Source organism: Miscanthus floridulus, chromosome 12 (genome assembly GCF_019320115.1).
Source record: "Miscanthus floridulus cultivar M001 chromosome 12, ASM1932011v1, whole genome shotgun sequence".
NCBI classification, from domain to species: domain Eukaryota; kingdom Viridiplantae; phylum Streptophyta; class Magnoliopsida; order Poales; family Poaceae; genus Miscanthus; species Miscanthus floridulus.
The window spans coordinates 51080627-51152715 of NC_089591.1; the positions used below are offsets into that span (position 1 = coordinate 51080627).

Below are 72089 nucleotides of genomic sequence, written 5' to 3' on the forward strand. Positions count from 1 at the left end.
CCACGACAAGAGAGCAACAAGTCTTTTAAGCGCCCATACATAAGTATGTGCTCGGGATAATAAGTCTGTGACCTGCCTAGAGTCATATGCAACGATCGGTCCTTAACCGACTAGACAGGGAAAAAATAGTGTAACCAAGCTATGCCCCGTGTCCACGGCGACACAACTCCTTACACTCACCAATACCCAAACCATATCCCTGCCCGGTCACCATTTTCCTTTCCACCATTTTGATATTTTCCAAGTGATAGTAATCCAATAATATATTTCCTATCTCTCGTGAGTGATAGACAATCACTCAACTTCTACCGGAGTCCTGTAGCATAGCATTCTACACGATCCTGTCATACTAGTAAGACTCATAGGAATAAAGATATATGTGCATGTGGGTTTCATTCAACTCCTTAAACTTAATGCATAAATATAATTTAAACTGCAGAAAAGTAGAGGTTATGCACCGGGGCTTGCCTGGGTAAAATATAACCAAAAGTTAGCATTCCATCTTCGTGATATGATCACCATAGCATCATCTTTCAGCTACTCTAGTTGATATCATCGATCCACCATCGTTCCTATTATGATATGTATTGATGCAAATGCATAGTTGTAAATAATCAACGGCAGCCAAAATTCTTAGAAATCCAACCACACTTCCAAAAGTACCATTTCTCCAGCAACTCCCGATGACTCCACGATCCATCGACATCCCTCCGTCGGCGTCGAACTCGTGGTATTCGGCAAACAGACACAAATAAATATTCACATAAATTCAACCGCGTTCCAAAAATTATGAAACTTTATGGATAGGTGGGGTTCGATCTTAGATGGATTTAGGAAGAAGAAGTGATGGAATCGGAGTTAGCATAGTGGAGATATTAATTGTGCAAGGTGGCCGCTAATTAATCACGATGAGAGAAAATGAAACGTGATTAGTGGCCACGAGCTGCCGCTGGTTATTAGAAAGGGAAAAGGAATAAAGAAATTGGTGGCGTGGATTAATGGCTCATGACTCTTGACTTTATGTGTATAGGAGCTGAGTTGGTTCTCGGCTTTGCTACTAGCACATGGCATAGGACAAGCTGTTGCTGTGGACTTAAACAAAGAGCAGAGTGGGTATACGGCTAGGATTCTTCGAGAGAGACACAAAGAGCACCGAGCATTTGTGCTCCTCAGCTCGTCCACCATGGATAGCTGCTGGACTTTCGCCTAATGGTGATTCTGGCCATGACTTCCAAATCTAAGGGCATGGGGAGGTAGAAGGGAGGTAGGGGATGTATGGGGACTATCTACCTTGGTCTATTGCAGCTCGAGGAAGAAGATCAATAGACCATAGCCTTCCCAGGCAAGAACAGAGAAACTCGATTTAGAGAGTAAGATGGTGAGCGGTGGAGTGGGATGGCTTGGCAGGCTTGGCGTGTCCTTTATAGGCAGGAGATGCGGGGCTACAGGTGGAGCTGGCATCTAGCTAGCTAGTCATGTGAATTGGATTTCACGTGATGAACTTGGAGTGGGTCTTTGGTCATGAGTGCATTAATTCAAATGATAGACTTTGAGTGGTCTTTGGACTTGACGAGCACATCAGGACTAGAGTGTGCTTTGGGCTAAACGTGCTTGGTGGTGGGGTGCTGATTCATTCATGCAGGTCAAGGAATTAATAGGGAGAGGAGACCACAGGTCAAGGAAACATTAGAGAATGAGAAGATCAATTGCAGATTAGCTACCTCAGCTGATTATTGCAGCTCGAGAGAAATCGATAGACGCAACTTTCATGGACAAGAACAGAGAAACTTGATTTGAGAGAAGCAAGTGAGCAGTGGAGCGGAACAGCTCGGCGTAACCTTTTAAAGGCAGGCGACACGAAGGCGCGACAGCGACACGTCGTAAGGTTAGCGGCTAACTAGCTTGCTTAAAGGTAATAAAACATTGCTGCGAACGACGGGATGCTTCGGATGAACAGTGTTTCCACGCTGCTACAGCTACCGTGTTTTTACCAGGCTTATTACAGCAGATGGTGACTGCCTGACAGTAGTCATCGTCGGATAGTGAGAGAAGCTAGCTAGGCTGAACAACTAACTGCTTGCATCGATAGTCCCCAGCTCCCACACCACTTGCTTATGTGTGTGGCGTGCTGCTCATGCATCACATTCTTTTCCTAATAACACGTCATAGACTTGACTTTGAGGACAGCTAATTAATCCATGGGAGACTTTGGTGCTTAAGCTAGTACACTATAGTAGGAAGACATGACTTAGTTTGCAGGTGCATACTAAGAATAGTCCAGAGCTGCCAGAGGTCAGGGAAGTCATGGTTCTCTGCAGGAAGCCGTGTTTTTCTTCGTGCTACAGTGTTTTCTTCGTGCCACAATGTTTTCCACCACGCTATAGTGATTTCTGCGGTGCTGCTGCACCCGAGGTGCAAGACGTGCCAGCTACAGTGAAGCATGTTTGATTTCAGACGAGTATGGTGCACGCCGAAAAAATAAACGCAGCTGCTGCGCTCTCTTTCTTGTCAGTTCGTGCTTAACAAAATAAACCCGTGAGTTTATATATATATGTATCATTCTATTTATTAATGGATTTTATTTTATTTATAAAAGTTGATTTTCATGCTTAATCTAACCGAACAAAACGTTTTCTAGAATTGTCGTCGGACATTCCTGAATATTTCTACGCACTGCGTAATTTATCTTGAGCGTTGATTTGAGTCCACGAAACTAAGTCACACGGGATTCACTTGTCGCAGCAAGTACGTTTTAAATTAAAAACCCAAAAAACTCGTTTCGGAAATTTTTCTTAGGCCTAAATCGCGGTGCTAAATAAACTCATAACACCAGGGGTGTTACAAGCGAGCCCTCGCGCCGTTGCTTTTTCTTCTTAGCGGGACAATCAGAGGCGCCTTCGCTGGCGTCCTCGTCCTGCCTCGCCTTGCCCTTAAGGCAGTCGAAGATCGCTCCGACTGCTTCCTCGCCCAAGATGTGGCTGGTGGCGATGTCAAGGAGTTCCTTGGTGGTTCATGAGCCCTTGCGTCCTAGCTTGTGAACTAGGGACTCGCAGGTGGTCCCAGATAGGAAAGCTCCTATAACATCGGCGTCAACGACGTTAGGTAGTTCGTTGCATTACCGGGAGAAACGCTGGATATACCCACGGAGGGTTTCTCTAGCCTTCTGTCGACAGTTCTTGAGGTCCCATGAGTTCCCAGGGCGCTTGTATGTGGCTTGGAAGTTCCCCATGAAGATCTCCTTTAGGTCCATCCAACTTTGGATTCTATCGGACGGGAGGTGTTCCAACCATGTTCTTGCCAAATCGGCCAAGAACAATGGAAGGTTGCGGATAATGAAGTCATTATTATCCGCACCACCGGCTTGGCAGGCAAGTCGATAGTCTTCGAGCCATAGTCCGGGGTTCGTTACCCCAGAGTACTTCAGGATATTGGTTGGTGGTCGGTATCTTGGCAGGAAGTCAGCGTTGAGGATGTGTCGGCCGAAGGCCTAAGGCCCCGGTAGGCCAGGGCTCGAGCTTTGGTCCTCGCCGTTGTCGTAGCGTTCGCCACGACAAGGGTGATAGAAATGGCTGGCTCCCAGGAGGGCTTCATTATTGGTGATGATCCTTGGGTTCAAGTCATAGGCCATGGCGCGTGCGCGCCCACTGTCTCCGTGGTGCTCGATTTCTTAATCGAGCTCTGCGCATTCCTGCTCGAGCTGGAGCCGTGCTTCCTCAATCTCTTGGTGTTGGGCTTTTAGCTGCTGCACTCGCATGCGAGGTGGGGCCGCTGTCTCCCCTTCGGCCTCGTCATTGAGGTTGTTTGCTAGGGTAGCCTCCTCCTCGCGGATGCTTTCGACGTGTCCCTCAGGGGTACCTGTCATGAAGCATTCATGAGAGAGGTGATGGCTTCCCTTGCTGGAGTCAGAGCCAGAGGGCGACTCTGGTTCCTCTATGAGGAGGTCATGGAAAAACTCCATGATGTGTTCGATCACACCCATGAACTCATCGTTTGCAGGGGATGGGGTCATGGGCTGTGCCACAAGGTGGCCAATGGTCTCTGTGGTGTTGTAGGGACCGAACGGGGGCACCGTCAGGGTGCTCTGGATGAGGTATTCTAGGGAGAACGGCTCTCTCCTGGTAAGATGTGCCATGACGCGGGCGATCGAGAAGGTGAGGTGGCGTAGGTCCTCCTGGGATGGTTGGGGTCCTAGGAAGACACCAAGCTGACGCTCCAAACTACCGTGGTCGAAGTCGAGGGGCTGGCCGCTTCCGGGGGTGTGGGCCTCCAGTGCACGCAACCATAGCTCCTCGACCATCTCGTTGATCGCGTCGAGGCCGGTGGAGTGGAAGGGTTGAACGACAACGGGTGCCCCACGCCAGCTCTCCCTCTGCTGTGACGATGAAGTCCAGGTCCCCAAAGCGCACGTATGCGCCCAGGACCCAGCTGATGCTATGACTAGCCATCCATGGCCTGATGTTAATGTCGGGACACGCAAAGTCCCCTGCCTGGTGCACCAACTGTCGGTGTTTCGAGTAAACACCAACGAGTAAATTTGTGTTATTGCGCATCTGACCTGGATGATGTGCTAAAAAGACACAAGGTTTATACTGGTTTGGGTAGAATATCCCTACATCCAGTTCGTGGCTGCTGCTCGTGTTATTAGCACTAAAAAGTTCATAGTAGGGGTTACAAACGGGCGAGAGAGGAACAGGTCCCAAGTCTCTGATGGAAAGGTCAAATGGGTGCTGAGAGTTTGGTTGCTGCTCAGCTATGTGTGATATGATGCGTGATGTGTTTAATTGATCCCCTTAGTGGGATTCCCTGCCTTCCCTTTTATAGGCCAAGAGAGAGCAGAGATTACAGATGGGAGAAAAGAGGAAAACTAGAGGCAAAGGAAATCCTTCAATGACGCTGGGTCTTCCTTTTCCTCTGTGCGGGCCCCACTTACATGATAGGCGGGGACAACAATAGCTCCACACCGGGCGCATGTCCGCTGACCCTGAAGTGGGACATCTTGTAAATGATTGCCCTAATGAAGAAAAGCTCAAGTTGAAGAAAGAAGAAGAGAGGCTAAGGCATGTTAAGTGCTTCAAGTGCCGCACTTGGAGTCATCTTACCTAAATGTGCCCAACCAAGCAATTGGTGAAGCAACTAGAAGAGCCTCAACCAAAGCCACAAATTGAGCAAGAGAAGACACCCCAAGAGCAAATCAAGATCAACCATGAAGATGGTGGTGATTTGATGATAAAGAAGAAGAAAACTAGAAGGGGTGAAAAAGCAAGAGAAAGAGCAATGCGTCCAAGGATGAATCAAGATGCAAAGCAAGTGAGCAAGAATGAAGAAGAGAAAATGGAGAAGATTACTCACATGAGATGCTATAATTGTGACACATTGGGCCACCTAACTTCGGGTTGTCCAAACAAGCTTGAGAAGAAGGCTCAAGCAAACAAGGAGAAGCAAGGCAATGAGAAGCACAACATGAGCAAGGAAGAAAAGGCTCAAGCAAAGAGAAAGTGCTACTCATGCCAGGAAAGGGGACACATGGCATATTCATGTCCCCTAGGTAACACCCATAAGCCTATTTCATTTAATGATGATTCTATGCTTAGGAAGGGTGGTAATGGTACCTCTATGGTTGCTATTGCAAAACATCCCACTATTCATACTAAGGCTATGCCTAAGTATGTTGCACCTAACTTGAGAGGACCCAAAGTTGTTTGGGTACCATCAAAAAGTGTATGATTGTTTGTAGGTACCATCAACATTGGAGGCTTGGTTCAAATGATATTCGTCTTGTTGATCATGTAGTTGAGCCAAGTATTGCTAAATGATGATCATTATCCCAATGCCATGACAAATTGAGTGAAGTCCAAATGTGCTACAACATACAAGTGTCAAATTCAAGTTGTTGGTGATTCATTGGATATATTTGATGGTTTGCAAATAATTGAGTTGAAGCTTGCAAGTTGGATGATCATGAACCAACTAAGGTATATCTCTTGTTGAACATTTCATTTGGGTGCATATGAGTTGATTGAAAGGGACAAATATGCAAAGTTGCTTGCTACAAGTTGATTGAATGGATAATTGATTAGTAATCAAGGTTGGATTGATTTGTGTTGGATAAATTCATGAGATGACTTTTAGTAAGTGGTTTGAATGGATATATGTCTTATGGAAGTATTCAAACAAGTTAGTTTCAAGTTTGATTCAATTTGATGAAGTATAGCTCAATTGTTGAAATCTGTCCTATAATTAAGAATCTGAGCTAGCTGTGATCTTAGCCATGTTTGTGTAATCAACACTTATTGGATTGACATAAAAATTAGTGTACATGCTCTAGACTTCTGGTATAAGATGATGTACAATTTTCATGTGAATTGGATAAGAAATGCTTCGGTTTTGGAGTGGATCTTGTCAGCTATAGTGCAGCAGTTTTCAACATATAGCAGTGATGGAAAAATTAAAATATGGTAGCAATCTTGAAGTCAAATGAAGCTCAAATTTTTATATCTGCTAGATAACTTAGTTAATCACATCTCCACCAAATTTTGTGGTATTTGGATTTGTACTTTGGGAGATATGCTTATTTCTTTGAAGGGTACAAAATCTGCCAGAAAAGTGACAAATGCAGGATTGATCTAGAGTCACTTTGATTGAAAGGTCCTCAAGTTGGAAACATGTTTACAAGTGTTTGAGGTACCTAAGTTTGGTTTTGAGACAATCTAGAAGCATGACAAGCAAAGAGTACAAGGCCATTTGATTGTGGAGTGTACTTTGCACATTTTTGGTACTCAAGATGAAGATCCAGATCAAACTCAAGTTGAAGATGAAGTTTAAGTTCTAGATAGATTGGAGATCATTTGGTAGAAAGAAAAGGACTTAAACAAGTAGAAAGAAATGGACTTAAACAAGTAGAAAGAAAAGGACTTAAAGAAGGAATCAAGGTTACTCATCAAGTTAAGTCCATCACTTGGATCAATCAATCAAGCTATTTCAAGTGAGTATCAAGAATGGTTCTTTGGAAAGAGGTCACTTCTCCCTAGTGTAGGGGCTTGCTGCCTATGTATAGGTAAACCGAGTATGGTACTTGGAAGGCTAACATAGAAGTGGTGATCTGAGGGACATTTGAGATGCATAGTTGAAGCAATCAAAAGGATTGATCAAGAAAAGCAAGCAACACCGAAAAGAGAGCTAGTCATGATATCTCAAGTGGCATTCCAAATAGTTCTCTCATGTAAGCAAAGATCAAAAGATGAAGTAAGCCAACCACAATAAAAAAGTGCACTTGATCATAAGTGGTATTCATCTCATATGGGTGAAGAGTGGAATTCAAAATAGTGTCTATTGGTCTTCACCAAGCTTATAATTGGACTTCACATTGCTATTGGAGTAATAAATTGGAATCCATATGACTATCCTCTACTCCAACATAGCAAAGGTATCATTGTAATGTGCATGATCATTTCATCCCTTACTAGTATGTGGTTAGTGCATATAGTACATGCTTCATAGGATCATGCATAACAAATGAAATGTTTAAATTCATAACCTATCACTATTGCTTGAATTATTACTTGATCTAGTGGTTAGTATATGAATTTGTTCATGAGCTAGTGATCCCAAGTACTTGATCTAATTTGGATTGCTAACAAGTGACAAGTACAACATTGGCAAGACAACCCTTGCAAGAGGTGAAGAAGCTTGTCATTGGTTTAAACCGGACTTGAAAGCTTAGGCAAATCAATTTAGTTCAAGTCAACCATAGAAGCTCATGATAGTGATAAGAGTACAAGCACAAGACAACAATGCAAATGGATATCTAGTTTGTTTGTTTCAAGTGGTATCTAGACTCAAGTATTTCATCAAGAATCTACAAATGATGTCTAGATCAACTCACAAGTGATATCCTATAAGTGGTACTCATGAAGATAGCAAATGTTCAAGAAATGGTTTTTATTGATAAATCCAACAAGTGGTTCCATGCTAGAAAATTCTTTCAAGTGGTATCAATCATGCAAGACGATGGTTCCACAAGTGATCCTCAACTTTAAGTGATCATCAAATGAAGAATGCTTCCCTCACCTACAAGAGCTCAAGTGTATCAAATGGATGATCCATGCTATAACATAGGAGAGGTGTCACACAAATTGATATCAAGATCAAAGATTCGATGTGTGGTATCTTAAGAAGCCCTACACAATATACAAGTAGTACAAGTTACAAGTGGTATCTACAAGTAGTGTCATTCCAACAATCAAGTGATATCCATAAAAAATGCAAGATTCAAGCCTCAACCATCTACCCCAAATGCATACCTTTGCATCAATGAGAAGCTCACCTTTTATAGAAATTGATGACAAAGGAGGAGAGATTGTACAAAGATATGAAAGCTTTGAGATTGAGATTGTACAAGGGGGAGAGATAAGATATGAAAGAAGTAGAGGTTGGACATGGACATGGACAAAGAGGGAGCAATGGACAAAGAGGGAGCAATGGACAAAGAGGGAGCAACATTGAAGAAAAGAGATGGATCAAAATTCTTGGACAAGAGAAGCACACAAGTAGGGGGAGCAAGCTCATGAACTTTGATTGATTGTATTTGATATGTGCATATTCATGTGCTTGCTTGCATCGCATAAGTTCTTAAATTCAATATGCATGCTTGTGTGATGAATGCTAGTTGTAGAATTTGATTGATGAAATGAAAACTAGCATGCATAGGATGATAGCTAGACACTTGGTATGTTTTACAAATAATGCTAGTACCTTGCTTTTAATGTTCATCTCATGAGGTATCTAGTGATTTTATTTCCAAGAGATATCTAGCTAACCATGGTACTAAGGATGAACTTAAAGGTGCAACTCTGATTGGTATCATGCTTCAAAGGTTTACTCTATACACCTTAGCATCATTTAGTAGTAATTACTCTCCCACAATTTTAATCTATGCATATGAGCGAGCTTCAAATCAAACACTCTAGCACATATGTAGGGGGAGCTAATACTACCATCTCAGGTTTGTGGTACCTGTCCAAAATCATTTTTACATGATAAAATTGCTTGGGCAAGCAACATGAATCTAAAAGAGCTTAATTTCCATATCTTTGTAGAGTTGTCATCAATTACCAAAAAGGAAGAGATTGAAAGGTCCTTGTGTGGTTTTGGTAATTGAGTGACAACCTAGGTGGACTAATTGTGTTTATATGAGATACACAGGTGATTAGTCCATAGGTACATGTGTGTGAGCAACATATGCCATGAAGGTGAAAATGGCTTGGAGATGTTGCAAAGCTCACACATGTGATGATGTAGGAGCTCATTGCAAATGAGACATAACATTGGGTCATGTGATCAAGGTGGAGAAGACCAAGACAAGACTTGGCTTGATGGACCGGTTGCAAGCGTGAAGGGTAAGTCGGAGGCTTTGGAGCGATGGACCGCGTGGCGGTGAAGCTTGAGCAAGACTTGGCGCCGATGGATGAAGGCAATGGTGAAAAGCAAGTGAAGTCAAGATCGATGAACCAATATGATTACGTGATGATATGAAGTGGATCATATCATTGTTGATCATGTTGGTGCATGTGTTGCATCAACATTGGAGGAGATGGAATGGAATGCGCAAGGCAAAGGTATAACCTAGGGTATTTCATTTCACTGGTCATAGGTGTGTAGAGAAGTTGATGGTTGGGTTTAGGATAGATGGCCGTACTATCAAGAGGGGCAAACTTGTTTGTATATCAGTCATCTAGTGCCACTCGAGTGATCTAACTTTGCATCGTCGCTAGGATTGAGTGGCGTGGCAAGTCGAGTGGCTAATCCTTTGGAAAATTATTGTGAAAATGCTAACACACATACACATGGTGGTGTACACTTGGTGGTGTTGGCACATTTACAAAGGAGATAAAGTTGGAGTTGATGTGGATCAACTCAACGATGAAATGGAGGCGAGAAGGGTTAGAAACTCCACCGGCGGAGTGTCCGCCCGTAGAGTGTGGATAGTCCGCTGGTGCCATCGGCGCCCTATATAGAAAAGATAGGGTCTCACAGAGTGGACCAGAAGCTGGTCACGTGGTGACCAGACGCTGGGGTCCTGCGTCTAGTCAGTGGCGGTAGAGAGCGTGCAGGCGTCGATCTTCGACCGGACGCTGGCCGGGTGCGTTCGGTCAGGCTGACATACGGTAACATAGGCTACATAGAAAGGTTGGAGAAGGACCGAACGCTGATGTTGTGTCCGATCGTGACCGACCAAACGTGTCTGGTCGTGACTGGTACCTTACTGGAAACAACCGGACGCTAGGGTTGCTGTGTCCGGTCACTTTGAGCTGCTGTGTCCGGTCATCACTTGATCGTTGAGATCAAGTGACTGTGGTTGAACAGAGGCGACACGTGGCAAGCATCCGTTGACCAGACACTGAGGTCCTGAGTCTGGTTGTTTCGACTGCCGCGTCCGGTCATCCCGAGATTTACCCAATGAAGGGTTAACGGCTAGTTTAGCCCGTGGGGCTATAAATAGAAGGGTGTCTCGGCCATGGCTGGTGCTGAGCACCTCGGGGGACTTTGTGTCCATGCTTGTGTGTGCTTAGGAGCCCTCCATCTCACATATACTTGATAGTGATCATTCGATTATGTGAGAGAGCGATTCTAGTGCGATTGTATCGTGGGGTTGCATCGAGTGGCACTAGGTGATCGAGTTGCAAGCCGGTGTTGCTTGTTACTCTTGGAGGTTGTCACCTCTGAAAGGTCCTAATATGGCTAGAGGAGGGGTGAATAGCCTATTTAAAATTCTACAAATCAACTAGAGCAATTTGATTAGTATGACAAATAGCTTAATGCAAACTTGCTCTAGCTCTATAAGGGTTGCAAGCCACCTATCCAACAATTCTAGTTGCAATGATTACTTAGGCACACAAACTTGCTATGTAATTACTCACTAAGTGCTCTCAATCTTGCTACTCTAAAGAGCTCAACTAGATGAATGTAAATAATAAAGCAAGCTCTCAATTCTAATTACACTAAAGAGCTTGTATCAACTAGTTTGCAAGAATATAAATAAGTGAGTAGTGTGATTATACCGACGTGTAGGGGATGAACCAATCACAAGATGAATATATAGCCAATCACCGGGAGAATGCCAAAGACAAGAGACAATCAATTTTCTCCCGAGGTTCACATGCTTGCCAACACGCTACGCCCCCGTTGTGTCGACCAACACCTAGTGGTTCGGCGGCTAAGAGGTGTTTCACAAACCTCGTCCACACGATTGGACACCGCAAGAACCGACCCACAAGTGAGGTAACTCAATGACACGAGCAATTTACTAGAGTTACCTTTCGACACTCCAATGAGGAAGGTACAACTCCCCTTACAATCACCGGAGATGGCCACGAACAATCACCAACTCGTGCCAATCCTCCACCGCTGCTCCAACTGTCTAGGTGGTGGCAACCACCAAGAGAAACAAGCGAAATCCGCAGTGCAACATGAATACCAAGTGCCTCTAGATGAAATCACTCAAGCAATGCACTTGGATTCTCTCCCAATCTCACAATGATGATGAATCAATGATGGAGATGAGTGGGAGAGCTTTTGCTAAGCTCACAAGGTTGCTATGTCAATGAAAATGTGCAAGAGAGTGAGCTTGAGCCGGCCATGGGGCTTAAATAGAAGCCCCATGAAATAGAGCCATTGGGCTCCTTACAGCACTGAACATGGGCTGACCGGACGCTCCGGTCATATTGACCGGACACTAGACCTCAGCGTCCGGTTGTGCGATGTGCGCCATGTGTCTTTGGCTTCAAACACCGATCGTCTGATTTCAACAGTCAAGTAATGACCGGACGCGTCAGTTAGAAAGTGACCGGACACTAGATCTCAGCGTCCGGTCGTTTCTAGTAAGGTTCCAAACGCGACATTTCACGACCGGACGCATCCAGTCATGCCCGACCGGACCCACCCAGCGTCCGGTCATACAACGTCTCCTCTGTGCGTCTCACGTCAGTGTACATCAGCACTGATCGGATGCACCCTGCCAGCGTCCGGTCACAAAGTGACCCAGCATCCGATCATAAGACCGAAACATGCACCCTCTACTGCCACTGACCTAACGCACCGGTCCAACCAAGGCCAGCGTCCGGTCACTTGCAGTGACCTCCAACTTTTCTATCTAGGGCGCCGGTGGCACCGTCGGACTGTCTGCACTCTACGGGCGGACACTCCGCCGGTGGAGTTTCTTACCCTTGCACCTAAACTTCACCACCCTTGATCAAATGTGCCAACCACTAAGTGTATCACCTTGTGCACATGTGTTAGCGTATTTTCACAAACATTTTCAAGGATGTTAGCACTCCACTAGATCCTAAATGCATAGGCAATGAGTTAGAGCATCTAGTGGCACTTTGATAACCGCATTTCAATATGAGTTTCACCCCTCTTAATAGTACGGCTATCTAACCTAAATGTGATCACACTCGCTAAGTGTCTTGATCACTGAAACAAAATGGCTCCTACTATTTATACATTTGCCTTGAGCCTTTTATTTTTCTCTTTCTTCTTTTCCAAGTTCAAGCATTTGATCATCACCATGCCATCATCATCGTCACGATCTTCTCCATTGCTTCATCACTTGGAGTAGTGCTACCTATCTCATAATCACTTTGATAAACTAGGTTAGCACTTAGGGTTTCATCAATTAACCAAAACCAAACTAGAGCTTTCAATCTTCCCCTTTTTGGTAATTGATGACAACCCTTATACAAAGATATGAATTAAAGTTCATTTGAATCCATGTTGCTTTACCAAACATATTTACCATGTGTAAAGGATATGGGCAAGTTTCATGAACTCCATATGATAGCAATTACTCCCCCTACATATATGCTAAGAGTTTGGATTGAAGCTTTGCACATATGATTAGATAGGAAATATAGGAGTCAATTTCTACCAAATGATGCTAAGGTATAAGAGATGGAGCTTTGAAGCGTGATACCAATCGGAGTGCACCAATATACCATCCTTAGCACCATTAGTAACTAGACATATACAAGAACTAGAATACCCCGTGAGATCAACATTACATGCAAGGGTCTAGTTTCCATAGAATGAACATAAGTCTAGTTACTTAGCCTATGCATGCTAGTTTTTCATTTCAACATTCAAACCTACAACTAGCATACACCACACAAGCATGGATATTTGAAATTAAAACTTATACCATGCAAGCAAACATATGTAATGCTCATTCAAATGCACCATACAAGTTTATGAGCTTGCTCCCCCTATTTGTATGCTCAAAATTTTAATTGATCCCCTTCTTTTGTCATATATTATCTCTCCCCCTTTGTTTCACTATCTTTGTACACTATTTCTCCCCCTTTGTCATCAATGACCACAAAGGCTTAAAGTATAGATAGGTGTCGGGGACCTAATACCGGGGTACCCCAGAAGGTGGAACCGATAACCACCGAACGTAAAAAACTTCTGGACGCATAAGGGCACCGTTTCATCCCTTGTTCGAATAACAGAAGTTTGGTTCCACCCCACCCAAATGCCTTTGGGACCGGCTTGGTCTCTCCCGAGGGCCGAGGGATAAGCTCTGTCTCGCCCAACGCCTTTAGGGTAGGCTCAGTCTCGCCCGAGGGCTGCGGGATAGTTTCGGCCTCGCCCGACCCCAGAGGGGTAGGGTCGGTCTCGCCCAGGAGATAGGGATTGGTCTCCGCTTCGCCCGATGGTGAGGAACGAGCCTCACCCTGCTCCATATCTAAAGTTTGGATTCACCTTACCTGACCACTTCTCCCTGCTCCCTCAGGATGATAGAAACAGGGCAAGACAAGATGTTCGGGTCAACCATGGCTCCAAGAACCATACCCTGCGCCCTGACAGGAAAAGTACTACCAGGGGAGGACGGGACGGGTGCTTTAGACCCTTCTGGGCACCGCAGGGCCCGAAAGGTTGTATCGGTGCATGCTCCTCGCCATGTAGAATTGTAGGCGCCGCCTTCAATCCTAGGACATGGAACCCGACGAAGATATATGACAACCGCTACACTCTAGAAGAAGATTTGCTATTTCCACGAACGACGGGAATTCCATCACCACGCTGTAGACCAGAGGGAGCGGCGCCCGCTTCCCGACCCCTCAGGTCCAAAGCCAGAAGGCCTTGACCTCGACATTACTCTAGACCCCGATCCCACGACACTCCGACGAAGACTCACAAGAACCGAAAGACGTGCGGAGCAAGGCTGGGAAAGGCTAATGAGTCAAAACCACTATACTACATCCCATACCCTGAGCAGGGCAACATTCTGTAATCAACCTGACACTCTATAGGGATATCAGCAGTGTTGTAGGCACTTATCTTGCTTAGCACTCATCAGAATAAAGGACCGAACCGGGTAGACGTGAACCACAAGACTAGATAAAGCCCTTATCCTTGTAAAGCTAGCCCCTTGATCTATAAAAGGGGATGCGCTTCTCCCATAGAGGGGGGGGGGAGAAAATAGCAAGACCACGAACAGATACACACAGTCAAGCGGCTACGAAGCTCTTGACCTCCTTTCAACCCTTTCATCAGAGACTTGGGACCAGTCCCTCTCTCGATCGTTTGTACCCTTTACTACAGACCATTCACGGTGCTAATAACACAAGCAGCAGCAAACTGGACGTAGGGACATTCGGCCCGAACCAGTATAAATCTTGTGTCCTTTAGCGCTCCATCCAGGCCTAACGCGCATTACTATAAATTTATTTGCCGGTGCTTGTACGAAACACCGACAGTTGGCGCACCAGGTAGGGGCTTTGCGCATTCCAAATCAGGCCTCGGATGGCCACCCACGCAATCACCTGGGCCTTGGGCGCACACGTGTGTTTTGGTGACCTAGACTTCATCATGACACTAGGAGGAGAGCTGGCGCTGACTCACTCAGCCGCCCCATCTCCCCCTTCTATCAACCTCAGCCGTCTTAGGCTCGATGGTCCACCAGGCAACTCCCTGGGAGTCCCATCATCAAGGGAGGCTTCTCACAACGCCGCCTTATGTCCGGGAGGGTTCGTACGGAGCGCCCCGACAGCGTTTCCGATCGGTCTCCGCAATGCTGCGGCGACCACTGGCCGCCTTCCGGCGCTACGTATGGTTCAAACACCCACGGACATCGAGTTCGTGGGGGTGATTGAGCAAGATACGGAGACTCTCTACGGGCTCCTCAACGAGGAACCAGGATCGTTCTCCAGCTCAGATTCTAGTAGGGGGAGCCACCACCCTTCTCGGGAATGCTTCATGACGCAGACCCCTGAGGGTCACGTCGAAAGTGTCCCCGGGGAAGAGGTGACCCCCACAAACAACCCTGACTGTGGATCCGGGGATGAGATGGCAGCCCCATCTCACCTAGGGATGGAGCAGCTGAGGGCTCGTCAGCAAGAGATCGATGAGGCCGGGCAAGGGCTCGTCTGGGAGTACGCGGACATCAATCACGAGATTGAATGCCGCAAAGATGGGGGGCGTGCGCGCGCCACGGCCCGCACCGTGCACCAAAGGATCCTCACCGACGATGGGGCCCTTCCTCACTTTGCCCGAGCTAGTCAGAACATCGCCGCAGCAACCGCCTTGCTGCGGGGCCTTCTGGAGGCCGCGACATCCGAGGATCGCCGTGCCCATCGAGAAATTCGCACGTTGCTCGAGCGGGCGGCGGTGCAGCAGGCGGAAAGTTCGTTGTCTCGACGATGCGAAATCGACACCAGCCAGCGCGTGCCCTCGGTGCATCCCACCAAAGATGCGTCCATCCACCAAACACCGCCAGGCGGCAGGCAGCTCTTCGCCGTCCCAGTGCATCAACGCCTCGGCCGTGACCGCGACGTACGCAGCACCATCGACGCCCGGAGACGCGCCCACGACGACGATGGTGAAGCAGCACGCCGAGGCTACCATCCCCGACGTGGCGGACGCTACGACAGCAACGAGGACTAGAGCCCGAGCCCTGGCCTACCAGGCCCTCAGGCCTTCGGTCGACACATCCTCAATGCTGCGTTCCCCCTAAGGTATCGACCGCCTACCAACATTCCGAAATATTCTGGCAAAACAAATCCTGGGCTTTGGCTCGAAGACTATCAGCTTGCATGTCAGGCCGGTGGTGCGAGTGATGACAACTTCATTATTCGCAATCTCCCGCTGTTTTTGGCCGATTTGGCACGAGCATGGCTCGAGCACCTACCGTCCAATGCTATTCAGTGTTGGGCCGATCTGATGGAGATCTTCGTGGGCAACTTCCAGGGCACGTACAAATGCCCTGGAAACCCATGGGACCTCAAGAACTGTCGCTAGAAGGCCGATGAAACCCTCTGTGGGTACATCCGGCGCTTCTCTCGACAATGCAATGAGCTCCCGAACATCGCCGACACCGACGTGATAGGAGCCTTTCTGTCCGGGATGACCTGTGAATCCCTGGTCCACAAGCTAGGATGAAGGGGTCCACGGACTACCAAGGAACTCTTAGACATCGCTACTAGTCATGCCTCTGGAGAGGAGGCGGTCGGAGCCATCTTTGATCGCTCCGACGGAAAGACAAGGCGGGATGAGGACGCCGGTGAAGGCGCCTCTAACCGTCCCGCCAAAGGGAAAAATAAGAAGCAACGACACGACAACTCGCTCATGGCCGCTGCCGACCGCAAAGGTGGCTGAAAGCCCGCAGAGGGCACTCCGAACCATTTCGAGAAAATGCTCGAGGGGCCATGCCCGAACCACGCCTTCCCGGCCAAGCACCTATACAAGGAATGCGGCCTCATGCGCAAATACCTGGCCGGGGGCCTTAACAAGGGGGAGCAGGGGAAGGAGCCTATCCCCACCACTGACGACACGGAGGAGAAGGACGACGCCTTCCCAATGCCGACCGGCGCCCTCATGATCTTCGAAGGATCAACAGCCTACGACTCCAGGTGCCGCCAGAAGGTCGCACATCGTGAGGTCTATACCGCCAGACTAGCCACACCAGCCTTTCTCCGGTGGTCAAAATCCGCCATAACCTTCAACCGGACCGACCACCCGGATGCCATCCCACACCCGGGAAGGTACCCGCTTGTCATCGATCCAATCGTCGGTCCAAAGTGGCTCACCAAGGTACTGATGGATGGGGGCAGTGGCCTTAACATCATGTACGCCAAGACGGCGCCCGACCCCGAGGGCTGATCCGCCAACTACGCCGCCCGACCCTGAGGTCATGGAGCTTGAAGAGGACCCAGTAGGGGAGTCCGACCCTCCCGGTGACTGGAGAACGCTTTACCTCAACTACCTCCTCCACAACATACTACCGGCAGACAAGACGGAATCCCGATGGCTCGCACGACGCGCCAAGTCCTTCGTTCTTGTAGAGGGCGAACTCTATAAACGAAGTCACATCGGAATTCTACAACTCTGTATCCCTAGCGAATAGGGAAAACTCCTGCTGGGCAACATCCACAGTGGAGTATGCGGTCATCATGCCGCACCAAGAACCTTGGTTGGGAATGCATTCCGACAAGGCTTCTACTGGCCCACCGCGGTAGCCGATGCCGAGCAAATTGTACGCACCTGCGAAGGGTGCCAGTATTACGCTCGGCAAACACACCTCACAGCCCAGGCTCTCCAGATGATCCCCATCACGTGGCCCTTCGCGGTCTGGGGACTCGACCTGGTTGGGCCACTCAAAAAGGCGCCCGGGGGCTTTACCCACCTGCTTGTCACCATAGACAAGTTTACAAAATGGATCGAGGCTCGACCAATATCCACAATCAAATCCGAGCAAGCTGTTCTGTTCTTCCTCGACATCGTCCATCGCTTTGGAGTCCCAAACTCCATCATCACAGACAATGGCACGCAGTTCACCGGAAGGAAATTCATTCGATTCTATGACGAACAACACATCCGGATCGATTGGGCAGCCGTCGCACACCCCTAGACGAATGGGCAGGTCGAGCACGCAAACGACATGCTCCTTTAAGGCCTTAAGCCTAGAATTTTCAACCGATTGAACAAGTTCGGCGCACGCTGGCTCGCTGAGCTCCCGGCCGTGCTCTGGAGCCTAAGGACAACTCCTAGCTGGGCCACCGGCTACACACCTTTCTTCATGGCCTACGGTTCCGAGGCCGTTCTTCCGACGGACCTTGACTATGGAGCACCAAGAGTCAGAGCATATGACGAGCAGGGAGCCGAGGCATCCCACCAAGACACCATGGACTAGCTGGATGAAGCCCGCGACATCGCCCTCCTCCGTTCAGCTAGGTACCAACAAGCGTTGCGACAGTACCACAGCCGACGGGTGCAAGGTCGAGCCTTCAACATCGGAGACCTCATCCTCCGTCTTGTGTAGAGCAACAAGGACCGCCATAAACTCTCCCCACCCTGGGAAGGGCCCTATGTCGTCGTGGAAGTACTTCGCCCAGGCGCCTACCGGTTGAAAACCATCAACGGTGAGGTCTTCACCAACGCCTGGAACATTGAGCAGCTACGTCATTTTTATCCTTAAAGCATACACTATTCCTTATCAGTTTTTGTCATAATAAAACCCCGATCCTTAGTGACTTCTGACCCCTGCAAATCGTGAGGGGTCAGACCTCACTCGGGGCTGGCATGTGACATATGAAATACAACTATTACGCTTGCAAAAAACCTCCTGTGTTATAGCCGCGAACATTCGCTAGGCTTTCCATTCTTCTCATAAATAAGTCCTAAGGGCTAAGATTTTGGGAACAAATTCTGAATACAACTAGTAGGACTGCAGGAGACCCGCGCCCCAGCGGCTGCGACCTCTTTGCTCACCAGCTCATTTTAGAACTGATTCGCCCACGTTCTTAGTTTTTTATGACTTAGATTGTGAGAAGGGTCGGGGGACACTAAAACCGTTTCTACAAAAAGAGAGAAATTTCTGAAACTACTTGCCATAGGCAATAGATGAAGTTTTATCCTTTTTGCCATAGGCAATAGATGAAGTTCTGTCCATTTTTTGCGCAAATTTGCTCATTACAAAAGGACTAACATACTTGTAAATTTAGGACTGCTTACTCGGGGGCTTCCCCCATAAAAGTATTTCAATTCCAGTCTCTGCTTAGCCTCCTACAGGTACTACTGCGATCGCCGCGCCACGCTCTCCATCGGTAACGTCCAGGGCGTGTACACAAGCCAGCTCGTCTACCCCAGTCGCCGCGCCACGCTTTCCATCGGCGACATTCCGCCGCTTCGCAGGATTCTCGAAGGCGCCATCATCTACAACGCCTCTGCTTGGGCGTCCAGGGACTACGCCATCATCGACGACCGCGATCCCGACAGCGACGTCTCCACCAGGGCGTCTGGGGACTACGCCATCGTCACTGGCCACAACCCTAACAACGGCATTAGGGCAGGGAACCCCTCCCGCCAAAGAAGGAGCACGGCGAACGACGGCGAAGTCAATGACGCACGGCGCCCCCCAGCGTCCCTTCTCCTTCGGTAGCAGCGACCCTTCACCAAGGGTGGCATACACCATCTCATCTACGTTGGATGACCTCCGGCTCGACATCACGCTCCAGATTCACGAACGGATTTGTGAGTTTTTTCTCTCTCTCGGGCATTACTCTTCCTCACTCAGGAACCGCCACGATGCATGGATGCATTCGGGGGAAAGGAAGAAGAAGGAGAGATAGCGGCTCAGAGGCAAAAGATGAGGTGGGATAGGAACTCCCCTCCCCCTCCCTATTTAAAGAAGAGCCAATGCAGCTAAGGAAAGGCGAAAGGTTGGATGAATACCCCTCTCCCTTCTCCTCTTTAAAATACAAAATCAATGCTGATTGATACCTGAGGGGACACGCTGGAACTAACGGGACGCGCCCTAGGCGACGAGGCATTCCTCCCCGGTCAAACTGGACACTGCCTGGGTATGGCCCACCACTGACCCGCTCCGGACGCAGCAATTAAGGCGCCCACGTGGGCAGCCAACCCTTCGCCTCCTTAAGCAGGACCACGGGACGGTCCAACAATAGGACAAGGTTACTCCAACCTCATCATCAGGGCCCGAACCCCGCACGAACATACCGCCAAGGTAACGTTACCAACCCCGCCTTCATTTCAATTATATTATACATATATAAGACATCCTGACGCTTCGTGTCACATCACGAAACGACCGTCGCCTCATTCGATATAAGCAGCGATAGGCCGAGGTTCGAAGGCCGGCCCACAAAGGGCTCGAGGCCGCCTTGTGCCGAACAGAGCCAGGGAGAAATAACTGAGACAAGCCCCAGCGGCCCTGCCCGACCCCGCTTGGAAGCGGATAGGGACATCTCAACCTTTTCTCGTTCGATTCTAACCTCGAGCCGAACCCACAGAATCTCCATCGAGGAGAGGCCATCGGGCCGCCTGAGCCTGTCGAATAGCTCGGGCATCTATCGGGAGGCGGGTTAAGAAGTTGTGGAATACCACCAGAGGGCTCTGCCGACCCCATCAGCAAATGATGGACCCGAACTCCACACGAACGTACCCATTAGTGAGCTCGTTGAGCGCGATACTCGAGCCGTCGAGGCAAGTGTTGTTCACTCAGCCCCTCCGATTGCGAAAACCGAGGATGGGGTAACACGCAAATAACGGCCGACCCCTATCAGACCCTGACAAGGCTTGGGGGTTTGAGCCTATCAATACAGGGGCATAGGTTCGAAGGTCCCACCTTGCCGAGCCCATAGAATCCTCATTTGGGGATTTCTGTTGGAAGACAGGGCAGAGAATATTGCGATATCATTCATGGACTTCGTCGACCCTGTCGCCAAAACCACAGTTCCGACCTCCAGTAACCCCCGACCCTAGCAAATGCAGGGGGTCGGACCTTACTCGGGGGCTGGTTAAGGTACGGCCACCTCCTTTCTTTCTTTCGAAACAATCTCCTCGCATCACGACCAGCAGCAAGATTCGGGGGAACAGGTTGGTAAGATCACAAAAAATCAAACAAAACAAAATTACGACGCAAAATCATGAAACCGCGTCCAGACTCGAAAATACGACACTTGTCCACATATTACATACAAGTTGCTTTCAAAATTGTTCGACTAACTACTCCCGTGGAGGGAGAACTATCTCTTTCAAATTGTCCGCCAGGTTTTTCGCAAGGGGAGCAACCATCCGCTCCATCTCCTCCAGCTCCTCATCTTCATAGATGGACGGGAAACCTTCACTCATCACCTTCAGGTTGATTTCCTTCTCGTAATGAGCATGAGTGACGGTGAAGGCCTAGGTGATCCCGGCGTGAAAAGCACTCTCCTCGAGTTGACCCACCCGAGCCGTGATACCTGCGGCACGAGCCGCGAGTGGGCTGGTCTCCACCAGCTCTTCCACCTTCAGGGCATCAAGGACCACCCCAACCACAGCTTGCAGGAGATCATGCTCATCACTCTCAACCTGAAGGGTCCTTCGTACATGGGCAAGCTCCTTTTCCAGCTTGACAGAGACGTTTTCGGCGCTCAACCTATGGCTTACCGCGTCACCGAGCTCCGCCCGGAGAGAGTGGACCACCTCGACGTCCTCGTCCACCTTTTGCTGAAGGGCCGTGGCCCTACTCTTGGCTTTCCGCTGGAGGTCCCGCTCCATCTCCAGCTCCTTCAGGACCTCGCCAGCCTTCTGATTAGCCATGGCATTCCTCTGCAACAGCTCGTCCCGCTCCTTTTGGAGCCTGGCGATCTCCTCCCCATCCAGCTTAGACCTTGTCGACAAATCCTCGAACATCCCATGGGCCTCCTCCATGTCCTAACACGCCTGGGCCTCCCGCTCCTGGGTGGTAGCAAGCTGGGCGGCCATGGCCGCTCGCAGCCGGGCCTCCTTGGAAAGGCGATCCCTCTTTGCCTTCTGCTCACGGAGAAATTGGGACTTTTTCTGGCTACGAGCAAAAAGAATCTGACGAGGAAGAAGACCGGTATCACAAAAGCAAAAACACAAAAACATGCGAAGAAAGAGGAAGGCCTAGCAAATACCTGAGAAGTAGGAATAACGATCTCACGGAGAGCTCCTCTGGCCTGGTCCAGCGCGTCCAGCATGGTCGAGATCCCGATGTCAAGACCCTCCCGCTCCATGCTCTCGGAATGATCATCGAGCGAGAAAAGAGCCGACATCGGGTCTTGAGCAGACATCCACTGGAGCGGCGGCTCCCCCCGCGCAGGGGAGCGGTCTCCTCCCGATAAAGGGGTCAGGGGCGGCTCCCTCCTGACCCTATGTGGCACCACCGCCACGCTCGAGGATTCTCCGACTGGATCCTCCTCCATCTAGGCCACTTCAAGCGCCACGGGCGGATCCACCTGGGCCGTCGATGGCGCGGATTGAACTACGCCCTCGAGCGCTACCACGGCCGTTCCCGGCTGGTCCTGGCTTGGTGCGGTCATGACCACCTCCACCAGCGGTATACGGCCCTCGGCTGGCTGTACTACGTCCGCCATGGAGGAAGCAGCCTGCTCGGTAACCTCTGTGGGCGTGGGCGCCACCGCAGACGCCGTCGGGTCGGCCAACGCGGCCCCGACATCGGCACCACTCCTGCCCAAAACAGGGGTGATGGCAGGCGACGCCATCTGTCCCGTTTGAATGGCGAGGCTCTTCCTAGGCGCCAGCCCTAGAGGGTGACCCGTTCGCAAGAACCTGTACAAAGGTAATAACCATTAGGTCAAAATAGACATGGAAAAATGATGAAAACAGGGGAATCAGCAACTTACGTTGTCATCTTCGGCCGACGAAAGCGTTTTGGGGACCAATCCCCAGCTCCCTGCCCCGATTCATCTAGGCGAGACCGTTTTGAGCCTGCCCCCTGCCCCAGGGCACGGGGGCTCACCTCTTGAAGCGTGGCACCAGAGCTGCTCCCCTCCATCGTCCCATGGGGCGTGGCACCAGAGCCGCTCCCCTCCATTGTCCCATGGGGCGCGGCACCAGAGCCGCTCCCCTCCATCGTCCCATGGAGCGCAGCACCAGAGCCGCTCCCCTCCATCATCCCACGGGGCACGGCACCAGAGCTGCTCCCCTCCATCACCTCACAGGGCACGACATCAGAGCCAGGCGCGGCTCCGGTGCCACCCCCCTCCACGATCACCTCGGGGTCGGAGGCAGCAAGCCCGCCTCCCCCCGTCCACCGATCCTTGGCTGGCACGCCGTGCGAAGCGGCGGACTCGCCGGCCTCCACTGACCTCATCAATTCACTTCCCTCTGCGTGAAAAGGGAAGGGCCCCTACACGGGTGGGTCACCACTTGTCAGCATGTCCTCATCCTCTAGGACGCCCCAATCCACGTCGACGGCTACCTCGTCGTTGTCATCGTCATCATCATCATCGTTGTCGTCCTCACTACTCACATCCTCTCCCCTATCCCGTGCCTCCTGCTTTAGTCGTTTCGCCTTCTTCATCTCCTCCTTTGCTTTCTTGTCCCGCTCGGCCACGAGCCGATTCGCCACCACCACAACCTTGTCCTTTGGCAGCGGAGCCGGACTATCCTTGAAGACTAGCCCCCTCGGCTAGCCCCAACATCACAAAAGCAAGTATTAAAAAAGGGAGATTCAGGAGAAAGAAAAGAGTGCGGGAGAAGAGGGCTTATGAATTCGAAGAACCCAGGCTCCGGCCGCATTGGAGGATGCCCGGGCACCGGATACACGATGTCGAGGACCCTGCTAGCGGAATCCTTTGTCGGCTCCGTCGCCTCCTTGATACACTGCGCCACTTCCAAATAAGGGAGCGCCTTGTCAACGAGCACCGTCCCCTCGAACGATATCCCTGGCATCATCCGATGCAGGGGAAGCACACGCGCCATCAGTGGCGCCACCCTCCTCGCATGGTAGGCGCTGATAATCCCTGTCCCCTTTACACCTCGACCCTTCAGGGCATAGAGGGCGGAGAGAAGGTCGGAGATATGTTTCTTGTCTTTAGACTGGACGCCCCAGCCCCACGACTCTGGAGCATCCACAATAAGACGTCCGGTGTACTTCGGTAGGGTGGCACTCACATCATCCCTAACATAAAACCACTACGAATGCCATCCCTTGTTGGATGTCGCCAGACGCATGTATGGGTAACCCTTCGACCGGGTATGGCGCAGATGAATGCTGGCACACCCCATCGGCGCGTGCACGTCTTTCCCCCCAATCTTCCTCTTCGACAGACTAATGTTAAAGAAGTACCGCCACAGATCAAAATGGGGATCGATCCCTAGGAAACCCTCGCACAGGGCAACAAACGCTGCCATGTGTTGAATCCCGTTGGGAGTTAGATGCTGTAGCTCTACCTCATAGTAATCCAGCAGCCCCCGAAGGAATCTATGTGCGGGTACCCCAAATCCCCGCTCATGGAAGATGGCAAAAGAGACGACATACCCTTCCAGTGGCACCGGCTCACCCTCGTCGCCAGGTACCAGCCATTCCTGGACGGCGGACAGTGTCCTAAGAAGGCCGCGGTGGACAAGGCCCTCCAGACGCTGTGGGGTGATGTTAGATCTGCCCCACAACTCCATTGAGGTGATGGGGGAAGGGCAGGCGCGAGCTTGACGATGACTGCAACACGAGCGTAGGCCGGACGATGGTGGCGATACGGGCACAGGAAGCTGGGGCGGTTGGCGGCGGATGTTTCAGGACTCAAAGGCAGGGGAGTGAAATACGGAACCCTAGGGGCGAACCCCGTGGTTTTATAGGGGGCGACGGACGTGAGAAGGGCAACTGTCTGCCTCGATCTCCGGGCCTGCCACGCGTGCCACCGTGTCATGTCGCGGGACACGTGCCCGCAGTCCCTATCCTCTCACCCCAAAGAATCTAGGCGGATGGTTCACCTTCCCCAGGCAAATCCAGACTCTCTACCCACCTGGGAAACGCAAGCCACGAAGGCCTTTTTCTTTTCTCTTTGACCCACCTAGGGCCCAGAAACTCGGAGGTCGGCCCAACTAAGGTAGGATCCGCGAACAATCCGAAATCAAAGGCGGAAGCACCAGTTAGGTCAGCCCTGAATCAGTTCCCAGCGAATGGGATACCATGACCCACTCAGGAAAACATCCAGTTAACGAAAAGCCAAGTCCTTTAGCCTTACCCACGAAGGGACCGATACAACCCCCCGGGCGACTCTACTCGAATCACCCGGGGGCTCGGGGGCTACACCCATCGGGTGCGCTCGCGCGCACCCTCTGGCAAAAATAACTTCGACGAAATCAGAAAAAACACCCTCCAGGCGGTTCTACTCGAATCACCTAGAGGCTTGGGGGCTACTGTCGGGGACCTAATACCGGGGTACCCCAGAAGGTGGAACCGATAACCACCGAACGTAAAAAACTTCTGGACGCATAAGGGCGCCGTTTCATCCCTTGTTCGAATAATAGGAGTTTGGTTCCACCCCGCCCAAACGCCTTTGGGACCAGCTCGGTCTCTCCCGAGGGCCGAGGGATAAGCTCCGTCTCACCCGACGCCTTTAGGGCGGGCTCGGTCTCGCCCGAGGGCTGTGGGATAGTTTCTGCCTCGCCCGACCCCAGAGGGGTAGGGTCGGTCTTGCCCAGGAGATAGGGATTGGTCTCCGCTTCGCTCGATGGCGAGGAACGAGCCTCACCCTGCTTCGTATCTAAAGTTTGGATTCACCTTACCTGACCACTTCTCCCTGCTCCCTCAGGATGATAGAAACAGGGCAAGACAAGACGTTCAGGTCAACCATGGCTCCAAGAACCATACCCTGCGCCCTGACAGGAAAAGTACTACCAGGGGAGGACGGGACGGGTGCTTTAGACCCTTCCGGGTGCCGCAGGGCCCGAAAGGTTGTATCGGTGCGTGCTCCTTGCCCTGTAGAATTGTAGGCGCCGCCTTCAATCCTGGGACATGGAACCCGACGAAGATATACGACAACCGCTACACTCCAGAAGAAGATTTGCTATTTCCATGAACGACGGGAATTCCGTCACCATGCTGTAGACCCGAGGGAGCGGCGCCTGCTTCCTGACCCCTTAGGTCCAAAGCCAGAAGGCCTTGACCTCGACGTTACTCCGGACCCTGATCCCACGACACTCCAACGAAGACTCACAAGAACCGGAAGACGTGCGGAGCAAGGCTGGGAAAGGCTAATGAGTCAAAACCACTGTACTACAGCCCATACCCTGAGCAGGGCAACATTCTGTAATCAACCTGACACTCTACAGGGATATCAGCAGTGTTGTAGGCACTTATCTTCCTTAGCACTCATCAGAATAAAGGATCAAACCGGGTAGACGTGAACCACAAGACTAGATAAAGCCCTTATCCTTGTAAAGCCAGCCCCTTGATCTATAAAAGGGGATGCGCTTCTCCCATAGAGGGGGGGGAGAGAAAACAGTGAGACCACAGATAGATACACACAGTCAAGCGGCTACGAAGCTCTTGACCTCCTTTCAACCCTTTCATCAGAGACTTGGGACCAGTCCCTCTCTCGATCATTTGTACCCTTTACTATAGACCGTCCACGGTGCTAATAACACAAGCAGCAGCAAACTGGATGTAGGGACATTCGGCCCGAACCAGTATAAATCTTGTGTCCTTTAGCGCTCCATCCAGGCCTAACGCGCATTACTATAAATTTATTTGTCGGTGCTTGTACGAAACACCGACAATAGGGTAGGATTATTAATGTCAACAATTTGCACAAAAGGTGGCCTCAAATTATAGATATGTTGGTTGAAACCATGTGAAATGAGGATCATTTTCCTAATTTGATTCAATCTAGATTACTTGTAAAAGATATTTAACTTGGTTTGATCCAAGGACAAGCTTCTTCACACCTCCAAATAAGGGTTATCTTGTACCATGTTGAGTTAAACACTTATAGCTCATTTTCTAAATCAAACACTAGGTTTACAAGCCCACAAACATGTCATATGCTACCACTAGATCATTTTAAACATACAAGCAATAGTGGTACCATACAAGCATCAAATTCATTTGATTTTCATGAATGAGCCTAGGACATGATAGAGATGACTAGATGCACTAAACAAGTCCTTAGCAATGGATGAATGACATGTCAATCAACTTTACCTTGCTTGGCTCGAAGGAGAGGCATGTCATATAGTGAGGGTGCATCAACACATATTTGAGAAGTCAAGTATGTTCAATTCATTCCTTAGCTTGCAAAACCTCTTTTCATCAAGTGGCTTGGTGAATATGTCGGCAAGTTGATCTTCGGTGCCCACACTCTCTTTGCAAATGTCCCCTTTTTGTTGGTGATCTCTTATGAAATGATGGCGGACATCAATATGCTTTGTTCTTGAGTGTTGAACCGGGTTGTTGGTGAGCTTTACGACACTTTCATTGTCACATAGCAATGGCACTTGCTTGAACTTAATTCCAAAGTAACTCAAGGTAGCCTTCATCCAAAGTAATTGAGCACAACAACTACCGGCCGAAATGTATTCCGCTTTGGCGGTTGAAAGTGCTACACTATTTTGCTTCTTTGATGACCAAGACACAAGTGATCTTCCCAATAGTTGACATGTGTCCGATGTGCTCTTTCTCTCAACTTTGCATCCCGCATAATTAGAGTCCGAATATCCAATTAACTCAAATCTTGCTCCTTTGGAATACCATAATCCAACATGTTGTGTATGCTTCAAGTACCTCAATATTCTCTTAGTTGCCTTCAAATGACTTTCTCTTGGTGAGGCTTGAAATCTAGCACACATGCATACACTAAACATCACATCTGGCCTTGATACGGTCACATAGAGTAGACTTCCAATCATAGACCGATATATCTTTTGATCCACCATGTTGCCACTAGCATTACTGTCTAAGCTTCCACTTGTCCCCATTGGTATACTAATAGCTTTACTCTCATCCATTTCAAACTTCTTGAGCATGTCCATGATATACTTGCCTTGACTCACAAATGTGACATTCTTCATTTGCTTGATTTGAAGACCAAGGAAGTAACTAAGCTCTCTAATTATAGACATTTCAAACTCACTTACCATCATCTTGCGAAACTCCTCACAAAATTCTTGATTTGTTGATCCAAAGATGATATCATCAACATAGATTTGCATTATAAACAAGTCATTTCCAAGCTTCTTGGTGAAGAGAGTGGTGTCTGAAAGCACCTAGGCCCCTAGTTGGGTTTTAGTGATTAATGACAATACAAAATTACTATGACTAACGTGTGTTTTGCAGAGGCAATTAAGTTAGGGCATGGTAATGGAGATCGATTGGGCAATTGAGGTGGTCATGCCCCTACGATGGAAATTGTTTCGGTTTTCAAAGGATGGACGACAAGGTTAAGGATGACTAGTTCTAAGTGTCAATTGGAGTTGGAGTGACACTTAGAGTAGTTTAGGACTTTATTTTTCCTTTGGCCATACTATTAAGGGGGGTATGGATGGGTAGCTTGACCTAGGTGAGTCTAGTGAGTTAGGTGTAGTGCACACTTGTTAAAACTAGCTCTAGGTAGCTCCACAACAGCCTCTTGCTTGTTCCGAAAGACCCACTTGGTTCCAATCACATTATGATCCTTAGGCCTCTCAACTAAATTCCATACTTGGTTTCTTGTGAAGTTATTGAGCTCTTCATGCATAGCATTGATCCAATCAATATCCCTCAAAGCTTCATCTATCTTCTTAGGTTCAATGGATGACACAAATGAGAAATGCTCATAAAATGAGGCCAATCTTGATCTTGTTTGCACACCTCTTGAAATATCACCAATGATAGTGTCCAATGGATGATCTCTTGCAACATTGGTTGGTTGAAGCACTTGCACTTAATTGCTAGCATTTGATTGATCACTTGGTTGAGATGATGAACTAGCCATTTGTCGATCTTGCACATTGCCATTACTAGTGCTTGTTTGGATTTGATCATGAGAACCACTAGCTTGTACATTTGAGTTAGAGAGCACTTGATTCTTGTCATCTTCAATATTAATCACCTCTCTAGGCCTTATATCACCAATGTCCATGTTCTTCATTGCATTGACCAATTGAGTGTCTCTTACATTATCTAGATTCTCATCTTTCTCTTGGGAACCATTTGTTTCATCAAACTCTACATCATGAACCTCCTCAAGAGTACCACTAGCCAAATTCCAAACTCTATAAGCCTTGCTAGTAGTGGAGTAACCAAGCAAGAAACCTTCATCACATTTCTTTTCAAACTTGCTCAATCTAGTGCCTTTCTTCAATATATAGCATTTACAACCAAAGACCCGAAAGTATGCTATGTTGGGCTTTCTTCCATTCAATAGCTCATAAGGTGTCTTTTCCATCATGGGGTGACAATAGAGTCGGTTGCTATAGTAGCAAGCCATGTTGATTGCTTCGGCCCAAAATGAATGACTCACATTGTACTCACTCAACATTGATCTTGCCATATCAATCAAGGTTCTATTCTTTCTTTCAACTAGCCCATTTGATTGAGGAGTATACTTGGCCGAGAATTGATGTCTAATTCCAAATTCATCATATAACTCATCAATTTTAGTGTTCTTGAACTCACTTCCATTGTCACTTCTAACTTTCTTGATTGTTGTTTCAAACTCATTGTGAATACCCTTGACAAATGATTTGAACATTGCAAACACATCACTCTTGTCAACAAGAAAGAACACCCATGTGTATCTAGTGAAATCATCCACAATCACAAATCTATATTTGTTTCCACCAACGCTAGTGTATGTGGTTGGTCCAAATAAGTCCATGTGCATCAACTTAAATGCCTTAGATGTGCTCATCATACTCTTCTTAGGATGTGTGTTACCAACTTGCTTTCCGGCTTGACATGCACTACATAGCTTATCTTTCTCAAAAGTGACATCTTTCAAGCCTCTAACTAAGTCATGCTTGATTAACTTGTTTAATTGTTTCCCATTCCAATCGTGACCAAGCCTTCTATGCCATAACCAACCCATGCTAGACTTAGTGATCAAATATGTTGACAATTGAGCTTCTTTAGCATTGAAATCAACTAAGTATAGATTCTCATATCTAAATCCTTTGAATATCAAGTTAGAGCCATCTATACTTATGATCTCTACATCATCCATTCCAAATATGCACTTGAAATCAAGATCACACAATTGAGCTACCGACAATAAGTTGAAGTTCAAGCTCTCTACTAGTAGCACATTGGAAATGCTCAAGTCATTGGATATTGCAATCTTACCAAGCCCTTTGACCTTGCCTTTGCCATTGTCACCAAATGTGATATTGTCGACGAAATATGGTCGGTAGTCTACCTAGGGGTATGCCCATGGTAGTAGATTGTCGGCAGACAGATGCGTAAGCCACAAACAAGACAGTGACGCAAGACAGGCATGAGGTTTTATCTAGGTTCGGCCGCCCAGAAGGCGTAATACCTACGTCCTACGTCTGATTTGTATTGCTGTATGTTAATGAGAGATGTTTTTTAGAGGGATCCCCTGCCTGCCTTATATAGTCCGGGGGGCAGGGTTATAGATCTGGAAACTAATCCTGGTCAGTTACAATCACCATATGTGGCCGGATAAGGATTCCTATTCTAACCGACTAGGATCTTGCTTGATCGCCAAATCCGCCTTGACTCCTTGTGCGGGACTCCGATCAGGTTGGCTGGGCCGCACATCATCTTTTGGTGGACCGGACCCATTGATCTGGGCTGGCCCAAGCTTAGCCGTAAGGGTATAGGGGTTAATACCCCCACAGCTAGTCCCCGAGCACCATGTATTATGCTGCGACACGCCATTTTAACCTTCCCGACAAGTAAGGCTTGAGTCCTTGACATCTCTGACCACCGTCATCGCCAGAGAAGTAAGTTGTCTGAAGAATGTATGGTGCTCTTAAGAAAAAAGAAAAAGATTTCTGTCCTAAGAAGTGTGCCCACTTGTATTTCTAAAAAGACATGTAAGCAGTCTTGAAGCATAGCGTCCTTGAACGTCAGAAGCGTAGGGGTCGAAAAACAAACACATTCACCGCAAGGTGAAGTGTGCCCACTTAGTCCCCGAGCCTGGTAGTAGGTGACGCAGGCACATGGTGCTAGGGTCTAAAAAGAATTCCTAGTTTAGTTAAGAACCCAATTGTCGCACAAACAAAAACAAGATGCATCGGCAGGTGCATCGTACCGACGTAGTCCCCGAGCTTGCTGGAAGGCGAGGTATGAGCCTTGTAGCAAGGTCTAAATAAATATCTCTCAAATGTATGTGAGTATAAATCACATGTAGCCAAGGAGAACCATTCTCCGAGCAGTGGTCGGGACAGTCCCCGAGCACATTAATAATCCTTACAATCATTCAAAGCATAGGGGTCGATTAAAACACATTCACCGCAAGGTGAAGTGTGCCCACTTAGTCCCCGAGCCTGGTAGTAGGTGACACAGGCATGTGGTGCCAGGGTCTAAATAAATGTCTCTCAACTGTATGTGAGTACAAATCACATGTAGCCGAGGAGAACCATTCTCCGAGCAGTGGTCGGGACAGTCCCTGAGCACGGCAGTGGTCTGGGCAGTCCCCGAGCATGGCAGTGGTCTGGGTAGTCCCCGAGCACAGAAGTGGTCTGGGCAGTCCCCGAGCACGGCAGTGGTCTGGGTAGTCCCCGAGCATTGCAGTAGTCTAATTTATCCTTAAGCACAAAACATGCAGCGAAAATACGAACGCCGCTTGTACTATTATTTGGTGTATTTATTTATCTCCTTTCTCTGTCAAGTCCAGTCTGATACGTCTAGTCAAAAAAGTAGACGGGTATAGTATGTCACCCTGTCTTCTTGCTCTTTTCTGGCAAACAGTCGCTTGGCACCTGTATGGAGGTGCATCAGTGTGGGCCCTCATACACTATCAACGAAGAGGGGCGTACACTGGTAACGATGGGGCACGTTTATTGGCATAGATCTCGAGGTTGTGTGAACAACCGTCTACGGCGCGTGCACACGTCTCCCAAGAATCTCAGGCGAACAAAATGATGGAACTCTTTGTTATTTATAATATAGATCTGGTAAGTTACTTTTACCAATCCCCATTGTCATTCGCCGCCGCAACCTTCTTCTTCCTCTTGCCGAACCCTATTCCTCCGAAAATCATCACCAATCCCCTCGCCACCGCATCCACCCCCTTAGTAAGGATAGACTAATGGCGAAGAGAGATGTCCAGAAGAAAGGCGGAGTCATGGCGAAGGAGTGGTGGAAGTCAAGGAGCAATGAGCAGACCAACGAAGACCTCGTCGCCATGGGAGTGCTCCATAACAAGGCACTCGTGGGATGGCGTGCACCGAAAGGAGAAAGCTTTTCCGATCCACAACCAGGTGAGATCATGGTTTTCGAGGATTTCTTCAAGTGGGGTTTTGGGGTTCCAGTGCACCCTTTCCTTCAGGGTCTCTGCTTATATTATGAGGTTGGGATTTGCAATCTACATCCCAACTCGATTCTTCTTGTCTCCACCTTCATCCATCTCTACGAGGCCTATGGTGGCTTCCAGCCCCATTTCGACCTCTTTCACCACCTGTTCTATCTATGGAAGAAAGGGAGCGGTGGCTTGAAGATAGCCGAAGGCGTCTACCTGAATCTACGCGACGGTATGAAAGCCCAATACTTGCACTGCCCCTAGAACACCTCACTAGACGAATGGTACAAGAAGTGGTTCTACATCCATGAAGAGCCAAACACAATCACTCTGTGCAACGTGGGGTTGATTCCGGAGAAGAAGAACAGCTGGTCGGAGAAGCCTAAGAACTTGGAGCAGATCGCAGAACTGCTCGGGATGATCCCATGGGGAAGGCTAGATGGCCCAAGCGTGGTCAGGAACTTCATCAGCCAAAGGATCTAGCCCTGCCAGAAGAGGGTACATCCTGGCTTCGAGTACCAGGGAAGCGCAGATCTAATAAGGACTAGGAAAGAGGCGCCCGACAAGACAGAAATCAAGGCCAGGATTGGGGAGCTATTCAACCTGGCCAATCCCAATTATGTCAGGTTAAACAACATCGAGCACGCCTTCAAGCTGGCCCGACCTCCCCCAAAGGTAAATGATACTTCCTTGTACTTGTAGAATCATGTTTTAACAAGAAATTGACTATTGTCCCCTTTATATTTCTTAGAGTAATGGTCGTGATCGGGTAGCAGTGTTCGTGTCTCCGCCCCCTGCTATAGATTGGCCGCAAGTTGCTGGCCCAGCCGCCCAGACCAGCACTAGGACCGAAGACGTCCACTGGGTGGCACTCGAGGTTGTGGAGGTTGCGTCGACCAGAGCTGCTGGCAAGCAGCCGGCTGCCAACAAACGGCGCCAAGCCATCTTCCCCCTTTCAGACGATGAAGTAGAGGATGCAGACATCTTCCGGCTCGTCCCTCGAAAGCGGAGGAGACAAATGGGGTCAACGGAGCAGGGTGGCTCCTCTGTGCCAGCAGTGATCGTGTCACCGACCACTACAACACAAAGGACAAGCGAGGGAAGTGTCGAGCATCAGACCCCAGCGCCAGTGCCGGTCATCGGAAAAGACCCGGTGGACCTCGCCGAGCACGTGGAGCAGGCGCGATCGAAGAGACGCTCCTTCGCCACATCATTCCGTGCCTCCAAGCTATAAGTATCTATAACTTTAATATAAGCTTATAATGTGTATTGAATATTATTGTCTTATGAACTTTTCCCTGGTGTATCAGGTCGGTGTCCACCGAAAACCCCGACCAGCTAGCCGGATGCGGCATGGCTTCGCTAGTACTGGTGGAAAGAGCTGCTCAGCGGCCAGTTGTGGAGGAACCTAAAGAAGAAATTCCACCGGAGCCTCAGTAGATGGGCGACCAGACATCAGTCCTCGAGCAGCTGGTCGAGAAGATGGCCGAGCATAGTACAAGTGCTCCAAGCACAAACCCTGCTGAGGTGGATACCTTGGCGCCAAGGGAACCGAATCAAACCGAGGAGCAGCAGTCGGAGGTGGCACAGAGCACTCTTGCCGATGCAACGGCTCATGGGAAAGCCATGGTGGTCGTGGAGACTGCAGACTCTGGACCAGTGCCGCCCCCTAAATAGGAGGCTGAAGAGGACTAAGTAGAAGAGGTCCTAGGCCATCCCCAAGATAAGCAACAACATGTATATGTGTCGTGCTGGTGGAACGACGAGTGGGTTATACACGAAGAAATCCTAGAGGTCAAAGAGACCCTAAAAGTTGAACGAGCAGCAAAGCGTCTGGTGATAGAAGTCCAGGTATATTTGGTTTGACCACTTGACCCTGTTATGTAGTCAAACTGTCTGACTCATCTTGTCTATATGCAGGACTTGATGAAGTCCGCAAAGTACCGAAAGAGGTGCTTTGACCAGATTGAGGGGATCACGGCGAACAATAAAGAACTGGCGGCCGAGGTGGAACGCTTGCACCACCAACTTGAAGCCGCTAACTAGGAGGGGACAGAGCGAGAGGCATAGAACCAAAACCTGGTCGGCCAGCTCAATAACAAAGAGCAGGAGAAAACAAGTAAGTTTTCATCTTATCATAGCAAGTGCAGGACTTGTGTTGTTGCATTGTTGACAGTAACAGTTGTAATGCAGGTTTAGAAGCTGAAGTGACCTGCCTCCAAGAGGAGAATAGCCATGTGACCACAGAGTATGGTCGCCTAAAGGAGGACAATGAGAAACTGGCATGTGACCAGTCTGAACTCTGGGACCACACAACCAAGATGAAGGAGGAACTAAAAAGTAAGTATTTCAGACCACCTTTCTCATTCTGTTGCCCGCCTTGTCTTGTCGTGCCATAACATTTGATGTCTTGTACGATGTTCAGTTTTAAAAGTCAATGCCAAGAGGCATCTGGAGGCCGTGATCAAAGAGCGTGACGGCTAGAAAGCACAATGCCTCGAGGCCACCGAGGAGCGGGACACGTGGAAGAACCGGTGCCAAGAAGTGGCAACTGGCATTGTGCCCGTCCTCGACCTTATCGACCCGGCGCTCACTAAGGAAGAGCCAAGGACGCCCCAGCTCGGACTGGTCGAGAGATGCAGACAAGCGTGGGGATGGTTCCAAGAGTTCGTGAAGGAGGCGGGTGAGTACATGGGTGCCTATGTACTAAGCATGGTGCGTGCCCACTACCCCCTAATCGATCTCAAGCGCCTGGAGGCTGGGTACCCGAAGGAGGTAGACCTAGACAGGGCGAAGGAGCTTCGGACGGCCCAGCTAGACTTGTCGTCAAAGATAATTGGCGACATTAACCTGTGTGGAGGTGGGACAGCACCTGTACAAGGTACGCCATTGACAAGTCAGCTAGAAACGCCATTAGCTGCAAGCCAACCAATGAAGCCTATGGTCTCGACCTGCCAGACATCGGTGGGGCCATCCCCGTCAGCTTGACTAGCACAAGAGTCCCCGAGACTCGAGTAGGATATTGGAAGCGGCGAGCAATAAGTGCCACGCGCCCTGACCAGCCAATGTAATAGGCTTAGAGCTGTAGAAGGAGGACATAGTTGTGTTATTTTAAACTTGAGCCTCTTCAGGCAAGCTTGTAATAACGTAATTGTATATCATTATAAGCTTGTTTGCTTTGTATAAAACGTATTTAAGCTTGAAACTTTATGTTGGTGTAACTAAGTGAGGACATGTTAACGTTCTATTTAGTTGTACCATTTTGCTCGACACATCATCCCAAAAAGTTTGTGCGGCCCTAGTTTGGCATGTGGTCGGAGTGTGAGGTTTGTGACCTGTGCACACGTAGACGCAGACAAGTCAAACCAAGGGGGACCTGCCGATTACCCGTAACGTAGAGAGCGGATCTCATGCACGTGTTGGGAGGAACCGGAGACAGGGCCTGCTCTGAAAACCGTAGAAGGAGTGTTGGTCGGCTTTTACTGGCTAAGTTAGAATAACCATAAAATTCGAAGTGACGCATTAGAGCGGTTAGAGAAATCATAACAGCTTTATTGAAGTAAACCGAAAGTATAAGAGGGGTACATATCTCAGTAGTTAAGCATAGAAACGTCTAAGCTTGTCGATGTGCCACGAGTTTGGTACGTCAGTACCATCTAGGTGAGCTAATCTATAAGACGTTGGTCGTGTGACCTCCTTGATCATGAAAGGACCCTCCCATGGGGTTGTGAGTTTATGGACACTAGCCTGGTTCATCTTCCACTTCAGGACTAGGTCCCCGACAACGAAGAACCGCTCTTTAACGTTCTTGTTGTAGTACCTACGCAAAACAGCAAGATATTTGGCCGTACATATGCAAGAATCGAGCCGTTTCTCTTCTGCGCTGTTCACTTCTAGTTCCTGTACTTCATTGACCCTTCCTTCGTCGAAGTTCTCTACCCGTGCTGATCTGAAAGCTATATCTGCTGGAAGGACTGCCTCAGCGCCGTAAACCATAAAGTATGGTGAGACGCCGGTGTTACGACTGGGCTGAGTTCTGAGGCCCTAGACCACGGCTGGTAACTCTTTGAGCCATCTTCCGGGAGCTTTGTCATTTTCTCTATACATCCTCTTCTTCAAAGCGTCTAAGATCATGCCATTTGCTCGCTCAACTTGTCCATTAGCTCTAGGGTGCGCCACCGAGATGTATTTTACTACTATGCTCCTTTCATCGCAGAAGTCCCAAAAAGCGTTCCTGGTGAACTGAGTACCCAGATCAGTGATGAAGCTATTGGGTATGCCGAAATGGTGGATGACCTGGTCGAGGAACGTGATAGCCTTCTCTGAGGATGCCTGTACCAAAGGCATGTATTCTATCCACTTAGAAAATTTGTCGATCAGCACAAAGACGCATGTGAATTTCCCTAGAGCCGGTTTGAAGGGCCCAATCATATCTAGTCCCCGACATGCGAAGGGCCAGGAGGCTGGTATTGTCTGGATCTCATGTGCTGGTACATGGATTCTCTTGGCAAAGAACTGACAACCCTCATAGTGGCGGACTAGCTTTTCTGCGTCAGCTACTACTGACGGCCAATAGAATCCTACTCGGAAAGCCTTGCCGACCAGTGTTCTTGAGGCCGCATGGTTGCCGTAGAAGCCAGAGTGGATTTGGTCCAGGAGATGTTCGCCTTCTTCCTGGGTTATACACTTCATCAAGATTTCCTCCTTTGCGTTTTTGCGCCATAACTTGCCATCGACGAGCAGATACTGCTTACTGCGACGTATCAGGCGCTTGTTTTCTGTCCAATCAGTATAACCGCTGCCATCTATTAAGTACTTGATGAAAGGTATTCTCTAGTCAGGCTCATGAGTGGTTAGAGGCGGCTCGATGGTGCTCGACACCGGAACCGTAGCCACTAATTGCTGGTCTGGAGGCTTGTCTTCCATGGAATCTTCCTCTTCGATGGAAGGCATGAGCAGGTCTTAGACGAATACGCCATGTGGGATTTTGGCTCGGGATGATCCTAACTTTGACAGTGCATCCGCTGCTTGATTCTTGTCCTAGACCACGTGTATATACTCGATGCCATAGAACCTGCCTTCCGGCTTTCTAATCAATTTGCAGTATGCATCCATCTTCTCACTGGTTGTGTCTCAGTCCTTGTTGAGTTGGTTGATGACCAGAGCAGAGTCTTCGTAGACATAGAGACGTTTAACGCCAAGCTCAACCGCAATGTGCAAACCATGTAGGCATGCTTCGTACTCGGTGGCATTATTAGATGTTGGGAAATAAATCCTGAGGACGTAACGGAGCTGCTCCTTGGATGGTGACTTAAAAAGGACTCCTGCTCCCGCACCGTCGATGTTGAGAGAGCCGTCGAAGTACATTGTCCAATACTCATCGGTTCCTGTAGAGGCAGGCGTGCTTAAGTCTGTCCACTCAACGATGAAATCGACAAGTGCCTGAGACTTGATTGTAGTGCGGCTTGCAAACTCTAAGGAAAAGGGGCATAGCTCCATTGCCCATTTGACGATGCGCCCGTTCGCATCCTTGTTGCTAATGATGTCTCGCAGAGGGTACTCAGTCATGACCACCACACGATATCTGTCGAAGTAGTGTTTCAACTTTTGGGATGTTATCAGTATGGCGTAGATCAACTTTTGAATCTATGGGTACCTGGTCTTGGACTCATTGAGTACCTCACTAATGAAATAGATTGGTCATTGTACCTTGTAGATGTGGCCAGGCTCATCTCGCTCGACCACCATGGCCGTGAAGACTACTCGATTAGTAGCCGCAATGTAAAGCAGCAGTGTTTCGTCTTCTCTTGGAGCAGTAAGGACCGGAGGTGACGTAAGGTATTGTTTCAGCTGTGTAAAGGCAGCGTCTACTTCCTCTGACCACTCAAATTTTTTGGATGCTTTGAGTAGTTTGAAGAACGGTAATCCTTTTTCGTCTAATCTTGATATGAAACGGCTGAGAGCGGCCATGCACCCGGTGAGCTTCTGAACATCCTTCACCTTCTTGGGCGGCTTCATGTCCAAGACAGCTTTAACTTTCTCTGGGTTAGGGCATATGTCGTCATGACTAACGACGTTGCCAAGTAGTATGCCAGATGGAACACCAAAGATGCACTTCTTTGGGTTTAATTTCCACTGAAATGTGTTAAGGGCTGCAAAGGTGCGTTCTAGGTTGTCAACAAGGGTATGTGCTTCCTTGGTTTTGACAACTATATTATCAACATAAGCCTCGACGAGGTCATCTTTTATCTCGTCTTTGAGGTAGGCTTGTATAGCGTGTTGGTAGGTAGCTCCGGCGTTCTTAAGCCTGAATGACATGGTCATGTAGCAGTAGGCGCCGAAAGGCGTGATAAAAGATGTCTTGATCTGGTCATCCTTTTTGAGAGCGATCTAGTGATAACCAGAGTAGCAATCGAGAAAGGAAAGGAGCTCACAACCGGCGGTTGAATCTATGACCTCGTCTATGCGAGGTAAGCCAAAGGGGTCCTTAGGGTAGTGTTTGTTGAGATCACTGTAATCAAAGCACATTCTCCATTCATTATTCTTTTTGTGTACAAGAACTAGGTTGGCTAACCACTCCGGATGATACACTTCTTTGATAAATCTGGCTGCCAAAAGCCATGTAACTTCTACCCTAATCACCTCCTTTTTGTCGCGAGCGAACCGTCGTAGCTTCTGCTTGATAGGTTTGGCCTTGCCATTGACATTCAAGGAGTGCTCGATCAAATTCTAAGGTACACCGGGCATGTCAGTAGGTTTCCATGCGAATACATCCACGTTGCTCCTCAGGAACCTGACGAGCACGTCTTCCTATTTGGGATCCAAGTTGGCCCCGATAAGGGCCGTTCTGCTGGGATCACTATCGACCAGCTGGATCACCTTGTGCTCCTTGGACTTGATGTTCTTGCATGGAGCCTCGAGCTCTGAGATCTCCAGGTGGTTGGCCAAGGTCTTCTTGGCATCGAGCATGGTTTCAGCCATGCGAATAGAGAGGTCGTGAGCCTCTGCTATTTTAAAACTGTCGTCCTCGTAGGTATAAGCTGCGTACATGTTGGCTCGGAGGGTTAGAACTCCTTTCTCGGTAGGCATCTTGAGCACCAGATACCTGTAATGAGGTATGGCCATGAACTTGGTGAGCGACGGTCGACCAAGAATAGCATGGTAGGTGCCGTCGAAGTCAGCGACCACAAAGTTGATGTAGTCGGTGTGAAAGTGGTCTGGGGTCCCAAACTGCACAGGTAGCGTGATCTGCCCGAGAGGTGTAGAGCTCTGTCCAGGGAGAACACCCCAGAACTGTGCCTCGTATGGCTTGAGATCCGCCTGAGCTATCTTCAGGGCGGGCAGACTGTTCTTGAATAGTATATCGATGGAGCTGCCACCGTCAATCAGTACTCTGTCAAACTAGACCTTGTTGATACAAGGATCGAGGACCAGGGGGAAACGTCTGGGCTCAGGTATTGTAGCCCATTGGTCCTTTCTGCTGAAAGAGATTTCGTGGTGAGACCACGGAGGAAGTCGCGGATCAGCAAGGAGGTTGTCGGCGTTGGCCACATTCAAGCAAGCACGGGCGAGCAACTTGCGTTCCCACTTAGTCTCGATGGACACTTTGCCTCCGATGATGGTGTGCACGCGATCGGTTGGCTTGACGTACTTGTGATGAGGGTCTGCATCGTCGTCGTCGTTGTCCTCGTTGCGCTGTTCCCCTGCGTCGTTAGGCTTGTCGGATGTATCCAGAGCCTATTGATGCGTATAGATAGACTTGAGAACGCGGCAATTCTCCATGGTATGGTTTGACTTAGGATGGAGCTGGCAGGGCCCTTTCAATGCTTTGGCGTAGTCGTCTTCGTAATTACGATGTCTGCCATCCTTTTTAATGGTATTGACCTCACCGTTGTCTTCCCGAGCACGCTTGCTCCTGTAATCGTCGCGGCGGTTACGCCGCTGATTACGTTGGTCACGGTGGTCGTGGGAGTCGTTGCGCTAGTTGCGGCGGTCAAAATTGTCGTTCCGACCACGATTGCCGCGGTAGTCGTCGTGGTGTGGGGGTGGTCGGAGCGTGGAACCCTTGCTGCTTCTTCAATAATTATCTTCTTAGCGTCGTCGGCATCCGCATATTTCTTAGCAGTGGCTAGGAGCGCTGTGACCGATTCAGGTCTCTTCCGGAGGAGCTTGTCCCTTAGGGCGTCATGGAAGTAGAGGCCAGTGATGAAAGCCTCGATTGCCTCATTGTCGGAGATTGATGGGACCTTGATGCGCATCTCCGAGAAACACCAGACGTACTCGCACAGTGGCTCATCCTTCCGATCTTAGATCCGTTGCAGATCATACTTGTTGCCCGGTTGTTCACAAGTAGCGATGAAATTGTCGATGAAGGCTTGCTTAAGCTCCTGCCAAGAATCAAAATAGTTCGCCGGCAAGCTGACCAGCCATTGGTGACCTGCATGGCCAACAGCGACTGGGAAGTAGTTAGACATGACGTGCTCATCAGCCATGGCTGATCTGCACGCAGTTTCGTAGAGCATGACCCATAATTCAGGGTTTTCCTTGCCGTCGTACTTCTAAAGTTTCTCGAGCTTGAAATTCTTGGGCCATATGACTTGGCGAAGGTGTGGAGTAAACTGCTTCAAACCCGGTGGACCGTGGGTAGTGTCATACTCCATACGGCGATAGCTTTCATAGGATGCTCAATCATCGGCTCTCTGGTTGATGCGAGCGCACAGATCGCGTCCACCAAGGTAATGGCGGAGATCGTTATTGCCATCGCGGTGATCTCGATTGCCATTTGGATTAGCCCTATGACCATGGTTATCACAGCGATTGTTGCAGTTGTCTTGACGATTATCGTCCTAGATGTCGCGATGGTTGTCCTCCCGATAGCGGTTGTCATCCTGACCACCATCGTGGCCACCGTTTCCGCCTTGACGGTTGTCTGATGGGTCGTTGTTGCGCGAGCCACGTGGGTTGAGTGGCTGTGAGCGACTTGGGAGCTGGCGGCTATGGCTTGACTTGACTGAGACAGATGGAGCCCAGACTTGATTTACAATCTTTGTGGTCTAGGCCATGGCAGCCGTCAGATAGGCTTGTATTTCATCGTGAACTGCTTGGGTTTCCGGGGTGTTGGGTAGCCGTTGCATTGTCGCCATGGCGACGGCTACGTTGGCACTTGGAGTCCTGAAGACCTGTTTGTCCCCCACCCTATTGAAAGCATCGTTGAGGTCACGTGGCTGGACCCTTATGCGTCGTGCCTCCTGGTCTGCTTTGGCTTTGATTTATCGGTGATTAAACCGGTCAATATTGCGTACTTCGCGCATAGTCCTTTCTTGCTCTGTTTCTCCAACTGCTGGCGGTTCGTCATTACTAACGACATGGATCAAATCCCCTCATCTTGGCGGGAAAGACGGGAATTGTGAGAACCCCGGGTCGTGGTCTGGTAGATCCAGATCATACTTGGCGCCGTCGTCTTCGTGATGCTGAAGCTCGGTGTGGACAGATGCATTAGATGCGATGCCAGACGAGGAGCTGGAGTTGCCCTCTTGGACTGTGTGGACAGATCCTTCTTGATAATCTTTAGTCCGGATCATGTTGATGAAGTTGCGCGGCTTCGGCCGAGGTCGGTGTATAAAACACAGATCCAAGCGGCGTTGTAGGTTATACGCGTAGCTAGAGGTAGCGTTTCGTAGGCCATAGGGCTGGACCTGGTGGTTCTCCGTTGGGGCTTCGTACTCAAAGAGCCGGAGACCCATTGTGGAGGCTGGCTGGCGACGAGCGGAGCGCCCTTCAGGAGTAGATATGACCACAAGATCTGTACCAAGTCATGTAGGACGACTAGTCTGAGCTGGTCGGGTAGATCTATTATGGGGAGCAGTTACCTACTCATTAGGTTGACTTTGAATCATACTTACCAGAGCTAGGGTTTTAGCGAGTTTGGTGCCGACCCGATCGATGGAGTCGAGCAGGTCGGTGTTGTCGATCTGCTTCCCTTTGTAGCGGGGAAGCGGACGATGAGTTGATAGCGTGGCTGAAGATAATGCAGGCGTGGTCAGAGTTGGATGTACCGCGGTCAGAGCCAGATCCATCGTGGTCGGAGCCGTACCCATCGTGGTCGGAGCCGTAGTCGATGCAGGTGAAGCAGTGGTTGGTGCAGACTGAATCCACGCCTCCTCCGTGGTCATGGCGATGAAGTCATCGGAGCCGATGGTCTAGGTGATCTGGCCGACGGTGAACGTGAGGCCGTTTGGCATAGCCATGGAGCCGGAGACGATGACCATCTTGTTTGCTTGGATAGCAGTACACACACCCCCTACCTGGCGCGCCACTATCGACGAAATATGGTCGGCAGTCTACCTAGGGGTATGCCCACAGTAGTAGATTATCGGTAGACAGATGTGCAAGCCACAAACAAGACGGTGACACAAGATAGGCACGAGGTTTTATCCAGGTTCGGCCGCCCAGAAGGCGTAATACCTACGTCCTGCGTCTGATTTGTATTGCTGTATGTCAATGAGAGATGTTTTTTAGAGGGACCCCCTGCCTGCCTTATATAGTCTGGGGGGCAGGGTTACAGATCTAGAAACTAATCCTAGTCAGTTACAATCGCCATATGTGGCCAGATAAGGATTCCTATTCTAACCGACCAGGATCTTACTTGATCACCAAATCCGCCTTGACTCCTTGTGCGGGACTCCAATCAGGTTGGCTGGGCCGCACGTCGTCTTTTGGTGGACCGGACCCATCGATCCGGGCTGACCCAAGCTTAGCCGTAAGGGTATAGGGGTTAATACCCCCACAGATACTATCAATCCCATTGCTCTTGCTTTCATTGATTGAATTGAACATTTTTGAATCACCGGTCATGTGTTGTGTGCACCCACTATCAAGCACCCAATACCTTCCTTCGGCTTTATAATTGACCTACAAGAGAAGATCAATTTCTTTTAGGTACCCAAACTTGCTTGGGTCCTTGTAGGTTAGTCACCAAGGACTTTGGTACCCAAATGGTCTTCTTCTTTGGGCCCATAATTGGTGTACCAATGAACTTAGCCTTCACACCATTGGCACCCTTATAAAGCATGTAAAAAGAATTGAATTTGATTAAGGATACATTAGGTAGCTTGTTCTTGTTAGTCTTGCAATTTTGCTCTATATGCCCAACTTGCTTGCATCTATTGCAAAACGAACCATTGCCCTTCACAAAGCTAGCTTTGGGAGTGATAAAGGCCGTCTTGCCCTTCTTGGGGGTATAGCCTAATCCCTCTTTGTTGAGAGAAAATCTTTGATTATCCAAGCACTTTAGCAAGTGGGCTTCTCCACCATAGGCATTGCCTAAGGCACAAGTGAGCTCATTCACCTCCTTCTTGAGGGTTTCATTTTCCACCATAAGTGAGGCATCACAAGTGAGACCATCACTCAAGGATGAAGTGGAAGTAGTAGTGCTACAAGAAGTGTTAGTGGGAGCAACTATGGTGGGCATAAAAGAATCATTAATAATATCACATGTTTGTCCCACATCATATGTTACTATTACTTGCTCCTTCTTGGCCTCCTCCTTCTTGACTTGCTCCATGACAGAGGAGTGAGCTTTTTCAAGCTTAGAGTGAGTTTTGCCAAGCTTCTCATAGGCTTCCATTGGCCTCTCATGAGTTGCATTGAGCTCATCAAGGGATTGCTCAAGAAATTTGACTTTCTTGTTCAATTCCTTGTACTCCTTTCTCTTCATCTCAAAGCAAGTATGCACTTGCTCACACATGTCCATGAGCTCCTTCTTGGAGTACTCCTCATCATCATCATCACTCCTACAAGCATCACTTTCACATTCATCATCATCACTCACATCATATTTTACCTTGGTAGGTTTTGCCATGAGGCACGTCGATGGAGTGTCGAAGATGGAGGGCTTGTTGTTGATGGCGATGCTTGCTAGTGCTCTCTTGATAGATTTCTTGTCATCATCACTAGAGCTATCACTATCCGAAGAGCCATCACTATCCCATGTGACCACATAGCCTCCACCCTTTTTCTTTTGGAAGGTCATTCTCTTCTCCTTCTTCTCCTTCTTTTCTTTCTTATCCTCCTTGTGCTTCTTCTTCTCATCCTCATCATTGTCACTATTGTATGGACAATTTGCTACTACATGATCGGGCTTTTGCAATTGTAGCATCTTCTCACATACTCTTTCTTCTTGGTGTGATCTCTTCTCTTTTTTGCACCATAGCCCTTCTTCTTCATGAATTTTCCCATCTTGCGCATAAAGAGAGCCATAGCTTCATCATTAATATCATTAAGATCATCATCATCACTTGATTCTTTCTTGGACTTGCCCTTTTTCTTTGATGATGATGAGCTAGCTTTGAATGCTATGCTTTTCTTCTTCTTGTCTTCTTCTTCCTTCTTGTCATCCTTGTCATCCCCCTCCCTTTCCACACGGTATGTCTCTTGTGTCATGACATCACCTAGTACTTGGTTAGGGGTAATATCCTTTAATCCTCCTCTTATGATGAGCAATATCAACATCTCAAGTCTTGGAGATAAGCACATCAAGAATCGATGGGAGACATCATCATCCTTGATCTTTTCTCCCAAAGCCTTCAAATCATTGACAATTACTTATAGCCGATAAAACATCTCTGGAATGCTCTCATTATCCTTCATCTTGAAACTTGACAACTTGTCCTTAAGGATGTACAACTTGGCACTCTTCACCGCTGGTGTGCCCTCATATGTTTCCTCCAATCTCTTCCACACCTCATTTGCTCTTTCACAATCCTTGATTTGCTCAAACACCTTAGAATCAATGGCATTGTATATGGTGTTGAGAGCCATTGTATTGCATTGCTTGTTGATCTTATCTTGGTTGGTTGGATCATCGGGATCAATGATAGCATAGTCATTCTCGGTCACTTCCCATACTTGATCATTGATTGAACCAAGATACATCATCATCTTTCTCTTCCAATAATCATAGCATGTATCATCAAAGAACGGTGGTTTACCCCCCACATGGTTGACACAACTTGAGCCATAATTTGACACCGAGGTTGTTAAGCCTTCAATCAAACGGTGACCAAGGCTCTGATACCACTTGAAAGGTCCTAATGTGGCTAGAGGGGGGTGAATAGCCTATTTAAAATTCTATAAATCAACTAGAGTAATTTGATTAGTATGACAAATAGCTTAATGCAAACTTGCTCTAGCTCTACAAGGGTTGCAAGCCATCTATCCAACAATTCTAGTTGCAATGATTACTTAGGCACACAAACTTAATATGTAATTAGTCACTAAGTGCTCTCAACCTTGCTACTCTAAAGAGTTCAACTAGATGAATGTAAATAATAAAGCAAGCTCTCAATTCTAATTACACTAAAGAGCTTGTATCAACTAGTTTGCAAGAATATAAATAAGTGAGTAGGGTGATTATACCAATGTGTAGGGGATGAACCAATCACAAGATGAATATATAGCCAATCACCGGGAGAATGCCAAAGACAAGAGACAATCGATTTTCTCCCGAGGTTCACGTGCTTGCCAACACGCTACGTCCCCATTGTGTCGACCAACACTTGGTGGTTCGGCGGCTAAGAGGTGTTTCACAAACCTCATCCACACGATTGGACACCGCAAGAACCAACCCACAAGTGAGGTAACTCAATGACACGAGCAATTTACTAGAGTTACCTTTCGGCACTCCACCGAGGAAAGTACAACTCCCCTTACAATCATCGGAGATGGCCACGAACAATCACCAACTCGTGCCAATCCTCCACCACTGCTCCAACCGTCTAGATAGTGGCAACCACCAAGAGAAACAAGTGAAATCCATAGCGCAACATGAATACCAAGTGCCTCTAGATGCAATCACTCAAGCAATGCACTTGGATTCTCTCCCAATCTCACAATGATGGAGATGAGTGGAAGGGCTTTTGCTAAGCTCACAAGGTTGCTATGTCAATGAAAATGTGCAAGAGAGTGAGCTTGAGCTGGCTATGGGGCTTAAATAGAAGCCCCCCACGAAATAGAGCCGTTGGGCTCCTTACTGCACTGAACATAGGCCGACCAGACGCTCCGGTCATATTGACCAGACGCTGGACCTCAGTGTCCGGTCGTGCGATGTGCGTCACGTGTCTTCGGCTTCAAACACTGATCGCCCGATTTCAACGGTCAAGTAATGACCGGACGCGTGAGTTAGAAAGTGACCGGACGCTGGATCTCAACGTTCGGTCGTTTCCAGTAAGGTTCCAAACATGACATTTCACGACCGGACGTGTTCGGTCACACAACGTCTCCTCTGTGCATCTCACGTCAGCGTACATTAGCATTGATCGGATGCACCCTGCCAGCGTCCGATCACAAAGTGACCTTGCATCCGGTCATAAGACCAAAACGCGCACCCTCTGTTGTCACTGGCCGAACGCACCGGTCCAATCGAGGCCAGCGTCCGGTCACTTGCAGTGACCTCCAACTTTTCTATCTAGGGCACTGGTGGCACCATCGGACTGTCCGCACTCTACGTGTGGACACTCCGCCGGTGGAGTTTCTTACCCTTTCACCTAAACTTCACCACCCTTGATCAAATGTGCCAACCACCAAGTGTATCACCTTGTGCACATGTGTTAGCATATTTTCACAAATATTTTCAAGGATGTTAGCACTCCACTAGATCCTAAATGCATATGCAATGAGTTAGAGCATCTAGTGGCACTTTGATAACCGCATTTCAATATAAGTTTCACCCCTCTTAATAGTACGACTATCTAACCTAAATGTGATCACACTCGCTAAGTGTCTTGATCACCGAAACAAAATGGCTCCTACTATTTATACCTTTGCCTTGAGCCTTTTGTTTTTTTCTTTCTTCTTTTCTAAGTTCAAGCATTTGATCATCACCATACCATCATCATCATCATGATCTTCTCCATTGCTTCATCACTTGGAGTAGTGCTACCTATCTCATAATCACTTTGATAAACTAGGTTAGCACTTAGGGTTTTATCAATTAACCAAAACCAAACTAGAGCTTTCAACCTCCTAGATGGCTTGGTGGTGGTCTCCGTCGAAGCCCGGAAGAAGCTTGTGCGGTGCTCCAGAGAAGAGCTTTGTGAGGGGCATTGTGCTCGCCCCGCGGGAGCCATGAATAGCAACTCTAGTTGAGCGTGTCATTGAGCTACCCTCAGTTTTGGGGTAGGTTCTTGTGGTGCCCGTCGTGTGGGCTTGGCGGATGATGCCAATTAGCCACCGAACCACCAAGTGAGCGGTCGACACAACGGGGACTAGCGTGTTGGCAAGCACGTGAACCTTGGGAGAAAAATCACCGCGTCAATCTTGTTCTTCCCATTGGTTTGCAATCCCCTTTCACAAGCTTGTATTTATATTTCATATACATTGTGCTTGTGTAGTTGCTCTTGTAATTAGTCAGCTTGTGTAGCTTACTAGTTACTTTCATGCTTGTGTAGCATAGAAGTAGCTCTCTTGCGTGGCTAATTTGGTTTGTGTAACCTTGTTAGTCACATTGCTTAGTTTGTGTAGCTAAGTAATTACGCTCTCTAATTTGGCATTGGTTGCCTTGTTATTGAGCATTGCTAGTTAGCTTAGGTGACTTTGTGCTTTTGCTTACTAGCTTGTGTAGGAGCTCCCTTGTTGCTTGAAGTACTAGTGGCGTATGTTTGTGTGACCTTGCTTCTAGAATTGGTTAGGTGAGCTCTAGCTAGCCCGGCACCTTTGTTGCTTAATTAGTATCTTTGAAAGGTGCTAAAGAACATAAATAAAGTTGTGTAGTCTTGGCTAGACCGATAGTTTTAATTCAACACTTGTTTCGATTAGCCGACACGATTAATTTTAGAAAGGACTATTCACCTCCCTCTAGTCCGCCATCTCGACCTTACAGATGGCCGGACGAGTAGTGACCCGGCAAGCGGTGTAGTCGCGCTCTTGATCGCGCGGATGAACCATTGTTGACGGTCATTAGCTTCTCCTCTTTAGATATCCTAATATTGGTTCTCGACAACTATATATGACCTTCGGTTCAGAGCATTGCCTAGAAAATGAGAAGGCGGAGATGACTAATGGTAAAAGAAATTATCGTCACCACTTGACTCCAATTTTTTTTTTGCAGCAGTCGGCTCGTCTCCTTTCTAACCATATATTTTTCTCTCTCTTTTTTTTTTTTGAAAATGTGCAGTACGAATCTGAAACAGATGAGGCAAGTAAAGGTTACTGACAAACTTCTTTCTTCAATTATTGCGTTACTTACTTCAACACAATACCTGTTTTTTAATATATTTCAAACTATTGTAACAAGCCAGTTGAGAATACAGTATGGATTTGTCTACTTTTAAAAGTAAAACCTTGCTAATCAGTTGATAAGCTAATTGTTAATTTCATTTATGCATGTGAACATTCTAGATAAAGGGAAATTTATTTCATCAAGCAAGTAAAAAATATCCCAGTCTTAGCATCGTGAGATCAAGCAAATGAAAAATATCCTAGTCTCAACATCGCGAGATGCTTGTGACCATGCTTGTGACCGTAAATTATTACAAATTTTACTATGGGATAGACTCCGTCACCCACATAGCACTCACATCCACCAGCTAAACAAAACTGCTGAGATAAAGCAAAAGAAATTCATCATAGACTTAATCTATTGCTAAACCTCCATTCATATCTGGCGAAGATCTCCATTGTCGAAGTTTCCAGTAGAAGGCATGCATTACGCAACAAGCTGCACTCCTCCTCCTTTTGGAACAGTGACCATGTCATGATTCAATGCGTCCCCTATAGATAACCTACATAAAAGACGAGGCGGGTATGTTATCAAAAACAATATCATATGACGCCTGCCCCTACTAGAACTAAGAGTTTTTTACTTGACATGGTATTATCAAGCTATGCTCCAAACAATTGCGTCACACTTATAGGAGGTCCAAGGCCAAAAGTTAATTGTACCACTCTCCGAATGAACTTAGCAAGAACACAATCAAAAAATAAATGTTGTATAGTCTCAAGGTTATTTAAATAATAATATTTCTCATTTCCATGCCAATTTCTCTTAATTAAGTTATCTTTGGTAAGCGTGACCCCTTTGTACAAAAACCAAAGAAAAACTTTCACCTTTAAAGATATCTTAATTTTATAAGTATCTTTTATATAAAATAAAATCTGAATTCCACATAGCATTATACATTGATGCTATAAAAAATCGTCCATTCTGATGAAGAGACCATATGAATGTATCCGGATGATCATCTAAATGTACATTTACAAGAGGTAAAACCAAATTATGCCAAGAAACCAAGTTTTGGCCCACTAAAGATCTTCGAAATGAAATGTTAAAAGGTAAACTCATGATATCAGCAACCATAGCATTTTTCCTTCTCATTATATTATATAGATTTGGATATTGCTCTTTTAAACTAGACATGCCTAACCACTTATCTTCCCAGAATCTAACGTGTTTTCCATCTTGTAATCTAAAATTTCCAAAACTTATTGATTTTTGACATTCATTAGACCTATCCAAAATTGTGAATCGCTAGGCTTTTTATCCACGTGAGTAATTGATTTGTTGCTGAGGTATTTGTTTCTTAAGACTTGTTGCCATACCCCATCCTCATTAAGTTGTATAACCTTTTACTAAGTAAACATTTGTTCTGGCTATCTAGATCTAGTATACTCAGACCTCTTCGTTCTTTCAGTCTGCATATAATACTACATTTAGCTAGTCTGTACTTCTTTTTATGATTATCCCCTTGCCAGAAAAACCTAGATGTATAACAGTCCAGTTTATGTAGTATCGCTTTCAGAATCTCCAAAAAGGATAACATAAATATTGGTAGACTGCTTACCACAGAATTTATTAAAACTAGGCGGCCTCCATATGACAGCAATTTATCTTTCCAGCCACTCAATCTTTTTTCAAATTTCTCCCGCATTACTAATTCTTTTGTGGTGCATTGGAATGCCCAGGTATTGAAACGGAGTGGTCCATGACTCCCACTCATTCCACTCGAACACCTCTCAGACCAAAGCGCCTCCTTGCTCCCAAAAGCTCCTCTCTTCTCTCCCCTTTGCTCCTAGCTTCAAATCTTGCAAGAGTTTGAGTTGAGAAGCGATTTGGTGAGAGAAACATCGATTCAAAGCTTGAGCACTTGATTTCTTCGATAAGCCGGCTGGATTTGCGTTTGTTACTCTTGGGGCTTTGCCCCAAGCCATCTAGGCGTTGCCCAAGAGCTCCCGATCTGTGGGAGAATCTTGAAAAGTTTGTATCACCCTTTTTTTAGTGAAGAACTCAAGTTGACCTTTGTGGTTTCTTAATAGAGGTAAGAAGGTGAAAGAAACTCCAACCTTAGTGGTCACCTCAACAATAGGGACGTAGGTGCTCCTTAGTGGGGCAACCGAACCTCGGGATAAATCCTTGTGTTCCGCGTGTTTTTGTTGTTGTTGTGATTACTTGTTCTTCGTTGTCTCTCTCTCCCTCCAGCTATTTCTTAGGTTTTGGCCCCGAACTACTGGTGCTCCAAGGGCAAGGGAGTACCACTCCACCTTCATCTACATCGGGGTAAAACTTAGATATGATTTTGAAGCTCTTTATCTCTAATTTTGTAGCTCTCCTGTAGGGGTTGGTACTACCGACGCTTGACATCAATACCACCGACAGACGTCGATACTACCGACAGTTGCTGACTTGCTGTGTTGAGTTTGTGTTGAAGATTTTTCAAGGCCTATTCATGCCCCACTCTAGGCTTAGCAGGGATCCTTACAGTATTAACATTATATCTCTAAATAAATTTATTATAATGATATATTCTATAACTAATATAATGGTATTTTTATCTTGAATGTTAGTATTTTTATATAACTTTAGACAAAGTTCACTCCTCAAAATACGAGAATTGCATCCTTTTATGTACGGAGGGAATAATACCTGGGACGTATTTGGTGTACGCCTGTGCGTGCCACGCCGCGGCCGTGGCTGTGCTAAAATTACGACGAGCTTTTTGTGCGCCAGACTTTTGGCAGTCACTGGCAAGTAAAATGAACTAACGCGCTAGCTTTGCGGCACGCCGTAAGCTCGGCAACGAATCAAACGGACGCCTAAGCTTAGGCCCCGTTTAGATGCGAAAATTTTTGGCTTTTGGCTACTGTAGCACTTTCGTTTGTATTTGGCAAAAATTGTCCAATTATGGACTATTTAGGCTTAAAAGATTCGTCTCGCCAATTACGGGCAAACTGTGCAATTAGTTATTCTTTTTACCTATATTTAATGCTCCATGCATGTGCCGTAAGATTTGATGTGACGGGAAATCTTAAAAAATTTTGGATTTTGGGTGGAATCTAAATAGGGCCTTAAGGCGCAAGAGCTGTGGCAAATTGTGGCGAATCAAACACGCCCTAATGATGAAGCAATGAGCCCAGTGTGATGCCGTTTTGTCATCTCTCCTCTCTCCTGTCTCATGTGTTGTGCACACCTATGTTGACTGATTAGTGATTAGTACCCATTCTTGCCTGTCGTGTTACAAGACGTCATCCGGTCATCCCCATGGAACTAGCTGGTGGTTAATCCGTACGAGTAGCGGATGAGCAGGACCCATCACCCATGCCAGTGGCTCTCTTATGCTTCTGGCTAATCTAATCATCGTACAACGGCTCCGAGTTGATAGATCGCGGCGTGGATGCAGAACCTTGTGTCCGGGCCAGCGTCATTTCCCGACTGCCCATGAGGGCCCTTTATTCAAATCAGTCGAAGGCTTTGCCTAGCAGGGCTCGAGCAGTCGGACTTGCTGTTCGCGGTGGACAGCAGCCGTCGTGGCCTCGTGGTAGAGCAACGGGTCGGCCAGGTTGGTCGGTTTTAATGGAGGGCGTCGGAGGACGTCCGTTGCTGCTTGGATCCTTCGGCGCGGCTTGAGATACTCCTACGTCGTCTGCAGCGAACTGTATTCTTGCGCTAGTAATCGTGCAGTAACAAAGGGGACGTGCTACTGTCAGATGTGGACGTTCTCATGGAGTCATATGGACGACGACAGGATGCAACGGCCGCACGTGAAACGAGTAAACGACAACGAGATGATGGCGCCACGCCAAGAACACCGACGGTGCGTGCGGCAGGTTCACGACGAACAAGCATCGCTGGTCAGTCTCATGATCTGGGAGATTTCATCCATGGTTGCCAAGCCTCTGTCAAAATGTAACCCCATTGGTACGCAATTCAGAATTAGTTTGCCCTCAGTTTTCAAGTACAAAGAAAGAAGAGCCCCTCCTCTCCCGTCATCGAATCCTAAGCTATCGAATTGGAACCCTTACAAGCACCGATCGACCCAATGCCACACCAAGCAATGCCGTCGACGAACGCCTACTCAGTCGAGCGCGTCGCAGCGGCGCCTGACGACGCCCTGGCGCCCGGTCTTGACGCCGACGGCGCCGAGCCTCTGCATGGCGGCGGCGAAGTCCTCGAAGAAGGCGGTGCGGTTGGTGGCGTACCGCTGCGCGAACACCCGGGTGGGCGAGTACTCCCAGATGGCGGCGTCGGAGGCGAGCAGGCCCAGCCCGTGGGGCAGGTTCTTGTAGTAGGCCTCGTCGAAGTCCCGTGGCGTGACGATGTCGTTGAAGATGGAGACGGTGGGGTCGGTCCGGTATCCCTCGCAGGAGCGCTGCAGCGCGCGCGCGAACTCCGGGTTGAGCCGCGGGTCGTGCCCGGCGGCGCCCCGGTAGCCGTAGATGCGGTGCGCGAACTCGGCGCAGTGGGAGAATCCCACGGTGTGGGCGCCGGCCAGCGCCACCATCTCCCGGGCCGTGAGTCCCTTCCCCGCGAAGAGCCGCACCATGGCGCGCGCCGACATGTTGGTGCGTGGCAGGTTGCCCTCCACGTCGCGCGCGTCGGAGCGGGCGGAGTCGCGGCGGCCCAGCGCGACGGGGAACCGTGGCCCGCCCAGGATGGCCACGAGGTCCCGCGCCGCCAGCGCCAGGACGTCGGCGCAGGAGACCACGCCGGGGCAGGCGGACTCCAGCGCCGCCTTGGCGCGGCCCACGGCGTCGAAGGCGTCCCCGGGCAGGGAGAGGTTGATCTCCGCGGCGCGCTCCGGGGCGGTGTCGGAGGAGAGCGGGGAGACGAGCACGGAGGCGTCGCAGCCGTTGACGAAGCAGTCGTGGAAGAAGAGCCGCAGCGTGCCCGCCGCCGTCGACGGGTTGGCGCGCTGTTTGGCCGCGATGACGTCCGACACGATCCGCTCCACGCGCGGGCAGCTGTGGCGGTAGTAGTTGGGAGACAGCCTGGGCGCCGCCGCCACCGACGCGCCCGCGCAGCAGGCGGCGAGGAGCGCGAGAGACAGCAGGAGGCGGCGGCGGAGCAGCGGCGCGCCCATGGGTAGGTTGTGTGAGTGAGAGAGTAAAGGTGACGGCGGCGGTGAGATGATGGTGGTGCCACTGGCTGGCTCGATTTGGAAGGGGAGAGAAAGAGAGGGGGGGTGGACTGGTGGAGAGAGAGAGAGAGGGGGGGATTAGTGACGGAGTGAATTGATTGCGGGGCTTAAGGGGGAGGGAGTGCGGTGCGGAAGCGGAACGCGGTGGTTGTTTGGAAGCTCGAGGCGGCAGGAGCTGGACGACGGACGGATGTTGTGCGTTTTTGCATTGAGAGTATTATTTGTTTTCTCTAGCTGCCAGCTGCGGTAGATTACTAGATATACTGTGCCCTCGTTTAGTTCGGCGCCGTCAGAGTTTGGGAGGGAAATCTTTTGCGCGCACGCTTCTTTTAGCGTTCAGGGTTCACATGCACGCCTTGCACGACCGTCAAGATGCCGTCAGTACACATGGCAGCATGGACAAGGACGACGAAGGAGGGCCGGACCCAGGGGAGTCACAACCGCACAACGGCCGGTCCAGGTCTTTGGACAGCTGGTGACGCCGCCAGCAGGTGGTGCGCTCACGACGATGGGCCAAGGCGCCCGGCCACAGGAAGGATAGGATAGGCATACTCTGCCTGGCTGATATGCGTACGCATAGCAGGTGATGACAAAAGTCCCGAGCTGACCGAGGACGGGAAATGAATTGCTCTGCTCAGGGGACCAGCTGACAGACCCCGGGCCGCGCGTATGTATATACATCACACATGACACATCTGCAGACAAAATGCCTTAACGTATACTTCCTCCGTGTAGGATTTAGAAGTTGTTTAGAACATGATTGTGCTTACCAAGGAGTTATCGGTATTCTTCCATGTTTGTCCTTATTAAATAGGGCTACGGGTATCCTTACAATAGTAATCATATGTAGCTGGATTGGTCAGGCGGCCGTGTCTGGAGGCCTGTGGGCAGGGTTCGAGTCCCTTGGCCGACTCCATTTTTTGGAGTACACCGATATACGGGGGGGGGGTGTTTGGTTGCGGCTCGTCGCTGTTTCATCACATATAAAGTATTAAATATAGACTAATTACAAAATTAATTGCATAATTTATGACTAATTTGTGAGACGAATCTTTTAAATCTAATTAGTTCATGATTTGACAATATTTTTACTACAGTAAATATATGTTAATAACGGATTAATTAGGCTTAAAAAATCGTCTCGTGGAGTACTGGCGGATTATGTAATTTGTTTTTTTATTAGTATTCGAACACCCTATGCAATATCCTCTCGACATATCTTCTAAATTTTAGTAGTCGGATCTAAAGACTCTCTGAATCTACAGGTACTGACACATCGGTCTTAGAATTAACAAGTGCCTAGGATTTCCGGAGCGACACGGCCAGGCAAAACCACCCGTGACCCAGTCCAAGAATCCATGGCTCCATGAGCGTATGACCGTTCCGCGTCTTCTCGTCGCGGGCAGCTGTGCGACCGTTGCTGGACCTTTTGGAGTGAAGAAGTCCGTATTACCTTCCTCAATTTTTATGAAAGTCTACTTTTTCTCTCTGAATTTTAAAATCGAACGAAACATCTCCCTCAACTTTTAAAACCATTTATCTTACCTTCCCGATCTGATTATAAGCAGTTTTAAAAACGGTTTTATCTTTTTATTTATTTATTTTGGCTAAATTTTTAAAAAATCATAGTAAATTATAGAAAATTTATAAAATACAAAATTCAATTTTGTTGGACTCCACATGAGTAGATCTACATAATGAATATATAATACGGTATGCTTTAGTATAAAATTTTTGCTATAACTTTAGATCTATGATTTTCTGTAATTAAATAGAATAATTCATAGTTGCAGTTTCTATGGTCCAATTATCATGAAATTTTTATAATGGGCTAATTATTGTATGCTTAAACTGTAGCTATGAATTATTTCAATTAATTACAAAAAAACATAGATCTAAAACCACAGTAAAAATTTTGTACTAAAGCATACCACATTATATGTTCAATATGTATATCTACTCATATGGAGTCCAATAAAATTGGATTTTTTATTTTATGTTTTTTCTGTTATTTACTATGATTTTTTAAAGATTCAACTGAAATAAATAAAAAAGAAAAAGATAAAACCGTCTTCAAAACTGCTTATAACAGGATCAGGGAGATAAGATGAACGGTTTTAAAAATTGAGGAAGGTGTTTTGCTTGGCTTCGAAGATTAGAGAGGTGTCGGTGCAGAAAGTGACCAACACGTAAATATTTATAGTTTTATCGTACGTTATGATTGGATGTGGCCTAGCACTCAATGACATAGGGTTTATACTGGTTTAGGTAACGTGCCCTACGTCCAGTTTGAGTCTGTCGGTGACTTTATTCCTGAGCTCAGGTGCTCGAAGTTTGTTGTGGGATTATAAACAAAAGGGAGTAAGATGAGGGTGCAAGAGGTCCGGTCGAAATCTGGACCGAAGGGCCGAGAGAGACGGGAGCTCCTACTTGCGCTAAGTATTTGAGCATGTACTTTGTTGGAATCGTTTGAATCGTAGGTTGTTCGACTCTGTGAATCGATCACGGTGGTCGAATCATCATGAATTGATTCGATCATAATTGGGGGAGAGCGCATTCCCTTTTATAAATGAAGGGAACGGCCTTACAAGTGAGAGAGAAAGAGTGTACATATGCTACTAAGTCTTGTTGCCCACGCGTGTCGGATACAAGATGATTGTAGGCGCCCACAACACTGTTTATGTCAGACGCATGTAGAAGGTTTTACCGTATTCACCATGTATGGCAAATGACGGCGCCCACAACACTGTTGATGCCTAGAGGCATATGGGGGTTTTACCGTGTTCGTCTGGTATGGGAATTGATGACGTCCACAACACTGTAGGGCAAACGTCGGCGCCCACAACACTGCTTGGGTTTAGATATGCCTGGAAAGTGGTAGGGCACCCTTCTGACATGCCCTACCGATATTGTCCTACAGGTGTACAGGGTACGGTCCTTGGTATTGTGGTTTACTTGAGCGTCCAGCCTTACTTGCTCCGCCCGTTTCCTGGGTCCTCACCGAGCGAGCGTCCCCGGTCAGCGCTAGTCGGAGAAGGGCTTTAAGTAGAGATTCGGTGCATCTCTGGTCGGAGACGCGGGTCGGAGTCAGAAGCCTCCTTAGCCAGGCCTTTCGGTCGGAGAGGTAGGCCAGAGTCGGAAGCAAGCGTCGTTCCTCCTTGGCCAGGCCATCCGGTCGGAGAGGCGGGCTGGAGTCAGAAACGAGCGTTGTTCCTCCTTGGTCAGGCCTTCCGGTCGGAGGGGCGGGCCGAAGTCAGAAGCAAGCATCGTTCCTTTCCTTGGCTAGGCCTTCCAGTTGGAGAGTGTCGATGTTTGACCACCGATAGCCTGCCACAGGAGTCCCTAGGGCGGTATGTTCGGGCTTCAGCATATGCAGAACTCGATGGTTAACGCAAGAGACAGTCGATTTATCCTAGTTTAGGCCCTCGATCGCAGATCGAGTAATAGCCCTACGTCCAGTCGGTGCTAGCCTTTGCGTTTAGATTGATTATGAAATATTGTGTTGTACAATTGCTCTGTTGAACTCCCGATCCAAGGTGCCCTGCCCTTCTTTATATAGTCAGGAGGCTAGAATCCTAGTCGGTTTACAATGAGAGTTCCTAGTAGGATTACAGAGTAATACTATTACTAAGATTACAGGAGAAGAATTCTAATTGGATTAGGTCTTCTTCCTTCCTCGTGGGGTATCCTGTGGGTCCCGTGCCGACACCAGTTGTTGATGTTTGACCACCGATAGCCTACCACGGGGGTCTCCAAGGCAGTATGTTCGGGCTTCAGCGTATGCAGAACTCGATGGTTAACGCACGAAACAGTCGATTTATCCTGGTTCAGGCCCTCGATCGCAGATCGAGTAATAGCCCTACATCTAGTCGGTGCTAGCCTTTGCGTTTAGATTGATTCTGAAGTGTTGTGTTGTATAATTGCTCTGTTGAACTCTTTGTGATCACTAACATGGTAGTTTGTGAAGTAGAGCAGCCCTCGGACATGTTTAGTAGTTCCTGTGTGTCTTATCGTAGTTAGAGGAAGTCTTGTGATAGGGATTAGAGGTAGGCTAATCCCGCGGCAGCAATGTACCAGGATGTACATGGCGGTAGTTGGAGGAAGTCTTGTGATGTGGACTTTGTTCCTTCATCTGGCAGTTCTAGGTTGATCCTCGTTGCCTGTCTTGAGACTGTCTGGTGCAGATCAACACCATATCCAGCATCACATTGGTCTTGGGTAGACAGATGCCTGCTGGCCTTCTCTACTCCATGTTGTCCTGCCGTGCTGCTAATTTCCGCCTTGGATGCATTGCGTCCGTCCTTTGAAGAAAACAGTGTAGCCGATGGCGGTTTGTCCTTCTGAGTAGCAATTTGGGACACGTAGTCGTTCCAGAGCCCAGCCATGTCTGTGTTCTTCTTTGCTACTTTGCTTTTCGTGGTACCGAGTACGTTGGGTCTTGTAAGATTTGTAATCTTCTATTTTTTAAGTCGCTTGTAATGGAAAGAATCTTTGTCTTCTGAGTTGTTATTTACTTTTTTGCTGTAGTTCCGGTTGCTCATGATATTCCTGAGTCCTTTTCATAAGAACCGAGTTCTTATGTTCCTTATGAAGTTGCCCTTCTTTTCTTTTTTGTTGATGGGTTATTCTTGTAGTTATCTGATAGCTCTACAGTAGTGTTGGATGGACAAGTCTAAAATCCACCCGTTGAATTATACTGTTGTGTGGATTTGTGCCCTCCGTCATTTTAGCTATGTCGGTAAATAGACCGTTGTGTTTTCACACGATGCTTTAACGGGCCTGGTGGGCCATTTTTAACGCTGTAAAATCTATTTAAAGACCCTTCATCTTCTTTTTCTTTACTACCTTTCTCTTGCCTTCAAACCCTAGTTCTCAGTCATCCGCCATCGCCATTGCCGCTGCCATCTTTAGCGCCACTATCTAAGCTTTCTCTTCCCCTAGTCGCTTTTTTCCTTCGTTAGTATATGGGTAAGAAGAAAACCGCAAGCAAGTCCCAATCTTCCTTCATGGACGAGGAGTCTTCACTCTCCATGATTGAAAATTAGGAGTTTGTTGCCATGAGGGCCGCCCAGAAGTCTTGGCCGACTCCGACAATCACCGAGGAGCAGCTCCATGAGCTTGTCAGCGATGGCTTGATCCAGAGCAAGGCCATTGCTGAATGGAGAGTTCCAGGCGAGCATCGAGTCCCTGCTCCAGGTCCTGGTGAGATCGTCCTTTTTGTCTCTTTCATTCATGCTGGACTTTGCCTTCCTGCCTCTGCTTTTCTTCATCAGTTTCTTAGCTATTTTGGGATTTGCTTGAACCATCTTGCTCCTAATGCAGTCCTTCACCTTTCTATCTTTGTTCATCTTTGCGAAGCTTTTCTTGGAATTACCCCCTCTCTTTCTCTGTTTTGTTACTTTTTTCGTCTAAAACCCCAACCCCACCGTGAAGAAACCAACATTCTTGGTGGTTGTGGGATTCAATTTCACCAGGGTCTTAAAAGCAAGTTCTTTGACTATGACCTGGTTGATTCTATAAGAGATTGGCGTGCCGACTGGTTTTATGCCACCAATCTGATCCCTTCTCTCGTTGTCCACTCTGGATCTGGTCCCGTGGTTAATGACCACTGGGACAAGAATCCTGTGTCATCTACTGAGGTTCAGGCAATCCAGCCATTCCTTGATAGGATTAGTATGCTGAAACAGCAGGGTTTAACCGGCTTTGGCATTGTTTCGAGTTTTCTTCATTACCGAGTTCAGCCTTTGAAGGAGCGAGAGCACCTTGGCTTCGAGTACTCTAGGGCTGAGGATCCTTCACGCATGGTCCCAGCTCTTGAGCTAACCGATGATGAGGTACTCGAGCGTCTTTAGAAGATGCTGAAAGGAGCAAGCATTGTCCCGCCTATCATCTCTGAGTTCTTTGCCAACAACCCTACTCTAGCTGTAAGTTGTTTTCTCCTCATTCGGGTGCTTTATGTATTCTTGTTGTATCTTTCTTTGTTTAACTTTTCCTTGTCTTGTTGTTTTATTCTTTTTCGTAGGAATTTGGGCACAACTTTGTTGACTCGATCCCTTCTCTTGCTGTTCCCCCTATCATGGCGAACACTAGGAAAGAACTCACCGGAGCTTCCACAACCAGTAAGTCCCTAATCCCCACAGTGTTTCCTGGAGTTTCTTCTGGATTTGTTGATGTATATGAAGAATATGTTCCTCGTCTAGTCCCCCGCGGTCCTCGTAGTGTCTCAAAGAGGGGGCGAACGGATGGGTCTTCATCTAGCCTGCCTGCTTTCAAGAAGTCTCGCAAGCCAAGTACTCCTCCAGGTACTCTAGTTCTAGCTAGCATGCTCTTAGGTGAGCATATTTATACTCTTTGTCCGTTTGTTTTCTTGTTTTTGTCTTGAACCGAGTGCTTTTATTCTTTTTTCAGCGGGTGCCTTGGTGGCCTTGGTCGAGACCAAGGGGGAAGAGGATGATGAAGTACCCCTTATCATGCGGCGGTGAGTTGTTTTTATATTCCCCTGCCATTGAATTCCTTCTCCTTGTATTGACTTTTAGTCTTGACCTTTTTGAAGTAACCGGACGTCGGGTATGGGTCCTTCTGAGGCCCCTATGCCGGCTTCTTCTGAAGCTCCAGTGTTGGGTTCCTTGGTAGCTTTGGTACCGAGTTCTTTTGCAGTTCCGGTGCCGAGTTCTTCCACAGCTCCAGCATTCTTAAGTCCAAACGACATGGTCCTATAGCAGTAGGCGCCGAACGGAGTGATGAAAGATGTCTTGCTCTGGTCCTATTCTTTTAATACGATCTGGTGATACCCAGAATAGCAATCAAGAAAAGATAATAGGGTAGATCCTGCTATTGAATCAACTATCTAATCAATGCATGGTAGCCCAAACGGATCTTTTAGGTAGTGTTTGTTGAGATCTGTGTAGTCAACACACATGCGCCACTCGTCTGTGTTCTTTTTCTATACCAGAACTGGATTTGCTAGCCAATCTGGGTGGAGAATTTCCCTGATGAATCGAGCTGCCATTAGTTTTGTAATTTCCTTTTTAATCGCTGCCTTCTTATTAGGAGAGAATCGTCGTAGTCGTTGCTTCATAGGCTTGGAGCCTTCATTGATATCAATTCCGTGCTCAGCCAACTCTCTTGGGACCCCTGGCATATCGGCCAGCTTCCAAGCGAAGATATCCTTGTTGTCCCGAAGAAAGTTGGTGAGCGCGAGTTCCTATTTTGTCGATAGGTGGGCACTGATAGTTGCTGTTTTTGTTGGATCACCGGTGCCTAGGTCGATTTGCTTTATGTTGGCTTCTTTTGGTGGTGCTAGGATGCTTGGTCTCTTAGCTAGTATCTCTAGTTCTTCTTGGCTTGTTTCTGCGGCGATAGTGGCTATTTCTTTTCTTCCATCGTTTGCATGTGCCTTTGCTGCAATTTGGATCACCTGTACGTCGCAGTCAAATGCGCGCTTTAAGTCGCTCTGATGAGAAAGAACTCCGTTGGGCCCTAGCATCTTAAGCAACAGGTATAGATAATGCGGTATCGCCATGAATCTTGCTAGTGCTGGGTGCCCAAGAATTGCATGATATGAGGAATCGAAATCTGCGACTTCAAATTTGATGAACTCTGTGCGGTAGTTTGATGGAGTCCCAAAGGTAACTAGTAGAGTGATTTGTCCAAGTGGCATTGCTGCCTTGCCGGGTACTATGCCATAAAAAGGTGTGCTTATTTGTGTGATCATCCTGGCGAGTTATAGTCCCATCTTCTTTAGAGTTTCTGAAAAGATGATGTTGAGTCCTGCTCCTCCGTCAATCAGTACTTTCGTGAAAGTCATACCGAAAATGGTCGGATCTAGAACCAATGGGTAATGGCCTGTGTTTCCTATGCTTGTCCACTGATCTTCTCTTGAGAATTGGATTAGGTACTCTGACTAGTTGAGATATCTTGGTGTAGCAGGTTCTGCGGCCATAATTGTTCGTAGTGCTAACTTTTCTTGATGTTTGCTTCTGGAGTCTAGAATCCTGGTAAAGATTACTGCTACTGTCCCTCTGGATTTTTGGAATCCCTTGTCATCATGGTTGTCTCCTTTTTTCTGATTGTCTTCTTTATTGTTTCCTTTGCTATCTTTTCTAGTGTACCTTTTGTTGAAGGTGTAGCAATTTCCAATGGTGTGCCTCCCGTTGGGGTGCAAAGGGCAACGCATGTTCTCAATGTTGTCATATCTTCTAGGCTTGGTAAATTTCTTTGATTTGTCAGCCATTGCTACCGTGTTGTCTGGACCTCGTTTTCTCTCCTGATGTCTGTTGTTTCGAGGATTTTGCCTATCTGGGTTGTCTCTGTTGTTCCTTTCCGGGAATCTTCTTTCGTTTTTTCTTCCGCAGTAATCATCTTTTCTACTGTTCTTCTGAATTCTTTGTTATTTCTTGGGTTTTCTTTGCAGAAGTCTTGGAATTGTCACCTAGCCACGATTCTATGAGAGAAAGCTTCGATTACTTCTCGTTGTGTGATGTCATGCACTTGAGCTCATAGTTCACCAAATCGTCGATAGTAATTTCTGAGACTTTCACCTCCTTTCTGCTTGAGTCCTTTTAATTCTACGTGGGTGATCGGATGTGTAATAATTCTCGCAAAATTTTCACAAAAAGCTCTTTGTAAGTCTTCCCAATTTCTGATTGATCCAGGATTTAATTTGTCAAACCATTGAAGCGGCATGGTTTCTAGGGCCATGAGGAAGAACAAGGTGTTGATGTCATCATCTCCTCCGGCTAATTCAATCGATTATGAGTAAATCCTGAGCCGTTACTTCAGTTTGGTCTTGCCATCGTATTTGGAGTGGTTGGATGGCTTGAACTTGTGAGGTAGTCGAATCAATGCGAGTCTATTTGCAAAACAGGGAAATCTATCGTGTGTTCTGGCTTCTGTATACTCTGATTCTACGCCCCCTTCTTGCCAACTATCGTCTTGGTAAGAGTAGTTTTGTGTGGCCGTCCGAGCAGGTGCTCTACTTTTGTCCTTTCTTGGCTGCTCGACTCGGTTATTTTGACTGTGATTTCTTCAGCTTCCTCCGTTGTGACTTCCACTTGGTCCTAGTCTTTCAAAAGCAGACTTCCTTTGATTTTGGTCTTCCTGTTCATGAGATGTTGCCTTTCCGTCGTTCATTTTAAAGATTGTTGATCGAAGGAGATCTCGAAGTTGTTCTTGTTTCTCATTGGGGTGTGAGATCGCCCTGAGTTCTTCTAGTGCTTCTCGGATCTTATCGTAGGGAGTACTTGCTGCTCGTCCTTCTTCGATTTTTCGTTCTGATTTTCTTCTATTGTACTCGGCTAGGTCTGATTCATATTTGATCCAAGTGTCTTTCCGCTGTTTCGCACGGTGTTGTCATCCTTGTTTCAATTTGTTCTTTCTTTCTCTTACTTGCCTCTGGCTCTCAGTCTCACCATCGTATCCCTGGATAAATGGTGATATATTGGACTTGGATTCATCTGAAGACCTTACATCGGGTGCTTCTGGGGGGATCAATGGTGATCAAGGACAGCGAATCATGAGTACTTCTCTAGTGTGAGTTGTTCTGTCATCATTGTTGATTTCCATACAGGCAGAGTTGTTGATGACTTCAGTAGAGTTCTCAAAGTCATAGATGGAATCTCCTTCTTGGTAGGGTAGAATTGATGTTGTCGTATCATCGACTAGTTGGGCATCATCATCCTTAGGAATGGTATCTGGCCAGTGAATGATGTAGTCTTGAGATGTTATGGTTAAAACGAGACCTTCCTAGGCTCCCTTCAGTGGCATTCTAAGCATGGGATAAGTGGTTCCTTCGTGCCATGTCTGATAGGATGTTGCCATGTTGTGGAGTCCGAACGAAAAAAGACCCGACTTCTTTGAAGTATTCTGGGTGTATTTCGAGTAGTATTTTTGATAGGTTGATGTCATGTCCAGGAGCTTTGTCAGAAAAGAACTCGGTTTTCTGAAAAAACTTGGATAAGACTTCATTTCAGAAGCGGAACTTGAGTTTGAGTCGAATGCGTGAACTTGCAAGAACTGAGTCGAATTGAGCTGTGCGAATCTTCCGGCAAGCTAATCCGTCGTTATCGTCGAAATAGGATGATCTTGATGATGATCTGATTCTTCAAGGAGATGGCCTTGGAGCTTGTCATCGTCGCCTGCCTTGCAGATCCATGAGCCGAAGATGAAGGTCGATCCCTTCAAGAAGATCATATTGTCGAGGTCCATCAAGTTCTCAGATGCAAAGTCGCCGAAAGCCCCTACCTAGCGCGCCAGCTGTCGATGTTTGACCATCGATAGCCTATCATGGGGGTCCTTGGGGCAGTATGTTCTGGCTTCAGCGTATGTAGAACTCGATGGTTAATGCAAGAGATAGTCGATTTATCCTGATTCAGGCCCTCGATCACAGATCGAGTAATAGCCCTACGTCCAGTCAGTGCTAGCCTTTGCGTTTAGATTGATTATGAAGTGTTGTGTTGTACAGTTGCTCTGTTGAACTCCCGATCTAAGGTGCCCTGCCCTCCTTTATATAGTCAAGAGGCTAGAATCCTAGTCGGTTTACAATGAGAGTTCCTAGTAGGATTATAGAGTAATACTATTTCTAAGATTACAGAAGAAGAATCCTAATTGGACTAGGTCTTCTTCCTTCCTTGCAGGGTATCCTATGGGTCCCGTGCCGATAGAGAGACAGGGCAGAGTCGGAAGCGAGCATTGTTCCTTTCCTTGGCCAGACCTTCCGGTCGGAGAGGCGGGTCGGAATTAGAAGCGAGCGTCGTTCCTTTCCTTGGCTAGGCCTCTCGATCAGAGATTGGATCACCCTTCTGGCCTATTGTTAGGTTTTTGGGCCGACCCAGAAGTTACGCGTCATTCGCAATGTCGTATGCTGGGCCAAGCTTTAGCTAGGAAGCAGGTCCATAAGGGACCCTAGGTTTATGAACCTGGCAGAAACCCCCGAGCCCCCGAGCGATTCGGGTAGAATTGTCTGGGGGATTTTTGTTTTGATGGTGGGTGCGTGTGAGTGCACCTACGGGTGTAGCCACTAAGCCCCCGAGTGATTCAGCTAGAATCGTCTAGGTGTTTTGTTTTGCCAATAGGGGAAATTTTCATTTCGACAGCGGGTGCGTGCGAGCGCACCCACGGGTGTAGCCCCTGAGCCCTAGGCAGAATCACCTAGGGGGTTTTGTCAGCGAGTGTGTGTATGCACCTTGGCTAGCGTAGCCTTCTCTTTCTAGTTTGTGACCCATCGTTTCTAGGAGTGTGGTCCCAGGCATTTGGTCAAGGGACTGGGCGAGACAGAGTCGTCAACCAAGGCATCGAGCACGCCGAGGGATCGGACAAGACACACTAATGGATCTAGGTGTTGGGCACAACTGAGGGATAGCTGAGGGATCGGGCGAGATGGACTTGTAGACTAGGCATCAGGCGTAGTAGAGGGATCGGGCAAGTCAGAGTCGTGGATCAAGACGTCGGGTGTGTTGAGGGATCGAGTGAGTCGAAGTCATAGATCTAGGTGTCGGGTGCGTCGAGGTCATGCTGAGGTGTTGGATGTCCAGAGCCCCTGAGCACCGTTGGGCTCGATAGGGGTCGATTGAGTTTCGTGTATTACCCCGTCTACGATTTCCACAACCGAAGGGGCTGAGCTAATGTCGCTTACCTTAATGGCTTGAGTGACGCGCTTGGTGAGATCGCTAATGGGTACGTTCGAGTGGAATTTGGGTCCATCATTCATGACAGGGTCGGCATAGCCCTCATGTGGCATTCCACTTCTCCTTAACCCGCATCCTGATAGATGCCTGGGTCGTTCTGGAGACTGACCTAGGTGGCCAGCTGGCCTCCCCTCGATGGAGATTTTGTGGGCCTAGCTCGTGGTTAGGATCGAATGAGAAGTTTGAGATGACCATATCTGCTTCAGAGTAGACCAAGCGAGGGTCGCTAGGGCTCATCTGTGTTTTCTCCCCTGGCTCTATTTGATGCGAGGCAGCCTCGAGCCCTTCGTGGGTCGACCTTCGAACCCCAGTCGATCGTTGCTCATGTTGAATGAGGCAACTGTCGCTTTGTGACACAACATGGAGCATTGTGATGCATCAATTGCATATGCGATGCTTTGGATATATGGGATGAATGAATGACTTTGTATGAATGTGTGAATGCATGGATGCAAATGGATGAATGAATGATCGTGCATTAGAGAAAAAATAAAGTAAGAGGGATCGATAGAGTTACCTTTGTTTGACTCGAGTGACAGGCTTTGAGGAGTTTTTATCAGATATGTTCGAATGGGATCCGCGCTCATCGTTCATGATGGAGTCAATGTGGCCTGCATGGGGTGTCCCTATGCTCCTTACCTGTCTCTTGGCGTTCGCCTGAGTCATCCGATTGACTTAGGAAGCCCGTTGGTCTCTCCTTGGCGGAGATCTCATTGTTGGGCCCTTCCAAGTCTTGCCTAGGAAGGCTACCTACGCGTAGTTGCACCTTGTTTCCCATGGCCATCGTGGGGTAGTGGTGGGCCATACCTAGGCCATGTCCTGTCTAACCAGGCACCGTCTCATCAGGTAGAGTGTGTCCCATCGGTCAGGGCGTGTCCCATCGTATCCCATCTACATTGAATGGGTGAAGGGAGAGGGTTTCTCACCCCAATCCTTCACCTTTCCTCAACTGCTATGCCTCTTCTTTAAATAGGGGAAGGAGGAGGACTTTCGTCCTATTCCTTCACCTATTCCCCAACTGCCACCTCTCCTCCTTCCTTTTTGCCAAGAGCATTCGTGGCCCACGGTGGTTCTTAGGAAAAAAGGGGAGAGCGAGGGAGAAGAGAAATTCATAGATCCATTCATGAATCCAGAGTGTAATGTCGAGCTAGAGGTCATCTTGTGTGAGCGAGTTAGTGCTGGACACCTTCGGTGAGAAGGGGGTGCTACCGCCGAAGGAGGTGGCGCACTGGAGGGCTCCTATGGGGGAGGATTTCCTATGGCCTCAGGTCGGCGAGGTCATCTCCTTCCTTGCCTTCCATGAGCATGGGCTAGGGTACCCCATGCATTGGTTCCTGCGTGGGGTCCTCAATGAGTGAGGCCTAGAGCTGAAGCACCTCAACCCAACTAGGGTGCTGCACATCACCGGCTTCATCACCGTCTGTGAGGCCTTCCTCAGGATGGAGCCATGTGTGGACTTCTTCCAATAGATTTTCTTAGGGCGAGCCTTGTCAGAGGGGAAACCGCTCAGGATCATGCCGGTGGGGAGCTTCGCATTGCAGAAGAAGCCGAGTGCATTTTGCGCCTACCCCATGTACTCCCCCTACGACTCCAACCGAGGGTGGCATGAGGAGTGGTTCTACATCAGGAACCTAGCGAAGGCACCATTCCCGCCACTCACAGGTAGAAGGCTGGAGAGGCGGGACAACTGGTCGTGGGGCCCTTCTAGCCGGTAGAACAAGCTAGAGGTCATTGAAGCAGAGCTTTAGAAGCTGGTGTAGCAGGGCCTCAATGGGCTACGGGTGTTCCACACCTTCTTCCGCCATTGGGTCACCCCACTGGCGGAGAGGACGCGACCAATGTGGATGTACACTGGCCTAATGGACCCCGATCGTGCGTCACCAGAGGAGTTGGCGAAGGACAAAGTCTGGAGCCGGCTAGACTAGGTGCTACAGCTGAGTCCCAAAGAGTCGCTCGACAGAAAGCCTAGAGCTCTTCACGCTGCAAAGTTGTCCAACCTGATACATTCTCCTCTCCTTACTTCATGTCCCTTTCAATCCTGCTCTCTTGTAATCTTGACTTCAAGTCATCCATTTCATAGGGACTCGAGCGTTACAAGTCTCAGATGCATCTCCCAAAGGGGCCGAAGGGCGTGGCTCGGCAAGTGGCCCTAAAGGAGGCGACGGATGGCCGAAAGAAGAAGAGAGCAAAGAAGCCTCGAAGGAGGCACCAGAAGGAGGAGGATATCACCCAGCATGTGTGGGCTAGGGAGAATAGGAGCAACGTTGAGGTGGAGCTCGAGTTAGAGGACCCCATGGAGATGGGTGACGATGTGATTTCCTCCGAGGAAAACGGGGGCCAGGAGGTCATCGTGACCTTGGTGGAGCGCCATGAGCCTGCGGCCATATCTGCCGGCGGCGGGTGGGATGTGGAGAGGCGCGGCGAAGTTCCTACGCTAAGAAAGCACGCCGCAAGCTCAGAAGCCACCGATGAGCGGGAGGCAAAGCGAACGCGGTCGCCGCGCCCTTCGGAGGCGTCGTCGGCCTTGTCCCCACCTGCCTCGAGCGTGGTGGGGCAAGCCAGGTAGTTGGATGAGTGGGCTCGTACCTATGCATCTTCAGGGCCGGTGCCAGCTTGTGACCCATAGTGGGGGATGCCCTGCCAGCTACTCCGGCCAACGCGCCTTAGGCCGACGGTCACGGTGATGCGTGGGCCGATCAGGAGCTGCTCGAGACGACTCCTCCCCTGGTTGAGGTGAGGGGCGTGGCTCATGACCTATGAGTGGCCCTCGTTTGGTGGGCCCATTGCCAGCAGGTCGATGTTTTAGAGCCCTGCCGCTTGTGTCTCGGTATGCTTTCTCTATTTCTTTTTTTATCTCATAGTTGAGCTTTCGGAGTGTGACTGACCTATTCTTTTTGACAATAGCCAGATGCTGACGAGACTGAGCATCGCCCCAACTCCTATGTGGGTGGAGTGGACACCCAGCCTACTTCAAGCCATGGCGAGTGGCAAGGAGAGTAGGCCAGTGGTGGTGCATCCTTCCCCCTAAGGGTGGTGCCTTCCCGATCGGTCGCAAGTATGGCGACGGTGGCGGCGGAGGTGATAGTGGCAATCCCGGCGGTGGTGGAGGCTGGGTCAGAGGTGGCCCTCACGATCTCTCATGCACTAGCTATGGTAGAAGAGGGGAGGGAGACCAAGCTCCCTGTCTCGCCGGTCGGAGGGCCGCACGGCTCACCCTCCTGATCGGAGCCGGAGGTGTCGGGGGGAGATGCGGCCAGGCCAAAGGCAGAACGTCTATCGGTGGGCCATGAAATCGAGATAGTGGAGGTCTCCTCCGACGGTGAAGCAGGTGATAGGGTGAAGCCACCAGCGCCATTGTAGGAGCTAGCGGTGGTCCGATCATCGGTTGGGCCTTCTAGCGGGCTAGGGGCGACCACCAACCTAGTGTGGCCCTACCCTAAGGACTCGAGGAATGTTTGGTTCATCCTTCAGGATGAGGAGTTATAGCTCTGGGGCATGCTTGGGGGGAGAGGGCTCGCGATGGAGTCTGATCTTGCCCAAACTAGGGTGAAGCTGGAGGAGGCCTTGGAGTGGGTCAAGTCTGTCCAGCAGGCAATTACTGTCGACCTACCCCACATCATAGAGGTAGGTTTTCTATGTTCATCCTTGACTCCTTGGTCTTCCACTAGTTATCTCAGCGTGTTTGCCTCTTGTTTTGTAGGGCTTGGAGGAGATGTCGAGGCACAAGTCTTGCTTCCTCTAGGAGGAGCACACCCGGGAGGCTGTGATATCATGTTGGGTGTAACAGAACCGACCAATTATACGAAATTAAGTAAGAAAATCATCCGCCAGGGCAGACGATCTAGCAAACTTAAGCCCATATAACCCGGTAGTCCATGAAATCATGAAGGATTTCAAACCAACTTCCATTCCAGCCAAGATTATAATAAGTTTAGCGGTCACCATCACATATTACATAAAAGTTCACAATCTCAGATACATCAGAGTTTCAACATAGTTATTACAAAACCAGTTCGAATAAAAGTAGCGAAAGTCATTTGTTCAAACCACACACACACGCAGAGTTTAAATATAGTGCCAGCGAATGATCATCTCCAACAAAAGCATTAGACGAGGCGTAAGGAATGGCCATGCCCATGGTCCTAAGCATCACCCATCGCAGGATACAGGCAGTTAATACAGTAGCCATAATACATCTACCCATCTGCAATAAGTGGGAATAAAACCCTAAGTACGAGAAGGTACTCAGCTAGACTTACCCGACATAACTGAAAATAAATGACACCAAGGATTATGAAGGGCTTTATAGTAGGGTAGCTGACTCATTTGCAAAAAGAAGCATTTTTAGCATTTCAAGAACCTTTCTGAAAGCATTATTGCCAAGTTCATTATTATTAACCTGTCGACTAGATTTGCACCTATACTAGAGTAAACATGTGATTAAGCAGATAATGATAACCAATGATCATTAAACAACTTCCATACTGGCATATTCATTATAACTATCCAAGTGTTCCATAAACATTTACTATGATGAAGTAACTCAAGTCAAGTGCTCACTATCCAGGAGCGATGGCGATTCGAATCGATTCCTAACCAGCTGGTGATTTATTCCTTACACAAACCTTACTCACCCGCTAATGTGAGATATTGATCACCGAGTCAACTTTCCAGGTATCTCGAGTTTGCCAGGAACCACATGTACCCGGGGGCCGACCGACTGCACTTTGGTCTTATCATCCCATCCCCGTGTCCTACCACACCTGCTCTGGCACAGTGCGTTGCGGGCAATCTACTCGGCCCGAAAAATCTCCCAGCTTCGCGGTCGGAAGGTACTTTATCCGGCCAGCTAAATGTAAGGCATGCGTTCAACATGACTCGAGGCCCAACAATGGTCGGTTCTTAATCGACACAGACGAAAACACTATAGTCCAAAACTCTGCAAGTCTCTGTCCGATCTCAACTTCATTTAACACTTAGTTATACCATGACTTCATAGTCATCCAAGCAGATCTAGGTAACCACCTATAGCTCGCAGGTGACAGGAAATCACTTGACTTCTACCGGTCTAAGCCAGCTAAGCATTGACTCGACTGCGAATACTAGGGTAACAAGGATATAGTATAACAAAGGTAAACAAGGTATAATGTAGCAATGGTTGCAAACAACTCCTGAACGTAATGCATCAATTAAAGTAAAGCATTTAATTAATAATTACAAACCGGGAGAAAATGCTCTGGGGCTTGCCTCTCTCGAAGGAGCTCGGACAGTGATCTAGGCACTCTGGAAGTTCCTCAACGTCCTCCTCGTAGGCTTCGGGCACTTCCTGCGGCTGTACCTCGAACTGCTCCTTGGGCTCCTCGGGTATGACGACTGGGTTCTCGGTTTGCGATCCTATATGATGCAATGTGCGTAAGTGCTTATGCAATCGGTGCATCGGATGATATGAATACAATGGTTATGTTTGAATGCAAGGTAGTCAACATCATCCAAGAAAATATACTACAAACACATGTCATCTACTGCATTCTCTTCTACTACTAATATGTTAATTCAACACATTTTATTAAATGCTTCAAAGATGCACCAAAGCTTTACTAATTTCTTAAATCCCACAAAAAGCAACACTTAATTAAAACCTAATTAATAATAGGTTTGAATAGAAACCTCTATTTTTCTTGCTTAGAAAAATCTTAGAAAATTACTACAGCATAGTACTACCCTAAGTAGTTTACTAACAGATTTTCATGATATTTGAATGAGTGGATTAGCCTACACAAAAATAACAAGCTATGGCATGATTTTGTACATGGAAATACTTTGTACTGTGAAAAGTGTCAAACAACAGAGTTAGTATTTTTCCTATGTTCTTCATAGCATACAATGACTGTACAAAAATTATCACATGCATGTTTTATACAAAGTTTGCTCTCTAACAAAAATAACAAAAATCAGCCATTAAAGGCACTTGAACTACACCTCAAAATTTTCCTTTAACACATGCATGAAACATATTTTTCCTAGGAAATACATGACATAAGAAAATTAACAAACTTGAAATCATATTTTTCTAAAGCCTATAGATTTTTCTACAAATTTTTCAAGTTATCAGCAATATACATGATTAAATAAAATTCTACAGAAAAGTATTTCAAAAATGACATGCAATAATTTTTTTCTAGTAGATCTGATGATAAGGAACCTAGAAAAATTTATTTCAATAGATTTGGAGCAACTTTGAGTATCCAAACATTTTGCAAACCATTTCTATTTTTAAATAATAAAGAATAAATTGAAAACAATTCCTTCAATCGTTACTGGGCCGGCCCGAACGGATCAGGTGGCCCACTACCACTTTTGGCCTGCGCGGCCCGAGCGCAAGGGAGGGGAGACAGCCCGGCAGGCGTCGGCCCACGACCTGGCTGGCTGAGGCAGAGGCCATGCCAGCGCTTGCGCTGGCGCGGCGGCGCGGCTCGGCCACGAGGCCGGTGGCCATCTCCGGCCATGGCCGGGCGAGCTAGCGGGCGCATGTGATGCGCGAGAAGATGGTGAATGCGGTAGGGTAGCTAGGCGGGGCTGGAGAAGAGAAGGAAGAGGCCTTCCATGGTGGCCGAGCATGGCGGCGCCATGGCCGGCGTGGCGAGGCTGGAGACGGCTCTACCTGAGCTCGGAAGGCGGCGCAAACGTGAGCACAACTTGAAGGAGGGTAAGGCGGAGCTGCGGGCGCGTGCTTGCTGGCCGAGGTGGAGCAGCCGCGGCGAATTTCGCCA

At 48.1% G+C, this 72089-nt stretch overlaps 2 protein-coding genes across 2 annotated transcripts; both read right to left on the bottom strand.

Annotated features, from left to right (window-relative positions):
- Positions 1 to 22551: 22551 nt before the first annotated feature.
- LOC136495860 (hyphally regulated cell wall protein 1-like) lies at positions 22552 to 23134 on the bottom strand. Its single transcript, XM_066491666.1, has 2 exons — positions 22781 to 23134; positions 22552 to 22590 (listed from the first exon to the last, which is right to left on the bottom strand). Exons 1-2 carry the CDS (start codon positions 23132 to 23134, stop codon positions 22552 to 22554), a joined length of 393 nt encoding a protein of 130 aa, XP_066347763.1.
- A 29261-nt stretch (positions 23135 to 52395) lies between these two features.
- LOC136498188 (peroxidase 31-like) lies at positions 52396 to 53703 on the bottom strand. The gene has a single exon (XM_066494143.1). The coding sequence runs from the start codon at positions 53576 to 53578 to the stop codon at positions 52574 to 52576; it is 1005 nt and encodes a 334-aa protein (XP_066350240.1). The 5' UTR covers positions 53579 to 53703; the 3' UTR covers positions 52396 to 52573.
- Positions 53704 to 72089: the final 18386 nt, after the last annotated feature.

What these genes read in the sequence shown, in the direction of transcription:
- LOC136495860 (XM_066491666.1), bottom strand. Translation starts at nt 23,134, where the DNA reads ATGAGGTCAGTGGAGGCCGGCGAGTCCGCCGCTTCGCACGGCGTGCCA. An exon ending in CTGGTGCCACGCTTCAAGAG is followed by an intron (nt 22,591 to 22,780) that starts GTGAGCCCCCGT and finishes ACCTTTGTACAG; the next exon opens with GTTCTTGCGAACGGGTCACC.
- LOC136498188 (XM_066494143.1), bottom strand. Translation starts at nt 53,578, where the DNA reads ATGGGCGCGCCGCTGCTCCGCCGCCGCCTCCTGCTGTCTCTCGCGCTC.